Raw genomic sequence first — 63,982 nt, forward strand, 5'->3', positions numbered from 1 at the left:
CATCTCCGACCACCCAGCGACGGCGCCGACGCCGGCAGCAAGGACGGAGCCCGTACCGTAGCACACCGCCACCATCTCTTGGATCGCCGCCTATCAAATCCATACGATTCCCATATGCGTCCCTTGACGGTTAAGTTTAGAACGGATAAGGGCTTCTGGCCCGTACCATAAACACCCAAAAAACGAACCTGATTCTCGTCGGAAAGTTAACTTAAACATGTGTAAGTTGTAGTTACACATGTGTAACTCTCGCCGGAGTATCATGGCGGTGGTCGGAGATGATCATGGTGGTGGTCGGAGATGGAAGGAAGAAGGAAGAAGAAGTGTGTAAGTTAAGTTACACATGTTACACATGTACTATAAAAAGTACATGTACTACAAATCAATTGTACTTTCCCTTATAGCTCAATGGTTGAACACCAGCTTTTCATGCTAGAGGTTTCGAGTTGAAGACATGGGAAAGACATCTCAAGGTATTTCACAACTAAAGTCTTTCAGTGAAATAAGTTTGTGTCCTGCAGAGAGAGCAAAGTTTTATCTCAATTAAATGTCGTGTCTTCGGGCGGTTTAGTTGGGGATGGGGGCTCTCTAGCGCGGATCCGGTTAAGACAACGTAAGCTAATTTTTATTATAGCTTAAAAAAAACTACATAAGCATAATGAATATTATGACTAATTTTTATTATATCTTATTTAATCATGAATTCCAACAATTTCTCAACCAGTTATAACTATATCAACTTTAACTTGTACTAATAGAATCCGGTGGTCATCTTTTATCATGGCGTTCATACATATGAAACATCCGTCGTCTAAAAGCCAAGATTTAAAGTGATAGTAGACATAAAACATTTTTTGTTTTTGACGGCTATAAATTTTATTAATAAATATGCTTCAGCAAAGTGTCGAAACAATTGGCTCATTCATGAGATATTATTATATATATACTAGCACGTAATCGTGTAAAATAAAATATTTCCCACATGAAGGGGGCGATCGGAACATTTGATTATTGAGAATCTTTGTAGGTTTAGACAAATCGGTGTGGGATGGGTTTTTTCCCGTATATAATTAAGATAAAGCACTAAGTATAATCATTGCACGATGGACCGTTGATGGTGTCAAGAGAGTACGACAGAAAGAAATAAGCTTCAACTTCACATATAATTAAAGATATTTGCTAACTATGTCATGGTTTAAAGTTAATACATTTAGAATTTACTAAAACAAATACGAGTATTTTTCTAGAAGCTATATTAATTTTAAAAACTTTCAGAAAAAGACGTATAATTCTGTTAGTTATGTTTGCACTTGTCTAATCTAATATGTATATGTAAAGCGTTTACATTTATATTTATATTTATTTTTATATATAAATATAAATATATACATGTAATAAATAAATTACATTCCGCGTTTAAAAACATAGAGCACATATTCACACTTTCATTGTATAAAAACGTTATGTTTGCATGCATTTATAAATATAGAGACAATATTAGCTACACACTTATAATTTATAGACTAGTAAGTTTTAAGGCCAAACAACATGGTTGGATCAGTGGTAAATATCCTTGCCTCTGGAGACAGAGGTCATAAGTTCAATCATCATCCCATGCAAAGGTTGGAGGGCATTTTCTACTATTTAGGTAGAAACTGGAAGTAGTATATACTGGAAGTAGTAAAAAATCCGAACAAGATACGAGTACAATTTGGCAAAATGCGAATAGTAATACAGGGTCTGAAATGTATGAATAGTAACTTGCCAAGCATGCGAGGTATTATTCACATTTATTTCACTTCATATAGTATATAACTAGATTATTTTTCCCGCGTAATATGCGAGAAATGCTTATTCTATTAAATTGCAATACATGATAAACTAATATTTTAACAAATATAAATAAGAGATGTCAAAATGACAAGGGTAGAGTAAGATAAAATTACGTCAAATGACTCGGGCTAATTTGCTGCATTGTCCAAGAAAAACAATAGACACAACGTGTGCTAAACCAAATAAGCGAAACAGATACAACATAAAACAAGTCATCATTTGTTGCATTGTTATCTCGAAACTGTAAATTGTTGCGATGTTTATACAATGACCATCACCAAGTAAACATCCAGGGGGTCGGGGCCGTCACCCACTTAACAACCTCAAAAACCTCCTACCCAATCGCAGCAACCGAAAAACCCAGTGCAAGCTCCGCCCAAACCCGCTTATAATACAATTTTCCTAACTAATGATTCACCAATTAAAATATTTGTTTGAAATGTTATTAATATTATAAACAAAAGTCAATCATGCCTTTTACATAATTTCATATTTTTTAATTAAATAACTATTTAAATTTAGTTTTATCATCCGATAATAATCATATGTTTAAGACCATTTATCTGGTGAATTACACGGACTTAATTTATAAACACGATTTACAATAAAAAAAAATCGAGTGATTTAAAAAAAGTAAAAACTTATTAAACCAAACTGAAAAAAATAATCCAATGATTATATGTGTATATAATGTTAGTATCTCCATATGAAAAAAAGCCTAAAGTTTAATTTTATGACCACAACATAATGTTCTAAATACCTAATCACAATGAATCGAACTACTGGAAATGATAACGGAATACATAGGTCATTAGAAGGACTTTCAATAAGCGGATAAATATAGTATACCACCTTACTAGCTTCTTCGTCTATGAAGAATAAATAAAATTGATGAACCTGTGAATATGTGCAAAATTAAAAATTTTGTTATCCGAAAAATGGCTTATGGTAAAGACAACATATAGGGCTAGGTCGCCAGGAGGCTCGGCTGCAAGGAATGACGTAGCTAATCATTCTAAATATCATATGTATAAGATCATTTATCTAGTGCATTACGTGAACACGTTTCTAATCTCTAGTCATACAAAAACAAACAATAAAATTTTTCCTTTTAAAAACGTATTATTTTACATAAAACCTTGGTAGATAGATTACTTTGACAATTTTGTAAGATCATCACAAAATTAATATACTTCTAGTAGAGTACGTTAGAAGAAGTTCGAATAATCAAATATATATTATTTATATATTATTTATGGTATAAAAAAATAATTAAAAAGGATATATTTTGACTAATTATATAAAATATAAATACTAATATTGTCATTGATAAAAGATGAAATAACTAAATTTGATCTAATGGTTCTAAATCAAAGTTGAAACTCATCCAAAGGTTCCTATTTGTTTAGAAATGAATTTAGGACCTTGTTATTATATAGGTTTTAGGTAAAATAAAACAAGTATTAAAGTAAAACAAATAAAACAATATGTTTTTCTTCACTAAAGATCACCGTGCATCATGAAAATCATCGTGCATCAATTGTTTCGTGAATCTTCATGCATCAATTTAACCATGATCTAAAGGTCAAGATCTTGTCTTATTTATTTTACTTTAATACTTGTTTTACAATACCCAACCCCTTTATATATATTGGTGGATGTAATTATGTGAATATTATTTAATACAATATAAGTGTGTAAATGACAATAATTTTTTTACTTTTCATACTTAAAATGTATATTGCATACGTTTATAGATGTAACAAATTGACAAATTATATACATTTTTTTAAATAGTAAAATAAGTATGTAGAAATTAATAAAAATCTAAAATAGCTACCACATCATCTTATATTTAAGTAGATTAAGGATACGGTGTAAGTAGAGATTACATGCAAATATTGTATGACTTCTCGATTTAAGTTATTGACTTGATGTTTAAAAAAGAAAGGGAAATGCTAGGGTTGTATTTAACGTGCATAAAAAAACTTGTACCTTCTATATTAAAAGTCTGCCCCCTGATTTTTATGGTAAATGTGCAAACAATTTATGCACCTTAAATACAGCCCTAAGCAAACCCAAAAAGAAAAAAAGAAAAAAGCAGTAAAACACCATAAGTGAAGCGTTAAAATGGTAAATTAATAGTGGGAATCAAATTGAAACCTTAAACAGTGGGCTGTTAAATATGGCCCAGATTTGATAGAATAAAAATAAAAATAAAAATGATCCCATCATTATTGGACCTAGAGTCCGTTGGGTATTATGCGTAGTTCTTGTAATTTTGGCGATTCATTATGTTTCACTTCCAAGTTCCAACTATTATAATTCCTGTTCAACGAATCAACGGTATGAAAATAAAAAACAATTTACTCACGCAAATAGAAAAGTAAAATTAGTGGAAAAAACACGTACTCTATTGTTGTTTTGGACGACTTAAAAAGAATAAGAAAATTATACAGTATTAAATTCTAATTATCAAGTGGTATATAATGACACTTCATTTCACTGAAAAGATTGTCTTGTAGAGTGGAATGGAAATAAAGAGAATGAAAATGGATCGATAAACATCATAATCTCTTATATAAATAAGAAGAGAATTATTTTTAGAATATTTTTGTAAAAAATTTCTTATGTGCCAAACTCACAATCTTTCCTACAAATGATTTTAAAAATTATGACATCATATTTAAAATTATAATTTTAGCAACATTTTAGTTTTTTAAAAATTAATCCATCTTAACACTATCTTAATTACTTTATTAATTTTTCATATAATTTTATAATTTACATTTAAGTCTTGATGAAACTTTAAAAAATATAGACATTTTTTTATTTATTTCCGAGAAAAAGAATATTTTGAAGTAAAATATATATAGCTATATGCATTTTGTTTATCAAAACTATATAAAAAAAAGTTGTAGTAAATAATCACATAGATATTTATGAATAGACTCAATCCATTTCGTCGCAACTTACTGATGATCTTACGTTTTTAAAAAACTTTCATTAATATGGCCTGGTTGAACCCGAGCTAATTAGCTAGTTATTACTTAAAGTAAGTTTTAATATACGTTTGACTATAACATTGTGCACGCAATTGATTTTTTGTTTTTAAATTTAACTTCAATTTCGATAAATGCATGAAAAACATAATTTTAGGTGATCTTAATTTTTTTTTTACCGTTCGTATCACGGGACGGCTAGCTGTTACATTCAATTAGGCAGATAGTCACTAGCGACCGATCCACGAAGTCAGGGAACCACAGGGGAGGGAACACTACACCAATTTAACTGCTATAGAAGACACGACGCTAAATTGAGGGAAAACCTTGCTTGCTCGGATTCGAACCTTGGTCTCCCAAGGCCCAAACTTCATTGCAATCTTAATTATTAGTCATGGTTTTGTTAAGTTGTAATATAACACTTAAAACTCTAAAAGAGTGTTGTTAATTTCCAAATTTTAGTAAGGACGATTTTCCCCTTTACGGATATAAAGATATCACATACAAAGTTTTTTGGTCATGAAAATGATAAAAGCATTAGAAGTTTCTTAAAAAGAAAATTTTATTGACCATGACTATAACATTTGAAACAAAGAAAAAAATAAGTTTTACCAACTCTTTGAAAAACTTATATAGTTATATCCGTGATGGCGTAAAAATACAAAGTCGTAACAGCCCTTATGGTTTGGCCCCACCTTTCATGACTTGCGCATATGTCCAAATTCAAGCATGTACTACCGTAAAACACAAGTTAACGACTAAATGACTAATTTGGAGACGACAAGTAGTCAACAAGAACCTTTAATATATGTCAAGTACCGACGTTTGTTAGTCGATAATGCTAGAGAACGAGTGTATATATAACTAAGATTAGTTTGTGCTCTCGACCAATAAAGGTGTTACGAGTCCAGAAGAAACACCGTTGAATAATGTGTAGAGAAGTGATTCAAGCTTTGGGTTTCATCTTCAATTTTTTCCTATGCTTAAGTGATATTCTTCCCTTGAAGTGTTATTACACTGATTTTACCGATAAAATACCGTGTATTCCAGGAAACAATTGGTATATCATCACTTGCGAAGTCAAATTTTTCATTCTTGACTCATCAAACAATTTTCATGATATTAACAAACGTAAAAGTAAAATACAAAATTAAACTATATCAGTTTAGGATTGTCAATTAGTTTCAAAACTAAATAAATATATAAAAATAATATAGAGTTATAAACATTGTGAGGGTGCCATAACTACCATATATATTGCATGTATTACCTTGTCACAAAATTTCTCAAATCTCGAATCTGTATCGTTAGCGTCCCGATTCCAATATCAAAAGACGGTATTGAATTCTAAGAGGAATCCGGGTAACTATATTGACTTTTTGATGGTAACAAATCAATTTACATCCGTAAAGATACTTCCAAATTCAAACAGTATAATATCGATATATTATACTCGTACAAATTTAGCTAAATCTTTTCCTAATATAACTACATAAATGACAAAGAAATAATATCTCTACTCCATTAATAAGCAAACTACCTCACCCCCCTTTTAATACCTCTACCTTTAAAATGTCTTTTATGCCTTCCTAATTTACACTACCCTATTTTTTCTCCATCACGCTCATTACACACACATACGTTCATCCGATTTCCGATTTTCTCTCCCTCCCCTCTTCTCTGATTTTCTCCCCCAATAAACACCATCCACCACCGCCCCAAATACCACTATCCACCGCCGCAATCTACCTTCTATGTACGCTATCCCCATAAACACCATCCACCACCGCCCCAAAAACCACCATCCACTGCCGCCGGCTTATTTTTTTTTCTTTTTCATCGCCGCCGCCCCACAAACCACCATCAAATCACCGGCGTTTTTTTCTTATTCCCCGCTGCATCGCGCGGGTACAACGCTAGTAATATAAATATAAATATAATTGAATATAGTTAAGGAAATTATTTCTTGCTAGCTAGCTTGCTGTTCAAAGTCTTCAACTTGCATTCCTCTTCTCATTCACCAAACCAATTCGACCCTATCTTCTATTCTCTATATCTCTATGCTCAAATAAGTAATGATCAAGCTACAAAATCTCTTCATATTTTTCATCATAACTTTACCATCGATCATATCCCAAAAACCAATTACTTGCAACCGGTCATGCCCCGGCAGCCAACTCACTCCCGTCCCATACCCGTTCGGCTTCTCACCCGGCTGCCAAATCCAACTAAACTGCACATCAAACGGTACCGTTTTAATCAATGAATTCCAAGTCCAACAAATAAACCCAGAAGGCTTATTCGTAAGCCTTTTAGCCACATGTGGGCGCCCTGTTCACAAACTCAAACACCTATACGGTGAACACTACGCGCCCACGTCAACAAATGCAATCCTCATGCAAAACTGTACGGAAAAGATGGTAAAAAATTGCATGATTCCTGCAACGATGTTACGTACGCATCTCGAGATTGTTAATTGTAGTGGTGGTGATGTTGGCTATGGTAACGTGAGTTGTTATTCTAGTGATGTTACTCGTATGTTTCTTGATTATGACAATGTTGCGCATATGGGATGTCGGTTTTTGCTTACCGGTGTTGCCACCGAGATGATTGGTGATACCGCGATTTCTTTGGATATACAAATGGTTAAGTTAGGGTGGTGGCTTAAAGGGAGTTGCGAAGATTGTTCGAGTGATGCTAATTGTACGACGATTGTGTCGCCAGCGGATGGTAGCGATGGGTATCGGTGCAAGTGTAGGAGCGGGTTCGATGGTGATGGCTACAAAGGTAGCTCCGGTTGTCGGAGACTTAATGGTATGTCACCTCTTTATTATCTACATTAAGAATTTATGAGTTTAATTTTAAATGCCTTTGGCATTTTGACTAATTTCAAACGTAGATATTTTTATTTTTATTTTTAGTGTTATATAACATTTTTGTTTGGAACGGTGGGATTACTTCTTAGCATGTGTCGTTTATCACAACAAATGGGCTAGACTATGTTTTAAAACCCCCTAATAGGCAGAAAACCCTCTAATAGTTCCCAAAACACGAAAACATAACATGGAAAAACCTTACCTTTTAAGACTTGAACCAGTGGCGGCTTAAAGTTTTTGGAAGCCTCAAACTAGATTAATTTTGGGGGCCTAGTTCATTACCATATAAACTAAAGTTTTTTTTAAAAAAAAAAGTAGCTCGTCTTTTATTATTGAACTACAAGTAATAAAAAAAAATATGCAGATGTTGATGCAAAAATCAAAAAGGCGTTATTGCAATGCAAATTATATAATGATACTTAATCCAAAATTCAAACACTAAGTCTAATATACAAGATTTGGAGACCTTAGAAATTTGAGGGCCTAAAGCGATCGCCTAGTTCCATGGTACTGTTGAGCCACCTCTGACTTGAACTTGGATCTTCCAAATCCAAACTTTTATGGAGGGAATTCCTTACCATTGAAATATTAACCCAATGGTTTATAGGTAAATTTACTTTGCTGAGATATTAATGTTAAGCACTTACAAGTAGAGTATACTAGGGCACTTGAGAGAACCATGTCGAAGGAATTTGGCAGATTGGAAGAGGGTCATACCTGACATCTATATAATTTTAAAAACAATATATATAGATAGTTAGCATTAGCAATAGTAATATAGTTAATAGAACCTTTAATCCTCTAAAAAAGGGCCAAAATAGTTTTGGATATATACACATACACATTAAAGTACATCACTTTAAAAGTTATGATACGGCTAAATAAACCTATGCATTGTACAAAACTAGAGCCATTTAAACTAGAGTAAATCAAAGTCATTTTTCTTGTAGCGACGAAACTAGAATCATTTAAGCTGTACATGCTATTTTTTTCCTCACTCGAATCATATTCTGAAAATATAAAATCAAGAAAAGATGTTATATATTTGATTCTAATATCTAATTGATTCGTTTATATAATTAATTATGGTAAAAAAAAATATGTTAATAGTTTTGAAAATATTTAAAAGTTAATCAAGCAACAGCAAATTGCTCACCAACAAACTTGGCCTAGTTTCAACATAATTAATTCTTAAAAATAATGTCACAAATGGTCCCTGTGGTTGGTTATATTCGCATTTCACGTCCTGTATTTTATTTTTCGTTGTTAACAGTCCCTGACTTTTTCATTTTTATTGCTAATGGTCCCTAAAACCAACTTCTGTTAGTTTTAATCCGTTATTGAGGATATAATTGTCCATTAAAATGTATCTGATTATCAATTTATCTATTATGTGTATATGATTATCTTTTATTTATTTTATTTATAAGAATCAATCATATATTCATATACACCTATATATATTTATATATCTCTTTCTTCTATATCAAATCTAAATCCAAAAAAAGACCCAGAGATTTAAAAATGTTCTCAAAATCTAAATCCATAATCTGTATCTACCTCCGCATCATAACCATAACAAATTAGCATTGACTACCGCTGCTGTTCAATATCCCCCCTTTTTCAATTTTCAAACCAACCCTTCATGGCTTCATTTACACAAACACATTGCGTGCCTTCATTCATTATCTTTAAAAAAAAAAGGAAGTTTCTGTAAATGAAAGTCATTCATACCTCACTTTCAGCAAAAGATGCACGTTCCCTCCATCAATCAATGATCCTTCATTTATTGATAAATTATCAAATTAATAATTCCATCAACTTTATTTTCTTTGCCAACGAAGGTTAGTTCAACTGGTCAGAGACACTCCCAGTTTTACCTAAGGTCTTGAGTTCGATTCTTAGGGATGGCAAAACCTTGGGGTTTTTCCCTCTGAATACTTGTAATGACTCATGGTCAACTTTTTGTTGTCTAGGGTACATGCAAGGCTTCACCATTATATGGTGAGGTTTCCCCGATGTCGTATGCCGACTGAATGTTCGAAAAAAAAACTTTATTTCTTTTTTTATTTATCAAGCAATAAGTAACATCTTTGACGTATCTTAAAACCTATCGGATCGCCCGTTTTCTCACATTTATCACCACCGCATCCACCATCCATCGCTGTCTTTCAATCTGGTTTGTCATTTGACTTGGGTTTAAAACAAGTGCTAATGTTAAAGGGTAGTATTTCGTGGCTCCGTATTTAAAGGGTGGCATTTTGCGGATCCGTGTTTAATAAGGTTTATAAAAAATGGTTTTTGATCTGGGTCGGGTATTTTTCACCGCCACTAGAGTTTATGTGAATGGATGGATTTTTGTGAGTGTCCATTTTATCTCGCCGGAACATCCATCCCCGGCCATCCATGAGAAAACGCAAGTCATATCTTCATTAATATAACTTCGTCGCAAATCCCATGTTTTGTTTTTAAGGTTTTGGATAGATTGGAATGGTGAAAAAGGTGTTGATGGTTATGGTTATAGATTTAGATTGTATCTATATGATTGATATTGATATATGTATAGATTGATTTTATATTATTATCACAAAAAGTCCATGTGAATGGTAAAAGGATAATTATACCCTCACGTGGAATGCACGTGAGGGGTTTAACCGGTAAAAACTAACAGAAGTTAGTGTCAGGGACTGTTTACCATAAAAATGAAAAAGTCAGGGATTGTTAGCAACGAAAAAAAAAGCATAAGGCGTAGAATGAGAATATGCCCAACCACAAAAACCATTTGTGACATTTTCTCTAATTATTATGTGAAAGAGGTTAATTTTATTGAATCCAGTTATTAGTTGTAGCAAAAAAATATATAAATACGAAAGTCCCATAAGCATGATGACACACAAAATGCATTAACGGACTACTACAAATGGTTATAGTTATGTCATGATAGTAGTTTATAACCAAAAGTACCAATTTGGATCGAGTTAAGATAAAGAAAACTTAATTTACAGATAAATCAATGACCTCAGTATGATAATACCAGTATCTTGTAGCACAAATTTTTGAAGTGTGAACTTGTGAAAGCAATGCAAATAATAACAAAACGTACTCCGGCTTAATTACTTAATTTGTAGAGTTATCTGCTTTGAATATGATACATGGAATTAATTATATATGTATGTGTCATTTTTTTCATATCGATCGTAGTTATGTACTTATGTGTGATGATTCGAATAACAGGCCTAAAACCTTTTCTTTTATCTTAGTTATCTTTATTTGGATAATATATAGTATACATATATATATATATATATATATATGAAATATGAATTATTTTGTCACGTCCGGTCCGCTTCTATGAGTTGTCGTTGTGGGAGTCGTCTCTTTATTGCCAAGTGATGGGATTTCATTTACAAAGTGTCGGATTTTTTATTAATTAGTTTTAGAGTCGATAAAAGTTAGATGTGACTCCATACCTCATAAATTCAAACTAAAAACTAACAAAAAACAGAAAAAAAAAAAAAATCTACTTTTATTATTTCCGGGTCGTCTACCGTGACATTGAGAAAAAAAAAAAAAAAACCCGAGGAAATAAAAGTAAGAGCATACTTAAGGCGAAAGCACAGTCAAAAGAGGCATGCTTTTATAAAACAAATATTAATTATTATTTTTATTATACCTAGTTAAAGCTGGTGTATATAAATCTATATAAGATATGTGATCATTGTCCTAATTATAATAATTATATCCAAAAACAGTCTACATCTGATTTTTATTGGAAGTTAAGTTTTGGACTCTAATCTATTTTTGATTTTCAATATCGTGTATTGTTTAAGGAAAAGAAAAAACTTTACCATAGGATGTTTGACTATTTGAACACCTAGCTAGCTTGATGATAGTCAAACCTTGTTTGGACTCTATTATCAAAATTAGTCATATAATCAAATTTGATAGATTAATAAATCTACCATGTCAAAACTACACTATTTGGGAATATTCATCATCAATAGGAAGCTTATGTAAAAAACAAGCATATGATTTGGATTTGTCTAGTCATACGTCAAGATATATATGGTTAATGCAAAAAACATTTTAACTGAATTAGGCCCGATTGGTTTTTGATTTTTTTTATTGATCATAAGATGACTTTCTTAACGTAACTGAAAACCCGATCCATGTATTGTCGTCTGAATGCTATAAATCTAAAGTTGAATGTAATAAAAAATTATTAGGAGATATACATCATTCATGAGTGGACCCAAATCTCCATCACATAGTCATTTGGTTTAACTCAAGTCAAATTAATCATTATCGATGATTCGAAATACTTTTGTTTTTCTAAATAGATGACAAACATTACCTAACCCCGTGGGACACATCTATTATTGAAATGCAACATGGTTTTCTTCCATTATTATTATTATCTTTTTATGATTACGATTATCAATTAAATACTGTAAGAATTTTGTTTGTAATGTTAGATTGATACTAATATATGATGGAGTAAACTACTTATATATTTTATAAAATTGATAACATTTGTTAAAAATACAAATCTTAGTTCATATAATGATGATGTACGTACTTGTGACAGTTTAAACTTTAAAGGGTCTAAAACATATAAGCTAAAGTTAAATTTCACTGTAACTGGTAATAAATCTTAGTTAATATAGTTAGTGTATATATGTAATTGAATTTGACAAATTTTCTGTATTTATTAGTAGTTCTTAACTAATTATATCTAGCTTTTGATAACAAAAAAATACAGGTTCTTCTGGTTGCAATGCTTCAAAGTATTTATTTGGTCATTGTGGAGGGACTGGTAGAGTTGGTGTACTGATTGGAGGTATTTTTAATTTCTTTCTAGTTTTACACCATTGTATATTACGTAATATACTACTTATATTTATCACCACTAATGTTGATCGTTACTTGTTTCAGCTGTTGTTGTCGGAGCTTCATTGATTATTTGCATAGGGTTGGTTATATGCTTTATTCGTCGTCGAACCATTTCAAGGTCTAGAAGTAGGGTAAACAGGTTGTTTTATGAAGCCAAAGGCATCACAGTTCCCATTTACACTTACAAAGACATCGAGAAGGCCACAAATAACTTCTCTGATAAACAACGGCTAGGAACTGGAGCGTATGGCACTGTGTACTCTGGAAAACTTCAGAATGGAGAATGGGTTGCAATTAAACGTATTAAGCACCGATCTGATGGTGACAATATTGAACAAGTTATAAATGAAATCAAACTTCTTTCATCGGTAAGCCATCCAAACCTTGTTCGTTTGTTAGGTTGTTCAGTTGACAAAGATGAACAAATACTTGTTTATGAGTTCATGCCAAATGGGACTTTATCACAGCACTTGCAAAGAGAAAGGGGTAATGGGCTTCCTTGGCCCGTTCGTCTCATAATTGCTACTGAAACCGCCCAAGCTATTGCTTATCTCCACTCAAATTTGGATCCTCCAATCTATCATAGAGATGTCAAGTCTAGTAACATATTATTAGATTACGATTTCAAAACAAAAGTAGCGGATTTTGGCCTTTCAAGATTGGGAATAATGGAGTCATCGCATATTTCAACTGCACCACAAGGCACACCAGGATATTTAGACCCGGAATATCACCAGAACTTCCATTTATCTGATAAAAGTGATGTTTATAGTTTTGGAGTTGTTTTGATTGAGATTATAACAGCTTGTAAAGCGTTAGACTTTTCTAGAAGACAGAATGAGGTCAATTTGGCATCACTGGCTGTTGACCGAATAAAAAGGGGTTCTCTTGAGGAGATAATTGACCCTTCCCTCGAGCATAATCAAGACGAGTGGACCTTTTCCTCAATCCATAAGGTTGCTGAAATAGCATTCAGATGTCTTGCATTTCATAGTGAAATGAGACCTTCTATGAGTGAGGTGGCAGCAGATTTGGAGGAAATTAGCATATCTGCAAAAGAAAATATCAAATTATCGTTGGAAGAGTCTAATCGTTCATTGATATCTATTGTCAGTGAAAAAGAAACGAATAAGGAAGTTAAGAACAGCGAATCTGATAATAAAAGTTTGTTTGATAGCTTGAATTCAATGAATGAACGAAACCTTTCAACCATGTATGGGGAGGATCAATGGCCAAGTGAACCGACCTCTCCTTCATCCAATGGTTTGCTTGGTTCCAGCACAAGGATGTGAAACAGTAATCATCGGTCTACTTATGCAACGTTTAAGGTAGGATGAATGTACATATCGATCGTTAAAGACTTTCAATGGTGAATTTTTGAGCTTAAGACTAACTTCAGTTTCTATGTATATGTTTCAAAAAGTACAAGCTATGTTGAAATGAAATGAAATGTATATATATGGCACTTATAAACTACAATCATTTCATCAAACTTTTAACTTTGTAATTTTGAATATTGTTTATCATGTTATAGATCATTAAAACTCCATGTCTTATCAACTTCGCAAATTTTACATTTTCAGGAACAAAAAAAGTATAGCTCACTGATAGCTATAATAATAGTGATAGATGTATCTGTGATATTGTGATAATTGAAAGAGGGTTTTGATTAGGGGTGCTCATCAAACCGGTTAAACCGGACCAAACTGCGGTATTTGGATTTGTTTTGGCGGATTGAGTTGATAAAATCTGGTTTGGTGATTTAAGTTTTGAAAAACTGGTTTATTTGGTCTGGTTACGGTTTGAGCAAGGAAAAAACCGCGAAAAACCAGACCGGACCATAATTCATAGTTTCACAACTCGAGATGAAGACGACTTTATGTAAAGTTATCAAGCTTATACATTTTACAAAAGTAAACATTTTTATCTTCAAACTTTTTAAAATTTCATTATAAAGAACACACCTACATTTTGAATTTATAATTAGTTATACATTTTCAATATTTGGATCTCATATCTATTTTTAATATATAGATAAAGTTTTTATCAGAAGTTTGAATACATTAAAACAAATAGTTTGACTTGTTGGTATGCATCAAAGAAAGAGAAAAAAAGAAGTTAAAAACCCATCAAACTGGACCGACTTACATGATTTGCTCTGGTTCGATTAGGCAATATACATGGTCTTGTTTGGTTTGATACATGTTGAAACCGAAATTTCCGGTTTGGTTTGAGATTTAGTCAAAACCGGATCAAACCGGTCCATGAACACCTCTAATTTTGATAAACAATTAAAGACGGTGACTAATTGACTATTTGACTATGGTTAATATGAAGTTTACTTATCATTGGTTTATGTGTCTAAGAGTCCAACCCATTTTGTGTTGGGTTTAAAAGCCCAATGTAAGGCCGAAGCCCATTTAATCCATACAAACAAATTAATTCAAAAATGTTTCTTCACATTTTTCATCAAAGAAAAGGGTTTTAGGGTTTTTGGGCTTAATCAAAATTCCTGCTAAAACCTTATATACTGCTATACACTTATATTACAATTCAACTGTAATAATGGCGGCCCCGACAATTAATCTTCACAACCTTCCTTCCACAGTAACCCAAACTCCAAAGAGACGTGTAAATTCTTGAAATAAAATTTTATTTTAATATTAGCTGTTTAATTTTATGTGTTCTATAGTTTTCATTTATTTTTGACTGCTGTAGATTTTGCATTCGTCTGCAGTATGGAACAAATCTTCAGTTCAAATTCAGAGAGCTTCAAATGGTAATTAATTCTTTATCCAATTTTCTATAATATTTTTTAGTCTCAAAATTTTATTTGAATTTAATGATCAATTTTAAAATAGAGAAAAAAAAAAACCTGAAATGCGATTAGATATCTCAAAATTTTTCAACTTTTTTTTTTTCACTTTGGAAAGTGTTACTTGGGAAAAGATGATTTTTTTTTAAAATGTCAGCATTTTTTAACACAGTTATAAATGGAGGAAGATTTACATATATCCCCAACCTATAATGGAAAATTTTAGTACCTATTTGAGAAAATGAAGTTTTAACTTGGTGAACAAAAATATGAAAAAAATGTGCTATATTAGTGTATGTATCTAACTTGAATTTTATTTTAGTATTTTCTGTTGGTGGTCTAAAGTGGAGAAAGGCTAAAGAGCCTTTGTTTTCGAATTCGAGTAGAGGGCATCTTGTATGTTGTGCTGTAAATGATTCTACTTCTGAGGTGAACTCGAAAGTTACTGATAAAAAAGTTAGTAAGGTGGATGGGATTGAACCATTTGGAGGGAAATCGGGTTCTGTTTCATTCATTGGATTGACACACCAGATGGTTGAAGAAGGTAAATTGGTGTCATCACCGTTCAAAGAAAGCCGGTCTTTGCTTTGGATCGTTGCTCCTATCGCGTTGATTTCATCGGTTTTGCTCCCACAGTTTTTAGGCATGTTAAGCAATGACCTTCTTCAGGATGTGGTTCTCACAGGTATAAGTTTATAAAGTAACTATCTTTCTTATAAAATTATTCAAAGATAATATATGTTTGTAATGAAAAGGCAAGTACTATGTTTTAAAAACTGAATTGAGATTTTTGTGCAGAGATTGTGTACACTGCGTCTTCTGAGGTGATGTTTTACATAGGTTTAGCAACGTTTCTCTTTGTAACTGACCGAGTACAAAGACCTTACTTGCAATATAGCTCAAAACGATGGAGTCTAATAACAGGACTCCGTGGATACTTGTCATCAGCTTTCTTAGTAATGGGGTTAAAAGTTTTAGCACCTCTGTTTGCTGCATTTGTCACTTGGCCATTGCTTGGTATAGCTGGCGTCATTTCCGTTGGCCCATACTTAGCTGGCTGTTTGGTTCAGTTTATATTTGAGAAAGTTCTTGAAAAGCGTCAGTCATCTTGTTGGCCTCTTGTTCCTATTATTTTTGAGGTTTGTGGTTTCTCTAATGGGTGGATTTTGTTCATTTCATAACAGGGGATTTCACTAATTTTAGAGTGTTTTGGCAGATTTATAGGCTATATCAGTTGAGCAAAGCTATGCATTTCATGGAGAAGTTGATGTTTCAAATGAGGGGTCTTCCAAAGTCGCCAGAACTGATGGAGAAGAGTGGGGCACTGGCAGCAATGATTGTCACGTTTGAAGTTCTCGCGGTGGTTTGCATCTGGTCGTTTTTGACATTTATACAAAGGCTTTTTCCTTCTAGACCAGTTGCCGAGAACTATTAAGACGAATTTTGTGAAAGATGTTGTAAAGTCCAAGATTTCTTTGTTTGAATGGTAGTAGTACCACTATGAATATATTATTAGTTTCTTCATGCGAATAGAGGAATTTTCTATTAGTGGATATTGATATATTTAAAAACTGACCTGACCAGATTGTATCAGTTGATTCAATTATGTTGATCAGGAACTAAAAAATGAGCTTGTAGTTGCACAAGAACAATCCTTTATTGTTTCACTGTATTGATTGAGTACAACACATACTTTGCTATCATTTGGTATGTTTAAGTTAAATCTGTTTGCTATACATGATGGAAGGATATTAGACCATTCGTGAACAAAAAGAAAATTTCACTGTTTAATAGCAATGTATGAAGTAGAAATGAAGTACATACTGTCTTGATGTATGTTACAAACAATCATGTTAAAACTCGTTGCATTAGTACATTTGATCCAAACTATGATGATAAAATTTAGTGATACATTATGTTATCTTGCATCGTCTCAGTTCATCCTATTCATCAATCATATCATTCCAGAGTTCAGATATACGCTTTCAGTAACTGCTTGTACCCTTTATCGCTTCATTCGCATGTCATACCACCTCTCATCAGAACTTGTAAAATATCGACCCATCTTGACATTTGTTTAGTGCCAAAAAGAACTTTTATTGGTTAGTAGAATTTGATTATTATTAATAACCTTAACTAACTATAATAAGCAACTTCATTGTTTTAGCTCTGCTTTCCTTAGCATTGATACCAGCTGATGAGATAATTCAACTTGAAAAACTTCACAAAACTCTTTTAGTAACGAATCATGAGCAATATCAATAAGTTTAGCATGATCGCATATTGAAGAAGATTCATTCAGCAGCCCCTTGATGCTCCCTACTCCACGATCTCGTATTCCACAGGGAATTATACTATCAAATGGTGAAAGATCCGTTGACACGTTCAATGCTAATCCATGATATGTCACCCATCGTGATACCCGTATCCCAATTGCTGCTAGTTTTTTATCCCCTAAAAAATCAAACATAATAAGTAGACTGCAAAAAGCTGCTAAGTAGCTTCATTATTAAGGCGGTGTTTGGAATCATGTCTATTACATTGGCAAACGACAGTTCAAAAAACATGGCTAAACTCTAAACCTACTTTTCCATGCTACGTTTTCCTCTCGGAGAAGAGCAGACTATCCTTTTATTCCCCAGTCAATTTGTCAAACACCGGTTTCTATCAATTACATTTTGCAATCGCAAGAATCAGATAATCTCATAGCAAACACGTTCTATAAATGTAAGAAACTTACCGACCCAAACTCCAGTTAAACCCTCAGCTCGAGAAGCTTTTAAATTAAAACTTGACAAAAGAGCACGAATAACCACTTCCTCAAGCGCTCTAAGGTACCAATGAAGATCCATCTTTTGGTAACGAAGGTTCATTATCGGGTACATCACTAGCTATAAACATTACGTTACATTACAACATAGAATCATATCATCTCAGCATCAACTTACACAAACAACCAACTTCAAAAACAAAACGAAACAAGATGTACCTGTCCTGGACCATGGTAAGTAACTTCACCGCCGCGTTCGGTTTGATATAAAGGCAAAGGAGAATCTTCAACATTAAAAAACAGGTTGTTATGGGTACTGGCAGTACCTAATGTATAAACAGGTTGATGCTGTAGCACAAACAAAGTATCCGAAGCATCTTCATCGTTATCGATTAATGTTTTTCTGTGTTCAACAATCGATTTCTGCCATGACCATGCTTCAGTAAATGGGACTTGTTCTTTATACATATCATAACATTCACAACTGTAAATACCAATAAATAAGTTAGATCATGCAGGCAAGGTGTTTGATAAAATGTCTGAATTAAAAAGAAGAAAACAAGTTAAGATGGTTTTACCTTCTTAAGCTGCCGGTGATGAGTGAAATAGGGGAATTAGGTGATGATCGAAATGATGTGTTGGTTTGGAATGAACGATAGCGGGTTGTCGGTGGGTTTGGGGAGGTAAAAAAACAGGGATTGAATAATGATAAAAACATGGAATTAGTGGGTTTGATTCAGGAAAGGAGGGGGCTGTTTGATTGATTGAATTATAAGTAACTTTCACTGGGCGGAGGAAACAACAACTGGTGGTGGTGTTGAGACTTGAGACGGAGGCGGGTTTTGTGTCATTGTGTATGACGAGGGAAACACATCTTTGACTTTTTGTAACATCTTTGACCTTTTGTATCTATTAAATTATCAAAAGAGAAGGAGAATTTTCAAGCACGTTCGGGGTTCGAGTTCTAGCAATTGATTTTAACCAATTTCTTCTTAATTAGTGGAGTTGGCAAGCGGATTTTCCTTAAGTCAAACATCACATGTTCGACTCCCAGCATCATATATATAGAAAAAGTATTTTTTTCATATCAAGATTTATATTCTAAGACTTCCCATTTTCAGACTTCACCATATACCAATTCATATATTGATGATTTAGTTATGACAATCCATAACATACATGATTGTATCTTTTTAAAAACATATAGGCTTTTATATTGAAGTTACAACTTTTTTTTGCAACTTGGTTATTAAGAATAGATCACAACACCGAAAATCTAAATGTACAAAATTACAAATAAATGAATAATCGGATGCAATTTTTTCTATGCTAGGTTACTCAAAAAGTATGGATTTACTTTTATAACTCATATATCAACAATTCAACATGCTAAGAAAAATACCTCGAAATTGTTTATAAATTTTGTCTTGACTATCTATAATATAACTAAAAGAGAAGGTTGGGTTACACTTGACACCCTTAATCCCACTCCTTTAGCCTAATTCTTCAACCTTATTAATCTTCTAAATTTTTAATATCAATCTAAATTAATTTATACTTTTTGGTTTTCCATCACCAATTTACACTTTAACCCAATCTAAAACAATTAATTTACACTTTTTGGTTTCCCATCACCAATTTACAATTTTTTACCCAATTTAAAAATAATTAATTTACACTTTTTGATTTTTCATCACCAATTTACACTTTAAGCCAATTTAAAAATAATTAATTATACTTATTTGTTTTCTATCACCAATTTACACTTAAAAATAATTAATTTACACCTTTTGTTTTTCCATCACCAATTTACAATTTCACCCAATTTAAAAATAATTAATTTACACTTTTCGGTTTTATTGGTAATCTATAATACAACTTACGTACGACAACAAAAAAAAAGCTACGATCAACTACAAAAGAGTTTTTCTTTTTATATATACTTTACACATAATTAATCATTATTATTATTTTATAACATTGAATTCTTATGTTTTTGTTATTATTATTTATTTTAATTTAGTTTGTTGTCAATTATAGGTTCCTTATGGCTTTTTCTTCAACAACAAAAAATATGACCATATTAGTTCATCTTGAAGATCTTAAGCCAACACATGTTAATCATCATTTACAACTTCGTGTTGTGCATGTATGAACTGTTTCAAAGTGGAACAACCCGAAGAAAATCAAAACGTTCGATATGGTCTTTGTTGATGAATTGGTATGTCTTTTTCAAATTATATTGTTTACATTTTTAGAATATAAGAAACTGTAAAATTTTTATTTAACTAAAGTTGGGAAAAAAAAAGGTAAACTAGAATCAATATTTATATGGAGTTAATTTTCGTATGTTTCTATTTTAGCTTTCGTATTGATTAAATTATTAAATTATGATATATGACTTAACTAATTTAAATATTATATATTAAATTTTGTATTTGTAACCTATATTAACTTTTAAGTTTTATGATTATATCTTTCGATAACCTTTTAGATATAAAGTCTAAATTTGCTATGATTATATTTTGATGTCGTTTTAAAAGTAGCTCATTAATGGTGTATACTTCAGATTTACGATTTGGCTCGGTCAATGGACGGAAAATTTTAGGAGTATTTTGACCGATGGAGTGGCTATTCAGCTAGCAAATTTCTAAGTTGATTTCGGTATATCTATTTAATATATTTGAATTCTAATTTTTTAGTTTTGATTAATATATTTTAAAACTATTCGTTCAATTTGATTAATAATATTATAGAAATTTTAACCTTAATATTTTTGAAAAACTTTTCAAGATATATATTAACGATAAATTTCTTTCTACGAAGTTCAAACACATATAAAATCAATAATTATACGTCATAAACCAAATTAGTAATCCACTAATCTTAAAAACCTTTAGATCAAAAAAGTATTTTATTTTGGACGGAAGGCAAGAAATTACATACGCGGGCTTGTGAGCTTCGTCCAAATTTGGTCACGTTTTGCTGACTATTTGCATTTACCAATACGATGTACAGTTCATGATTGCTGACCAATATAATAATGTTCAACAATGCCACGTGTGCGGCTCCTCGCCCTCGTATAATTGTCACGCGCTTGACCAATATGGCAATATGCCATCAACTCACACTATAACTTTTAAAATTCCTTGTACCCAAAGCCAACCTGAACAACCCTTCCCCAATTTCAGCCCAAAAAGGTTGCTGAAATGTCTTAAAGGACCCCACTATGCATGCAAGCAGACAAATATATTCCCAGCTAATATGCTTTGATGCTTTGGTTATTTACTTATATTTTTCTAGCATATATATAAACCTCAAAATATAGTTTCATATTTCTACGTACAAGCACATATCTAATAATCTAATCAATGGCGGCCATTAGATTAATGCGTAGCTCGAGGCCACCCTTAGCTCCTGGTTCACCTGCTTTACAAAGTGTATCGACCGTGAGGCTGAGGTTTACGTGTATGGCAACCGGTTTTGGTTCAGAAAATAGTCAGTTGGTTGGAGATATGGAGAAAAAACCAGTAGTGGTTACTAAAGCCGCCAACTATATGTTGGCGGCCTTGGATGCTCCAGTGGTTGCACCCACCCAAACAAGGGAAAAAGTACACTTCACGGCTTTAATGGTCTTCATGATAACTATTATTCCGCGTAAGTTGGAGCTCGTTACCAGGCCTAGGCCCTTGAATTTGATCATCATCCAGTCCCTAGTCGAAAAGGTTGGTTTATCCTTGATTAAGCTTTCCTGGTTATAATTATTGAAATTATTTATCAAATGGCAGCAATTTTAGTTTTATTTTAGTGAAGTTTAACTAATTAGGAAGTACATATATAAATCCGTTGACTTTAAGCAAAAAGCCATAAAGTGCATATATATAGGCTTTCAAATTTTTCCAACATCATGTTTAAGATATCTTCATCAGATATTTACCACGAGTAGTTAATAGCTTCAGATCGAGGTCTTTTAGATAAGTTAAAGTTATTTAAAGTATATTTTATGAGTTTCTAAAGTTATGATTGTACGTGTGAAACGATCGATCAACGTACAGGCTATTATAGACTCTCGATTCTTTACGATGTTTGGCGTAGCAGGAACCTTGCTTGGTTCAGTATTATGCTTCTTGGAGGTACTATATACAGATTGTGTTTAGTATATAGATTTAGCTTTCGTAACAACGTACGTATACTTTCTCATATATATAGAGTATGCAGATTACAATCTTAATGCTATACAATTATTTAAATGGATTTTCAGGGTGTTTTTCTGGTTATGGAGTCATACCTCCAGTATTTTCATGCAATCTACCACCACTCAGATCATGGACATATCATGCATCTACTCATTGAAGCCTTAGGTACTTACGTACATCTCTAATTAACATTAACATGATCCCGTTATTCGCAACAAGATTAATTGCATCCGAGTATATATCTGACCCTGTAAAACTTATATAGACATCTTTTTTGTGTCTGTTGTGTGTATATATAGACATGTTTTTAGTAGGAACGGCAATGCTTACATTTGGGATGGGAATGCATGTTATGTTCGTTGCATCAAGAACTTCTAAAGGCAACACATTACCAATTCCACCTTCTAACCTTTTTGGTCTTTTCTACTTGAAGGTATGCGATTATCAAACCACGTCATTAATTATAGGCCGGATTTCTTGTGTGCATGGTTAGCTAATTAAGACATGATAAATTGATATAGTTCATGCATGCATTTTGATTATAATTAAATTAATTATAATACATGGGTATATTATCACACATTTATATATGTGAAATTAAAATGTTGTTGGCGGATATTACAGGAGATTCCATCCTGGGCTGGAATGAAATCGGTCTCTCAAGCAAAGTCTAAAATTGGGCATGCACTCATGTTGCTGCTTCAAGTTGGGGTCTTGGACAAGTTCAAGAGCGTTCCATTGGTTACGGGCTTAGATCTAGCTTGTTTTGCTGCAGCGGTATTTGTTTCTTCGGCTGGTCTATTCGTTCTATCACAACTTTCTAGTACCGGTGATTAAACCTAAACTATTTAGTTACCCAACGTTTCATTTCTTGGTGGCTAGATGTTTCAAGGAGGTACGTGATCCGTACACTATTTTATCCGTACACCACCAAATGTCCTTCACGTTATTACACAGTACCAATACAAATGTTTAAAACACATTTGATGGTGTACGAGTATAAATAGTGGTGTAAAGATGATTATTATCCTATAAAAAATTGGCTACTATCCTTTAATTATTTTTTCATCTTCTTATAGATAGTAGCTTCCATCTGTTAAAGGTTGTAATTAGTTCGTACAATCAATAATTATTCTTTTATATGTATTGTATATAATAACGAATAAATGTCAATATATTGCTTATAATACATGCAAACATTTTGCATTTTACATCACAATCACATAGCGTTTTCACATAGTCGTCTATTCCGATATTCACGAAAATATGTTGTAAGTGCTAGTAGAATATAGGAAAAAAATTTCTGTACTACTAGCTATTCACTCACCATTAATAATGTCTATATAGCAGCATTGACCTTGATATTAAATTTGAATGCATCTTCTTTAAGCTTTGAAAACTCTCCCGCTTCATCCTTCTTATGGTTCATCATCCTTTCTTCTGCGTTGAACTTGGTAATAGCTAGTAATAATTCTCCTCCGTCATGATGAAAGTCTGCCTTGATACCTCTCATGTTGTAGTTCAAATAATAACTATCTTCTGGTAAATAGATTTCGCAAGCATATTTGCTATGTGTTGCTTTGGATTCATCGTACACTACCCCTTGTATTTCCAACTCATTGTGGTCCGCACTCACCCTCACTTTTTCATAGGAAATGACTCCATTCGATCATTTGAAAGTAGTAGTAGAGGCATCCATTAGTCTCCAGATGCGATGATGGCTTAATATCCGTTACACCAATACAAAAAACCCTCACTTCGTTTAGCCCAAATCGATTCATTATATCTAAAATATCAAGAAGGAAAAAACAACAGGTTTATTATAGGCTATATGCCTATAGATAAAATCAAAAATAAATTAAAACTAAAGAGAAGATTATCAGGTTTATTTTGGCTTGAGTCTTTTGCAATTAACTTTGACCATAAAATGTTTTTCTTTTGTGTTATAATTTACTTCACGAAAATAATATTATTGGAAAATGCGTTTAAAACACAAATAAATATATTTATGGTCACGATAGAAAACAAATACTAATGGATCTGTTATCAGAATGAGTTTGGCATCCAGAAATTGAATACAAATCAAGTACAAGTTGTTTTGAGAATGAATATGGTTTATGCGGAATATGAAATGTAATTTATATACTTTGGCTTCTTATGTGGTATATGGAATGTCCATAGTACCAGTTTGAAGTCTACTGGTAAACAGATTCAATTTTAGTTAATATATACTGTACTTCACTATATTTCACCTAAAAAAAATAATAAAAATGAGACGTATGGACAAGTGAACCTTATAACTACGTACACATGCAGTACTTACCAAAGAGAGATGATGAAGGGATTTCGGGTTGAACGTACTTAGGTAAACAAAACGACCCTTTAACCGTCGATGATAAATGGAATAACTGGGGCCGAGATCTGCCGATCATCAAGATCCTGGAAGCATTGTTCATAAGCTGCTTTAATGTGGAAGAACGTCCCATCTTCAATTCTTCCTACTATCATATCAATTAATATATTTTGGTGGTTTTTGTTTATACACGTATGTACGCCGTATATACAGTTTTAGGGTTTATTTGTTTGTTGATTTATGTTAAATACTCCTATATATTATATATTAATATTAATATTAATTAATTGCCTTATTTATTGATTTATTATTATATGTTTACAGAAGTTCATAGTTATCTTTTTAAGGATTATTATTTAATGAAATGATAACCTGAGTTTTGATGGATATTACAAGAGATAGAATAAAATCGGTCTTTCAAGCAAAGTCTAAAATTGATAAATACACAACTACTTTTATTGATTCCCATTTATAGGGCTCCCAAATAGTTCAGTATGTCCAAATAAATTACCACAAAGTACATTCATGATTCATGTAAAATGTTTTGAATTTGAAGAATTAATTGCAGCAAAAGATATGTGATATTTAGTCATATAGAATGCTATTTTCTTCTAGCAAGACTAAAAAGGTCAAATGATCGTAAAAGTGAAGAAAATTAAAGGTAAAATTAGATAGCAATTTAAGATACAAGTGATTTAAACAATTATATATGGCCATATGTGAAAACATGCAATATTCCATCCACAAGGTCTCGAACAAGATTGAGAGACCAAACTTCAATTTCATGTTCCATGCACCCTGTTGAACCCCATCAATCTGCGAAGTGCAAACCATTACAGAAAATATGAACCCACGTGATCAATATCTCTTTACTTTGTGACACTAACTTACAACAAAAATTATACTAATAAAACATTCCACCAAAAGTCCAAAACTAGCATTACCAAATTCTGAAAATACAAGTATGATTGTGAATGCATGCTGTCAACGAACATACCTTCGATCGACTTCCCGACTTTGAAATGGATTCTCTGACGAAATCAAATGCAATGCAACTCTACATTGATGCTAAAAGGTCTCGAATTTCTGGTACAGATGGAATATTTTCATTCGGGTAGACCTTGGAGGCAAGCTGAGCAAAACTATCATACTTGTCCAGAAATTCTTTCTGTTAATCATCACTTGGTCACTTTATTTGCTTAGTAAACAATATGTAGAATTATATTTTATTGTTTTTAATAAACTTATAAACTTAGAGTATTGTTACGTAAATCACTATTGATTCATTATTAACATATCTTCTATAATACTCCGTAATCAAAAGGGGTAAGTGCATATAACTGTACTTGTCTCATCTCTCTGTTGTATGCATGTATATAATTCTCAAAACTTCTTTTATGAATTTGTCCCAAAAGTTAACAGTGCAATTTGGTATAAAATTGGATGGAGAACATCTTTTGAAACACACTCACATGAGTAGCTAAAGTTCGTTTTCGTTAGACCTTCGTATTTGAAAAGACTAAAATGATGCAGTAGTAGAAAACAAAGTCCATAGTACCTTGCATTTGTCCCATAATGTAGGCAATAATTCCTCAGAAGTCAAGTTTTTCATCAGTTTCTTATGCATTGCTGTGATGTGCTTGTCTACCTGTATATGGAAATAATATGATTAAAGTATGGGCTCTAAAACTGATCAGAAGAGATTTCTTTTAAACATTTAATTTGTGCAACTTACCCCTGTTAAACTAGATTTTACCACCTTTCTAAGATCTGATTTTGACATGCCAACTTGAAATTGAATCTGTAATTTTTAAAGAATTAGTCAACATTAGGTACTTACTAAATATGACTATGCAAAAAAAAAGATTAAGAATATATATAGAAGACCTCTTCTGGCGCATTAGTTAACATCAAATCCTCGATTCTTCGAGCAAACTGAAAAAGACGTTCAAATTGCTGCAAATATTGATAAATCGACATATCATCACTAGCATACATCATGACTAACAGAAGAATAATTTTTTTAACAAGAACATGATATGTTTAATATGTTATAGTGATGTACAAGTGTTGCTTACATAGTATATGATCACACTGATATGACGTGAGCAAGATTGTTCATAGGATTCACTTGCTTGATGATAAAATTTAGCCAACGTTGGTACACAATTGGCCAACTCATATAGACTGCACAGAACTGCTTCTCATGAGCATCTAATGTTATCATGTTTACACAAGTGGTATAATGCTACATAATGAACTTCCAAAAACAATAGTAAACAAAGTAAATTAATCCTTCAGAATAATAACTACCAATACCTATTCTGGAATGCAGCATAGTTCTCTAATAGAAAAATATCCGAGTGTTTTGGGTCTGCCTGCGCAATCTTGTCTAGAGTCACAAACATCATGCCAATCTGTCAAATAATATTCATCATTATACAAGCCTCATTGGTGGATAAGCACAAGGTAGAACACGAGTAAGAAATTTGTAGTTCTCACAATTTTTATATATGCCTGATCAACCAAATCCCTGGATTGTCCCTGAATATACTGCTCCATTCGGGTAGCAAGCAATCCAAATCTATATAGAAACCATACAGCCCAATTGGAAGTAGTGTATATTAAGGCTGAACCTACTAATGGTTACAATCCAGAGTGATGAAAAAGTGATTCAAGGTATTCTTTCTGAAACGTAATACTTTACCTGGGTACGAATGACATGACACCCGTCTGTTTAACATTTTTGTCATTCTTTTCTATCTGGTGACGGGCATCTTCAACAAACTGCAATATACAAGTTATAACTTAGTTGATGAATCTGCATCGCTTCTCTATGATTTCAACTTTGCAGATTGCTTACACGGGTAAATAGTGTAGTAATTCTATCTTCCAAGGCATCAAGTAAGAGGCGCACATATCCAGCTGTTTCCGCTATCATATCAGTAAGATATTTTTCTGTTACACCATACATTGATATGCCCAGCAGAGGATCAATCTTGTGTGCCCAATCCACAGTTGCATAGAAGTCCTCCTGAAAATCAAAAAATATAAATAGTAACATTCGACCTATCTGAGATTAAAGAATTAAACAAGTATTATCTTCTGTACAATTGAACTATTGACCATAAACATCTTGTAATTACTTGAATCCCATCTAGTAAATCACGGAGTGACTCATTTAATGCCCCCATTTCCAATGTACCTACATGATTCCAAATGCAAAGCTCAACTGGTATTTATCAAGTGAACATAAAGAGCCATTCGTACGTGCTATATATTACCTTTGGTGCCATTTTCATCAGCCTCCATGTCTAAATCATCATCAGAAGAAACCTCAAATCGCATTAAAAAAGCTAAAAATGAACTCTGCAATTTAAAGCTAGTGTAGTTTGAAGTAGCACTAAAAGTAAAGCCATATCCAAAAGAAAAAGGGGGAACTATGGCCAATTTGGCCTCAATTTGGAATTTGTTTAAAAGGGGAAAGACGAAAACTATGTGTGTATTGAGGAGAGGGGAAAATTCACACCTCATCGACGAGGAGAGGGATAAATACTGCTACCATATTGGAATAAGCTTCAGATATCATAGATGTGTCCACATTTTGGTTGGGGGAGGGACCTTCAAACCATACACTTTGAACTTTTGGAGCTTTAGTACCAGCACGAAGCTCGTTAGCAAAATCACGCGCCTGAAATTAGTTCATAAAAATTTGAACACAGGCATATTTGAAGGCGACTTAACCTCGTCGGAGAAAATTTAAGCATTGCATGTGATGTTGGGCCCTTAATTTTGTCCTAAGTTTTCAGATGCTCACAGGCATCTTGAATTGCATATTGAAAACATATTTAACATTTCACTGAAGTTTCTAACAAGAAGTGACAGTTTTCTTAGTACAAATTCATCACACTTTACTACAGAAAGAAATATCCTAGGTATTTGACCTTTACCTCACGCCGTAAAACCTGATTAAGGGAACTGCAATAAGCTTTCCTCAAAGGAGCCAAACAATTACTATCAAGAATCTGAAATTACATTGAGAGAAAGAGAAACATGTGTTATTTACAATTGTAAGGATAAATCAATTGATAAACAAAACATGTTTATTTATTGATTATACTTCATCTGTCACATAATAAGGGTCCACACTTCTATTTTAATTTGTCCCAATAAGTGAAAAGTAACATGTTAAATTTACCATTGTACCCTTAATGTACTTTTTCACAAAACTATACAACAGAATGACAGTATGTTATAAAATTTCGTTTTTTTTCTTGGACACTTATTTTGGGATGGAGGGAGTATAACTTTTCCATGTAATTCACCTTCAAGTGATGCAACAAACGAACATAAACCCTGCATTTATTGTGGAGATCAGCATGGTCGGGCTTCTTTAGTTGCCCACGCTGTGAATACCAAACACCAATAAAAATTCTGGATGACTCCTACACTCTCTAATTTGCAAGAAATAAAGTAGCAGCCCAAGTAACAAACCTGGGAGAAGTTTCTTTTATCATTCATCAACATATCCACCGATTGGACGAAATGGTCTCTCAAAAAGTCACCAGCCTTTCGAACAAAAGTCAGTTTATTTATGTCAAGTTCTGCCCTCTTTTCCTTGACCTGTGACAGGATGCACAGAGCTCAAACGAAACACTATAACTTAGAAATTATATTACAACGACGGACATGGACGTACGGCTTTAGTTTTTGCATAGCTTGGATCCAAAGCATCGAAACCACGCAAAGCATCTCTTAGCCAGTCACATGCTTCAATATATTTATCAATGGATGAATTATCAAAGGAATCTCCTGCTAGACTATCTGAAATCTGGAATGCATATAACATAATCAAACTTTTGATCAAACAAGTTATTACTGGTTGATCAGAATGTACCTCATGAGGAATATGAAGTTTTTCAAGAAGATTTTCCAGTTCCACAACCAACGCTTTGTAATTTATGGATTGCCTTTCCAGTTTGTTGTTGCGTGTTTCTATCTGCGACACACAAGTTAACGATTATAACAGGATGTGACTAAAGATTATAATAGACATTGGTAATTTTGTTGATGCGATACGACACACAAGGTTCATGAAGAGGATAAAAAGATATATTGAAGAAATTGTTGGTATTAAGTTGAAGGGAAGGGGGGCATGTTAACTAAAAATATGAGTAAACATTTTGTCTCTTTTAAATGAATCCGGGTCCGGAAAGGAATACAACAGTAATATATAGATATTATTTGGTAGCATAATGTCCAGACATCCATACCGCCTCAATGTCTTCTCGCATATGTCTGAGCTTAACATTAAAAAGCGCCAACCATTCATCCATATCTTCAGCATATATTATCGATGACTCAAGCCCATGCAACACCTGCAGAACCATAAAACAGAAGAGATGGTGAATTATCTACCAAATGTAAAGCAGAAAGTCAGAAACTGCAAACATGTGCATGTGCTTTTTGAAGAGTGTATTAAGGAATTACTGTCTAATGAATTCCATGGTATATACATGTAGGATTTCACTCACTACATATGCCAGTACTACATGAATGATAACAAGTTCAATAGTTTTTGAATGCGAAAAAGGAACACTCTTACGACAATAGACCAGGCATACACAGAAATGGATAATGCAATCCAAATAATGATCCTATTTGTTCCAATATGTAATGTAACTCTGATATTGACCTCTAGTGTGACCAATTTACCTCATCTACCAAATGTTCGGTTTCCAAAATTGCATGCACATTGGCTGCTTCCAAAGCATGAAGTTCTCGTTTTAACCTTTCGGAAAAGAGTTCTGCTTCCCCAATGCCCATGACATACCTGGTCACAGTGCCATCACCACAATCATCAGAAACCTGATAGATATAACCCAATAGACAACTTTGGGATAACAATAACAATTGCAACTAGTTAACATTACAAAAACTCCGAAGCAAATAAATAAGAGAAGATTTATTAAACCATCTCTGTTTTAAAGGCATTTGTTTCAGGGCTAGACAAAACTACTGGACAGTGAAACACTAGAGGAAATAAGTTTCTTCTGTGGTAGCATTATGAGCTTTCTGGGCACAATAACATTCTCTACAAAGAAAAGAAAAAGTTATACATACGTGCCTAGAAGTGCTTCCATATCCTCTTCTTCTGCTTGTGACACAAGATCATTTTCAACAGCTGAGTTAACTTCTGAAAGCACATCTCCGGCAGATCCATCTTTCAGGTTCTGTTGCTTAGAACCTTCTGATGCATGTTCCTATACAAGCAAAAGCATTATGTTGCATACAAATGTTTTAACAAGGGTATAATGTTATGATGAAGTAGTCAAAAGGAGAACTTTGGATTAAAGACCAGCTGGGGCAGGATCGATACACTACATTAAGTTTGGATTACTAAAGCAAATGTTTTGAGTTGTGCAGCCATTGGGTCATTGGGTGTTGTATACAACTGATCTTTACAAATTAAAGCCTCTAGGTGTGTGTACGGTTATTCAAGGTTTCGTATAAACGTTGACCATATCAAAAGCAAACCATAAGTACTCATAATCTGGCAAACTTTAAGTAGCCACAGTCTGACTACTTGGCTTAACATGGAGTGTAAGACGTAATACCCTAATATGTAACATAAGTAACAATAAGATCCCTGCATGTTATGATTATTTTTTAGATATCACCAAAGTGAGAAAGCCAATGTCTGGTAAACAGGACAAGGGACAGAAAAGGAAGAAATCTGAAGAAGGCTTTTGTGAAACTACTGAAAACACGAGTGGAGCACTTCTGTCTTTTTGTGGGAGTCTGATACTTCTGGAAGCTGCCTCTCGTGAGAATATCTACATCCCACCTTCCACATACCCTGCTTTTGGCGGGATTGGGTAATGGGTACTGTTGTTGTTGTGTGGGAGTCTGACACAAACTCTGTACAACTTAAAGATTGGGTGAATTATTAACTTCACAACCAAATAAGATGATGTTGTAGTAAGCACTTAATGCAGATCAAACAGGATTTATTGCTACTAAATGACATAGTTTTCCCACCTCCTCTTTCTCAATGCAGGTTAGAGTACTTTAACTCCAAAACTATAATACCTGACTTGACGAGATAGTGTATAATTACAACAGCTATGTAAGTCAACTAGTCATGTGTCGAATAACTTGTAACTTAGTGACATAAAATGATAAAAGCGCTTCATAACTAGAAAAACTCATACTCACCTTGGCCCAAAGAGCTAACTCTACAATGTCGACACCTACAACTTTTGGTAGATGGCCTAGTGCATCCTTGCAAGTGTGAAGAATACAGACCAAAAGACGATTCCTGGACATCAGAAAATGAATAATAATAGACTAATTAAAATGTCAATAATACTAATAAGAATTCTAGTAATCAAAACCTGGATAAATAACTAGCCTGTCATCAAGATTGCGCATGGTCCATTGAATAGGAGCAACTCTTTGGTTTCTAATATTATCAAAACCCTATAGGCAGATTAGTTCATTAAGCAAATTAGAAACCAACTTTCATCTATTACAGTTTGGAGAATTCAGTTCCTTATTGGCAATGATATTTGAAGAAGCCTAGAATACTTCACATACATTAGGAAAATAACCATTACCAGCATAAATGTGCATCCACTTGCATCATTAGTTAAGACCTCAACCTTTGCAAGACGTTTCAGCTTATATATTTTTGCAGGCTGTACAAGTAGAAATCAGAGAATTTATTCTAAAAGTTCAAGACTCCTAATCGGCAAAGGAATGTACATATAATCACATTTCTCATTCAAATAAAGTATGCCCCTTGTGTCCAACTTAAAAGATTACCAATATATGTGCAATAACAACATATGCATTAATTTAGTAAACGAACCACTTCCGATGAGATTAACAATTTTGTCACCATTGGTAAATATTGGACTAGTTAAACAGAGATTCTACACTATGATGCTCCTTTAGTCCCAAAATAATCGTCTATTAGACCAACATTCACCATTAAAAAAAAGTGTAATCAAAACAATTTGCATGTTAGGTATTAAAATTTTGATTTCTAATATCTAAAGAATTATTCAGTGAAGATATAATTAGGCTTAACAGTCCTTGGCTTCAGTGTAGATGGTCATGAAAATGTGTTCGAGTGAAGATCTTTCAAACTTAAATATCATAATTTTACACCAAACAAAATGGTGAATGAGTGCACCAGGTACTAGATAGAACAAAAGTGAATGATAGATAATGGTTATACCTCAAGTTCTTCTCCATTCGTATACTTTAAGACATGAAGGAATACCTTAGTTCGTCCACCTTTATCGTGGGCTGCATAAAACCACAAAGAGTCCACGATAAGTTTACAAAATGCCTTACAGTCAAGTGATGATATGGTTGATTTTGAACAAACAATTCACTAGACTGAATTCGGGCCACATTTGTTTGTTAACCTTCTTTGACATCGAAGAGTAAAATCAGAAGCAACCTCTCACCAAATAATTCAAAGAACCAAAAAATGTAACATTGGTGATGTCTATGTATTGATTTTTGGGAAAGGGTCGTGCAGGTGCTTAAGAAACTGTGGGTCAAGAGTTGCCCGAAAAGCCAATATTGTTTATACTAAACTAGTCATATGCCCACCCGCGCAATGAGGCGGTGTAGTGGCGGAGGCGGTAGCAGTGTGGTTATTAATGTAAAAGTAACTGATGTAAAAAAGGGTAGTGTAGTTATTTAAGAACTAAGGATAGATGTTGTAAACTAAGTTCATTAATGGTATTATAGTGAATAAAAAAATGGCATTTTGGATTTATAACAAAAGCTAGAGGGAACTAAATGAGTAGTATAGATATATAAACTACATACATTTTCCAACCAATACATCGAAAGCACCATTATATAAGACTCGCACGGCACTTAACGAATAGATTGACCATTAATTTAGAATATAAATAAACATTAAAGATATAGAGGGCTTACTAGAGATGGCAAGAACTCTAGGTTTAGCAACCTGACTGCCTTTGCTTCCAATTTTTCCTTTGCCCCATGCACCTTGGCTTTTTGCAACACGAATCGACATTACAACCTTTTGTTTCGTGCCTTCGATTGCGGCTTCACATGCTCGCTGTAGCTCCTTCTCATCCCCCCTTGATTTTGCCATTTCTTCCTACCTGTTTGTCCTTTCAAATCTAAAAACCATATATAATAAAATTTTGTTCAAATCTTTTGAATCTCATTTTTTTCGAAAGAAAACTTTAATCGGATAGATGGAGATCAATGTAATACAACAAAAGACAAATGTACGGACATGAAATGTTCCTCATCATTTTATTTTATTTTTGATTTTGACTCTGATCATGCACGTATTTAAGTAGATGGTCTATCGAATAGTCTTAAACTGTACTTTTTGGTCATTAATAAAGCGCATATTTATATCATCATAAATATAAGGTGATTTATTTAAATAGAAAATTTCAATATCACACGTACTGTCGTGGAACCCGATTTAAGGGTCAACCCTCAAGATATGGCACCTGCGGACAACGGGTGCGGATACCCCTTTCTTATTACCATGTCCGCGGGTTTTTCTTAATTCATCGATTCGCGGGTATCCATTAACGAGTTAAATATTTTATCCATTTCATTATCAGCAGGTATACAAACTTGCGGATATATCCGCGAGTTATTTTATCAAATCATAAAGCATAACCATTTAAAAAAGAATCTGCAAGATGATAAAACCACAATACAAAGTCATTGGTAACCGAAATACAAAGTTAATGTTTTGTGATTTAAAAAGGCATATAACTATTTGTTTTATTCAGCTCCATATAAAAAAACACAAAATGTCATCAATGCTGAAATGAAACTATCATTTTAAAATATAAAAATAGCAACTAAAAACTTCAAATTTTCTAACTCAATAAAACTTTACTGCGATTACGGTAAAAAGGTTAAATGAGAATCTTAGTCAAGAGTTAGAAGAGTTTTTGATTAAAATCTTGTTGCTCTCTCGTCAAAGAGCACAAAAATCTCATTTATCTAATCAGTTATATCCGCGGGTATCTTATATAGATATTAGGGGTTCATGGTACGGATTTATCCATGACGGATATGGCATATCTATTATCAATCCGTGATCCGCGAGCGGGTACCTATATATATCCGTATTATACCCACGGGTAAAATATATTGAAATTACCCATCCATAACGAATGGGTATCCACGGGTTATGGATTTTTTCACATCCGTTGCCATCCCTGGATATATGGCTTTTTTTTTTTTTGAAATAAAACTTTTATTCAAATAGACCAACTCACACAAAACATGGAGTGACACAATATACAAATCCCAATCGGATTGAAAATTTTCCAATCGTCCCAATTTATATTCCTATTCTTTGATCTATTCTTATCCTAATTTATATGACTTTTCTAAATGTGCATTACGAAAAAATGAAAAAAATGAGTCGGGTCAAATGCTTATTAAACCTGCCAACCTGGTAGTATCTGGTCTTGGTTCCCCCCCATTTAAGTTGAAAATGTTTGAAAGAGTAACTATACATATGTGTAGCAGCGTAACCGACCCAGCAACCCAATAGGATCAAACAAATACTATTAAGCAACGCCACTAAACAATTACGAGTTGTAACACCCATCAACCACCTTATTAATTTACACAGACAAGAAGAATAAGGAACTCATGAAAAAATGTATGAATTCTCAACTCAAGTATAAGATGCAAACAAAACCCGCAAAAATGGCTAAAATATATCTAAACCCACCACCTAGCTTTAGTCTATCCTTCAGCAATTATGCAGTATACATAACAAATGTACAAATAATAATAAATACTAAAAGTAGCTTTGCACAGTGTGTTCGACAAAAAATACTCCATCACCGGCTTCAGTAACTTAAAGGCTTGGCCTTGCGTACATGACCCATGCTATTCACAAGATCTTTCCGTGTGCAAACTGGAAACATATTTATATTCTTTAACACCTTCAACCGCCAAAAAACAAATGGGAAACTAAGCTGATCACGGGAGGTGAACCGAACAACCTCATTGAACCAAATGCACATGAATAAATTAGTTACTGGAGTATGCTCCCTTACAATCACTGAAGCCTCATTTAGAGCTGCACACAATTAAAAATTAAAATTATACAATTATCATAACAGATAGTGGTTACCAACTTACCATATACATGCATCTTTATAATACGGTTTATACCTTTCTTGCCATTGAATCTCTTATCTTCAGGGAGGCCGTCATGGCGATATTGAGTAATTTGTACTTCCACTTCTTCTGGAGTAGCTTTATTTTTCTTGACAACAGCATTTGCTTCATCATACACGCTACTACGAGCACCATGTTCAGAAATTGCAAACACAGATTCTGAACGCCATAATAGTGCCTCAAACACTCCTAATGGGTCTCTTCTAAACTGGGACTTTGAGTCTACCCATATGGAATATCTTGCATTAGGAAAGAGCCGGTGTGCCAGCATCTGATAACATCATCACCATTCAGTACCTCCCACCCATTACTAGATAAATGACACATATAACTTAATAAGGCTCAGGCCATAAATAGTCTGTTACCTTTGGGATTTTTCCATTCAATCGCTGATCCCTAAACGGAAGACTCCCAACAATTATAATGCGCCACTTCCCAATAAAACGATCCTTGTTAATTATGTGACCCTCTTTTTCCTGTGTTGCGAGAGTAATTTCATCCCAAAATGCTACATAGCAGACCTGCATAAAGCTATCCCACGAGATAATTAGTTTACTACAATAAAGAAATCCACATTTATATAGAATTTTGCATTTAAATATGCCGACCTTTTCAAGCGATGCATCTGACATCCCAATGGGCTGATAAAGATTGTCTCCGCCACCAAATGCACAAGTAGAAACAACACTTTGGCAAGTTAGCATGTAATTTTTATCTTCATTTGATATTGTGAAACCTCCATTCTCACTGTAGAAACCACAGTGTACACACACAGTTTCATTCACCTGTAACATCCGCTATCAGTAAGATAATTAAACAGGAACCACACAAATCAAAGCTTATTACTTATGTGAAAATATGATATGACCTTAAAACTCTGGGCTCTTTGATCAAGAGTTTGGTACCCAGTAAACCTATTGAATCTTGTAATCCCCATCTCATTTTGAGAGTTTGTATCATGCTGTTCATTACTCTCTGACATATAAACCAATTTCTTAATAGGAACAAGCAATTCTTTATTCAGCGGGAAATCCAGATGCTGAAGTTCATCAGGAGGCAGAAGCTTTAAGCAACCTGATATATATGTCTATCAGCATCAAGTGAAATAGTTTGGGTGCCCACAATATCTTAGTTTGTAAAAGAGGGTATATATTACAAATGAGGCTACTTTAAGTCCCTAACAGACATCATAGCTACACGAATCTCACATATGCCTTATATACTCAGAGGCTTAGAATTGTGAGTACCTAAAATCTATATGTACCAGTTTGCTTGCATAACAAATGCTGCAGCATGAAGCATATGGACATACGGTGTTTATTGAACCAGTAGTTTCAGCTTGCCATAAAAAGAAAAAAGAAAGGGAGCATCCAATCCCCACAAGCATGAGCAGCAGATATGATAAGTAAGCTTTCAAAGTATTTATCATGTTGGTTTTTAGATAATCTTGTGTCCCTAATCCAACATTAATGACAGAGCTTCTTATCGACATATAGCTCAATATTCTTTTCTAACAGTATTCTGGACTTTGATGGAATTCTAGTCAAAACTAAGACACTAACTTAGCATTTGGGGTAACTTAGTATAAAATATGCTTCTTAATGATTCTAAGATTTTCATTTTAATAAGGAGCTAGTTAGGGAGGAAATAACATCACTGTCGACAACTCGACGGCTACCGCAGTCTCCAGCTGACAGCATTAAACCAAACCACCAGAAATTATGGCATTGTGCAGGCTAGATGCTAGTATCTCATTATTATAGTAACTCATAATCAAACTTGATTAAATTAAAATACCTAATCTATAATTTAATTAAATCAATCACGGTTTACACTAACAATCCTATACATATACAAACACAATCATTATCAATTGAATATATATATAGATATATTATATATATATAACTTACGTGGAGCATCCAGCCGGTTCAAATTGCCATCCGGTTTCTTAACATCAGGTTTCCGATCACCAACAGCTACATCATCTTTTTTAGTACTTGATTTCCAGTCAATTCTATAAACTTCAAAAATCAGTAGAAAAACAGAAGCAATTAAGACAAGTAGAGGCCAATATCTGGTTAACTGTTTGCAAGTTTCGGATCTCCCTCTGTACTCTGATTTCCTCCGTTTTCTCCGTGGCCGGGAACGTATCTTGCCGGAAAATTCTTCCGGCAGGTCTTCTGTTACTGGAATTGATATGCTGTTGTTGAACATTCTTAGTGATTGAGGTAATGAGTTACCGGAGATGTGTGTTATCGGTGACGGAGATATCTCGGGTTTTATTTGGTTTGTGTGAACCTGACTTTGGATCCGGTTTATACATGAATAGTTCAATCAGACCCCTCCAAAGTAACACAATTATTTATGAAAGAATATTTTATAACTGTTTACTATTTTCATCACATTATTCTTTGTTATATTACCTTTTTCATTTTCTTTTCACTCTAACATAGCATTATCTATTCATCTTTTTCCCCATTTTTCTCTTTTCAACATCACCTTAAAATTTAACACTCACAATATATATTATACGAATATGTTACTTGCGCAATGCGGCGGCGAGATGACGATGACGGTGGTGTGATGGCGGTGACGGATGGTGATGGTGGTGGCAGCATCAATTGGTTCTCATATTAAAAGGATATTTGTTTATCACGTGTCAAAACTCGACCTGACCCAACCCAACCAGACAATGCAATAAAATCGAACTCGTTACCCAATTGGGTTTTTGGTTCATAGTGTGTGAATCAAGTTTTGATGCAATTAGATGCAACAAAGATTTTTATTTATTTTGTTAAACGAATTTATAACTTTAGATTTTATATATAGCTCTAAAATAAACACTACTTGAAATAATGTTTTGTAAACTTTAGTTTGGATGAAATCTTAACTAGTTTTTATAATTGCAATACCATATTAAATGATTTTAAAAAATAAAAGCTTTTAACTCACAGTTTTTAAAAACTACCGTTTATAACTAAAAAGCTACAACTAATAATTATTTCTTATGCACTTGATTTTCAGTTTCACAGATTATGCATTTTTTTTTGTTCAGTTAAACGTGTATGATGTGAGATATGGGCTTACTAAAAACGGGTGGTTGTTGGGTCGATCCGTAGATGAGACTCTTTTTCATCTTGATATGGATTTTTGGAATTTGGATGGACTCATGGACATATAGTCATGATTCCATGAAGTATATCTTGATTCTTGATAAAATTGGCATTCCTCACTACAAGAAAAGTGTAAATGTAGAACACTATATATATAATAATAATAATATAATAAAAAAAAATGTTTTTTAAATATTTATATAACCTATGTATATATAACGATGTTATATTTTTATAAGAAAATATTAAAGATTATAAGCTTCATTCATTGAAAATACATTGTTAAATTTATTTAGATTTTAAGTTTTACCCGTTAAAATACATTTTTAAAAAGATTCGAAGTAGTTTATATATATGCAGTTAGAAAGATAATATTTAGAATTTCATGTTTGACAACTTAGAAAAACGAACTTCATGTACAATCAATATGATAAAAAGTTAAATTATTGACGCACATGGAGATGATAAATACGATTTCTTTATTTAAAAAAAAAAAAAAGAAAAACATTTACTATTCAAATGCCATGAAGAAAAACGGAATATTTTAAGGTAATAATATATGCTAAGTGGTGTTTGGTGACAAACATAAAATCAATATAAGTATTTACTTTTAATATGTATGAACATACATTTATAACTGGGAATATTATTACCACACATGCTTTACTTTTATATATTTTGTGGCTATAAGAATAGATTATACCACTTCATAGCTATTTTAACTATCTAGCTTGTAAATTCAAAGCTATCGGCTAAATATTTTAAAGGGAAATAAACATCATTCATTCATTCATATATGATGTATCTACAAACGAAACATACTCTAATCAGAACATTAATAAAATGTTTAAAATGCAAAAAAGATTTAAGGACTTCTTACAACTTTGATACTATCCATCAAAAATTTATACCATACATATGAAAAATATTACTTTTTAGCAAAATAATACTACAATCATTCAATCAATCATGGATTCATGGTCGACTAAGTCTTGTATGTAGGTAATTATTTAGCATTTAAAGAGTAAACAGAACACCTAGCTATAAGGTTTTTTTTCTTTTTTAAAAATTAAAAAAAAAAACCTTTTTTGACGTTTCACGAATAAAGTCTGCCTACTCGAGGCAACCATTAGCGAAAGGCGATCTCATACTCCCGCAGACGCAAACAACGTTGGTAGCCAAGTCTACAATGTTGCTTCATTACAAGAAAATCTCATGATGTCCTAGGCAAAGTTTGAACCCCCGATCTTATCAATAAAACTCAGATGCTTCATTACCTGCTTGATGTTATTGAAACGGATAAATATTGGATGTTATTAATAGCTTTTAAGATTAGATGTTTTCAAAAATAAATTAAAGATAATCTTTATATGTTTAAAATAGATAAATGATCGAAAATGTAAACTTGTTTAAGGATAAGGTGTTTAAATTAGATGATATTAGAAACGTTTATCTCAATTTAAATAAAAGGAATTCGTGAATGGGCTGCTAAAGAAAGACGAAAATACATAAGAACATTCTATAGATATGAAGTAAGCTTCAACATCAGCATACCTTCTCTCTCAAATTGTCTCATTTATTAAAACCCCATGAATTCTTATTCAAAGTCACGCCCCATTTTCCACGATTCTTAAGACCCAATCAAATATATACATTTCACACTTGCCCACCTGTATATATATAAATATATCTTCGTTTCTTGATCACCCCTTATTTTCTTCTCCCCACAAATTCTTGATCAAACAATAAAACATGACCTTAAACCATCTTATTCACATGTTATCAGAGCACCCAACGGTCGTCGGGTTCCGTTGGAGCCATGCCCAATCATGGGGCGCGACATGGGTGTTTCTTTTCTTGTCAATATCTTTCTACTTTATCGTCTCGGTCACCCTCCATGTCATCCTTCTTCTCTTGCGCCATCGAACACGCCCTGTCCCACTTGGCCTTATCCCCGCCTTTCATAGCTTTGTTATGTGTGTAATATCGGCCATCATACTGGTTGGAACCCTGACCTCTGCTATTGCAGAGATCAGGGACACCAGGTGGTTATGGGGCCGTAATAAAACCCCTCTTCAATGGCTCCTCTGTTTCCCTCTAGGGACGCGCCCATCAGGGCGTGTGTTCTTTTGGTCTTACGCTTTTTATCTATCACGTTACTTGCACGTGATTAGGACCTTTTTTACAATTTTGAGACGTCGTAGACTTTCTTTAATTCAACTTGTTACCAATTCCGTTCCAATAGTGATGTCTTTTATATGGTTAGAATTCTCACAATCATTTCAAGTACTTGAAATCGTGTTTACCACATTTACTTACACCGTCGTGTATGGATATCGGTTTTGGGTGGAATTAGGATTGCCAACGGCTTCGTATCCAATAGTGGCTAACATTCAAATAGTCTTGTTGGGGTTAAATTTGATATGTCATTGTGGGGTGTTGTTTTTGCAAGTATGGGGAGGAGGGTGCAATGGAATTGGGGCATGGGTTTTCAATTCCATCCTCAATGGTGCATTCCTATTCATGTTCTTGAATTCATTCGTTAAAATGCGATGGCTTCATCGAAAAGCAATGGAATCAACGACTACAAATGGTAAAATTGAATAAGGAACGACGATCATGAGTCTTACAGAATTACCCTCAGGGGGCGAGCTAGGTTCATCATATTCGTTAACTTGGAGCTGGCCCCATTTATAATGACGATTTAATTCGACTGGTATGTTTTATAAAGTCGAGTTAAATATGAATTGTGACATGTATGATTTATTGATGTACAGATTAAATGAAGATAACAAAAGTCATGAGAGAATGAGAGATATGATCAGCTTTGTTTATTGTTTGTAATTGTATTTTAACTTTAAACAACGATCTTGACAATGTTGATACATGAGATTGTTAATGGTAACATTTTTTTTTATGTATAATAATGTCCATGTTATCGAAACACAATGGTTCCATTTTGAACACTAATAAAATGTTGTTCGTAGACAGACCTTCTTTTAAAATTGTTTTTTAGTTAATAAATTTGAACTGATTAACTTGTTTTTCTAAATATTCAATTCTATTTTTTTTATATATAGAAAAAGCTCATTATAAAAACACTCATGTTTTCCCATTCACAAATTTTAAACTAAAACCTAGCTCTTAACCAATTAAACTAAAATAGTTGATGACAACGATTGAACGATACGATAAAATGTACTGTAAGGAGTTTTGGATGGGCATTAAGCACCCGAATTTTGACCAACCCAAATTACCTTCTTGGGTGCCTAAAATATTTATTTGGAAGCCTAATGACCTCAGTTCTTGACTAATTAAAAGCTTTCATATGATTATTTATATTTTTTAAAAATATATTTCTTTATGAATGAAGATCCTTTTAAGTTAGTTTCAACTTTATTGATAAGTTGAATACATTTTAAGCATTATATTAAAATCTAAGGTCAAGATTTAAAAATCATTTTTGAATCTTAACCTTTGATTTTAATTCAATTGTTAATATCATCAATTTTAATAGTAAAGTTGATAATAATTTTAGAAGATCTCAATCCATATTTAATAAGGATAAATTTATCCTATATGTGGTAGATACTGAGCTAACCCCATCATTGTATACGTGACACGTCAAGGTTGCAGTTATTCTACATATTAAAGAGATACAGTGTCCACATCCTGAGTTAAGGCACGTTTATTTTTTTAGCTATTAAGTGCTGAGTGTATTAAGTGGTTGAATGCATTAAGAATGTATGTATTAAGTAAAATAGATGTAATTGACGGTTATTTTTGTTATTAAGTCAAAAAGGAAACATAAAATTTGACTTTCTTATTTTTGTCAAGACACCATCACCGCCTCCATATTTGCTACTATCATCACTTTCTTATTCTTGATCCCATGTTCTTTTTCTTGATAAAACAAAATGATTAATGCTTAATGATATGGTGGTGATATTGATGTTTAGGCTATGTTTAAAACAAGCTTTTCAATGAACTTTAGCTTTTAATTTGATTTAAAAGCTGGTATAATATTAAAAATTTTGTTTGGTAACAACTAGCTTTAAGTTTGAGTCCAAAAGATTTATAACAAAACGTTATGTCAATAAGCGTTTCATGTGGCTGTAGCTTTTAATGATGAAGATTACAAAAATAACCATAAATCTCACGGATACCTATTTTTACTTCACCCGTTTCCACAACTCAAGAATCATTACCCCTGTTTTGTTTTTTTTCTTTTCTTTTTTTGATACACAAGTAAATTCTACATAAGATTAGTTCATTGGATATAATTTTTTGTAAAGCTTATATCGATATCCGTACGTAATTGTATATAATCTATTGAATATATGGGTTCAACTAGGGCTGTAAACGAACCGAACAGTTCATGAACCGTTTGGCGGGAAGTTCGTTCGTGTTCGTTCGTTTAATTAAACGAACGAACATGAACACAAAAACTTGTTCGTTTAGTTAAACGAACGAACATGAACACAACCTTCGTTCGTTCATTTGTGTTCGTGAACGTTCGTTAATATGTTCGTGAACATCCGTTCGTTTATGTTCGTGAACATTTCATTTTGCTATATATATTAATATTAATACTAACATTAACATTAATATTTAATTATTTATATAATTAAAGAAAAATCAAATATAACTTTGATAATGGGTTCAAAGTTGTAGCTTTTAACTTCTTTTTTTTTAGGAAATGAGATCATATAAACCTCTTTTTCGATTAGATGAATGAAGTATCTTCGTATCATAAGTATGAAAGTTTCGTAAAACTTTTAGCCAATCAAATATTTTGTAATCTTGAATATGAAGTTTAATATATATAATTATATGTTTGTAAATATTTCAAGTTATATGTTTGTAAATATTACTAGTTATATGTTTGTTCATTTGTGTTCGTTCATTAGTGTTCGTTCGTTTGTGTTTGTGAACATTTGTTCATGAACACTAATGAACGAACATGAACAAACCATTATGTTCGTTCATCTGTTCGTGAACACAACTTTATGTTCGTTTATCCGTTCGTTAAGTTAAACGAACGAACATGAACAAGTTCCCGTTCGTGTTCGTTCGGTTCGTTTACAGCCCTAGGTTTAACCACATATATTATTATTATTTAGATATATAAATATATGATAGGAGGAGATATATCAATTGCTATAGGATTGTATAGTAAGAAAGACTCAAAAAGTGTTATATAAGGCAAAATTAAACATTTACGGTCAAAGTTAAAAAAGAAACACTCAAAAAGTCAAAATAAGACACTTAATATGAGACGGAGTAAGTACTTTTTATTTGTTAGTATATATAGTGAAATTTTTATTATTAAGCTAATAGTGTCCTTTTTTGTCATTTTACATTTTTAAATTACAGCTACAGCTATCGTGCTAAACACTCCTAATAGATAAAAGCTTTTTTTAACAGCTTTAATGAAAAGCTACAGCTTACAGCTACAACTAAAAGCTACAGCTATCAACTACAGCTAGTTTTGCCAAACATACCCTTAGTGAGAGAAGAAGAAAGTATAGGAAAGGAAAAGAATTCTGGATGGAAAATGCGTATATATATATAGTAGCTTTCCGGTGACAATAAGAACAGTGAGAACAATTTATGTCCATTGGATGAAATAAATTAAAGATTAAGATGATTGAGGGTATTTTTGAAATATTTAATGTAATTAATGGTGAATATGTCTCTTTACATGTATTTTAAAGGACAAAACAATCACTTAAAATAAACAATTAAAAAAAACATAAAAAATGAGTTAAATGCAAGAATTGTCCCCGTGGTTTGTTACTTTTTGCAAAGGCAGTCCCTTTCTTGATTTTTTAGTAACTGTGGTCCCTGAAAATATGTTTCAGTTGCAACGGTGGTCCCTCACTAACGGAAGCGTTAGTTAGTGTCGTTAAGTTTCTCATGTGAGTAGCACATGAAAGGTATAAATGTCCTTCCTCCTGCATAAATAGAGGGGTGTTCAAAAGTATCGTATATGAACCATCATCCCAAAATTCGATTCGATTTTCTCTGAAAAGTTGGATACAATAAATTCGGATTTAAATTCGGATAGTAATTCTTGAAAAGTTTCAGATATTTTGAATATCTAAAAATATCTAGAATTTTTTTTGGTTAAATTTCAATATCATTTTTTAAAAATTCGAAAATATCAAAAGATATCGACAATTTCTAGTTTCAATATCCGAAAGTATCCAAAACGTTATTCTTAATATCTCTAATAATACAAAAATATCTATGATATTTATTTTTCCCTAAAATTCAGATACTTGAGATATTTTTTTTTAGGATACTTTTTTTTCCCCTAAAACTCGGTTATCCGAATTTTGGATATTCAAAATTTCGGATAGTGGATTTGAATATCCGAACACATATCCAAAGGTTTTGAATATCCGAAATATCTAAAACTTTCAAGATAAGATACGCATAATATCTCTTTTGGATATCCAAAATTTTGATCTGGAAATTTAGGATATACAAAAGTCGAATATCCGACTTTTAGATATTCGAATATCCAAAGTTTTCAAAAATATTTACCTAAATCTAAATCCATATCCGAACCAAAATTTGAATATCCGACATTTCAAATAAATATCGGATTAGATTTTAAATAACGTGTTTGGATACAAATACTTTTGAACATCCCTATGTTTGTGTAGGTGGAAGAACATTAATACCCCTTATGTGCTACTCACATGGGAAACTTAACAACACTAATTAACGATTTTGTTACTGAGGGACGGTCGTTGCAACTGAAACATATCTTCAGGGACCACGGTTGCTAAAAAAATAAAGAGAGGGACTACCATTGCAAAAAGTGACAAACCACGGGTACCATTCTTGTTTTTAACTCTAAAAAAATACATGTCGAGTATTCATGGCAGTTTAAGTATAATAATAACATAAATGACAGGTTTTTTTTATATTAATATTAATAACTAGATACATGTCTGCATCCTAATTCTTAAATAGTGCATCCTAAAATCAATTTATCAGATTATGTGTATAAAAAACTAACATGACCTAGGATGCATAAAATTACTTTGGATGCATAAAAACTAACGGATGCGTAAAAATTAATTCACATGGATGCATAAAACTAATTTAACTTGGATCAATTAACGAAAAAATTCAGAAACAGGAGAATTTTAAAAAAAACAATGGCATATATTGTTGAGAAATTTGGGGAATTAATAAATATACATATACAGAATCGTATGAGGCTTGGTTTGTGAAATGGAAATTAAATAATTTAAGTATTTAATACGAAAATGGATATGCAATTATGACATGGAAACTGTAAACTAATAACTAAGAGGCTACTCAATGGAGGACATTAATCCACCTAAGACTAGTCCCTGTCAGCGCCACATCAGCAAAAAACACTCCAAGGACTAATCTCCCCCAAAATGCACCCAATGGACTCATCCACCAAAGACTAGTTTTGGATCCACCTATTATTTAATTCTACCAATTTATCCAAACTTTACACTTTTAACCCTCTAAAATTTATGACAAACTAAAACATACCCAAATTAAAAACATTTCATTAAAAATAAAAATATTACACAATTTATTAAAAAAACACATTACAATACTTCAAAATAAAGGAAACACACATTAAAATAAAAACATTAACAATAGTTTATTATAAAAAACACACATTAAGCCGGGAGGCGCCATATATGCTCCGTAAGATCATGACGAAGAGCATGATGCACATTGCAATCTCGAAGCTCCTTGCCGGTACGTTGGTGAAGTGCAATCCTTTCCTCGAACGTATGCTCCGGTAAGACGATTGAATCAATGTCGTCTCCATCCTCGAGTGAGCTTATGGCGTACCCCGCATCTTCAACCTTCATGTTATGCAATATAACACATGCGTACATTGTTCGAGTGATCCGATTCACGCTTTTTGATCTTGCTGGTTGGGTTAGAATGTGTCATGAGTTTTAAAGCCCTCCAAAGGCACGCTCGACATCCTTTCGGGCACTTTCTTGAAACTTTTTAAATTTCTTTCGCTTCTCATCTTGAGGGCATGAATACGCCTTTACAAAAGTCGACCATTCGGGATAAATGTCGTCTGCAAGATAATAACCCTTTTTGTAGTGGGTGCCATTAACAGTGAACGAGCTATCAGGTGCACGATCTTCAATGATTTCCCTAAATAAAGGCGACTGGTTCAGAACATTTATATCATTGTTCGAACTAGCTGTGCCGAAAAAAGCATGCCAGATCCACCTATCGTATGAAGCTACTGCTTCAAGCATGATGGTTGGATGACCGTGATCACCACGCATAAACTGACCTTGCCATGCCTTGGGGCAGTTCTTCCAAGGCCAGTGCATGCAATCAATGCTTCCAAGCATGCCTGGAAAGCCATGAAGCTCTTCATGTCAAGCGTACAAGCGTTGTATGTCCTCCGGTGTTGGTCTACGCAAGTATTCATCCCTGTAAAGTTCAAACACACACTTACAATAATAGTCTAGATAACACCTTGATGTTTCTTCACCCATCTGTAGATACTCGTCAAGCGAGTCGGGATTGTAGCCATACGTCAATTGACGTATGGCGCATACACACTTTTGGATGGTGTTGAAACCAGGCTTTCCTCGGGCATCAAGTTGCCTGTCTTGCATTCTTTTAAAATGCAAAGGCACAGGACCTGGATTGCGAGATAGGTATGATATTATGTCGTTCACGATGCGCAAGAACATAGGTCTAGACATACTGAATCGTCGCCTAAAGCTCTTCAACGAATACTTTGGGTTTTCGTTAAAGTAAGCTGTCATTAGGCGCTCGTCAGCACCATATCGATCTCTTTCGACGACGCTACGGGGTATGTATGGTCTTGATGATTCACCTTGTTCAAGCAAATCAACACATTCGACCATGATACCAAAAAGCTCTTCATCATCGTCCCTAGTAGGAAACAAATCGGGTCTCGTGTACGTTGATAAACTTGAATGAAATTGGTTGTTCATGATGATTTATGTATACGAAAGTGTGTTTTGGTATAATATAGGTGAATATATGCAAGAGTGGTGTCAAATGGTGGTTCACTTGAAGTGTATATATATAGCCATTTTGAAAAACTAGCCGTTAAGGACGAAAGTTGTAACTTTTTTGAATCTGTTTTGAACTATATAGCCGTTTAGGGGCTAAAGTTGCCAAATAATGAAACTCATGTTTGTCTTCTTCCCTTTGAATTCTAACCGTTACATTCAAAAAAAAAACAAGAAAGGAGACTAGTCCCTGGAGGGACGAACGAGGCGGACAAGTGAGGCGGGCGAGCAAGGAACGAGTCCCATCCAACGGTGTGGACTCGTCCCTGCAAGTCGAACGAAGCCAGGGACGAACCACTGGCTACCCTCTAATTGAATCACGGTCGATTGTTTTAATTTAAATTTAAATTTAAAAAGGTAGTGAATTTTAGATAATCTAAAACTGCTTGATAAAAAATTATAAATTTATTTGTATTTTCCCATCGTCAATATTACCCTTTTAAATGTATGATGATTTGGAAGTCTCCTATTGGTTTTTACATGTTCTTATTTTTGTTTTGTTCTTATTGGATGACTACCCTATATATATACTATATAGGAGACCTTTATTTTGAGAACCTATTTTTTTTTGTAAGAACCGTGAAAACTCCCAAATAATATACTTGTTCACATGTTATTTTTGTTCATTCATAGTTCTTAAAAAAAAATGGTTCTCAAAATAAGAAAACTTTCTCTCTCTCTCTATATATATACACTAGTTTTCAGGCCATCGGATGGATAGATTTAAAAAGTATTTTTCTGGTTTCGTTTTAAGTAAATTAGGTTTCGCTTGAAATAATACTTATTATAAATTTCGTTTTAAGTAAATTAGGGTTCAACTTTTTTTTTTTAAGTTATAATAAATTAAAGTAAATTAAAAGAAAAGATGAAAACCTTATGTTAAATTTATCTATTTATATCTTTTTACAATTCTTTTTTTTTAAATCTTTTATACATATGTATATAAACTAGACCAATTTCCGCGCGACGCAATGGAAATGATGATGGCGGCGACGTGTAGTGGGGGTGGGTGATTAGTGGTGGTGGCGACGAAAACGAGTAGTGTAGGATACTTATGCAAAGATAATTGATGTAAAAATGATAGTTTAGTAATTTTGGGAGTACAAGAATCCTTGTAAATTATTACATAAGGTTAATTCTGTTAAACCACTTGTAAAGTGAGCTAGCTACTTAGATTAACTACAAAATAAAAATAAAGAGTAAAAAACACAGCAAAATAACTTAAACCACCAAATAATATTTTCAAGAACCGAACCAAATGATGACGGACGTTCAACCAGTCTGTTCGAGCCAGAAATTTATTATCATCATCTCTACTCTCTTATAAAGCAAATGGTCCTTTCTATTTTTAGTAATTTTTTTCTTTGAATTATCAATTAACATTTTAAGCCCATATCCTTTTAAATATTCAACTATCACCTTTACATCAACCTATACTATTTTAGACTTGACACAACCACCACCAAAAATAATACCGTCACCGATAATACTAGACTGTCGTGCCACTACCACCGCCGTATTATATGGGTACCATGCTCGTATAGAGAAATATAAATATATAATCCAACTAAAAGACAAATACAGATAATTGCAAAATAAAACCTCTTGAAGGAAATTCTGGTTCACAACTGAGCAAGAAAAATGGGCTTCTCTTATCCCACTGAAACCCCTTTGTTCCAGTTTCGACTCCTGTTAACCCCCACCCTAAAACTCACTGTTCAGATTCTGTTCAACAACACACTTTGTGGTTGACCTCATTGGGATTATTCTTGAACCTGCTTTCAATCTCAAATGGAGTAAGACCAGACGCAGATCCTCCCTCATTTCTTGTAAGTTCTATTACTCGTAATTTTTAATGAATACTCATTATCATTATTATAATAGTAATCATAATTAATAATGGAAATTGGAAAGTAAATAATGCGAGTAAAAGAAGGAAACAATGCAAATTAAGTAAATACTTGGTAAAAATTGTAAAACAAGGGAATTAGAGTTGGAAACATATTTGGTTTCCATATTTAAGTCCAAAATTTACCTATATATACTCTAATAACTCGGCCTCATTCAATTCATTCACATAATAAACCTAATTAAAAAAAGTTATCGATCAATCACAAGAGTTTATTAAATTACGTACGACGAGAGATTAAATAGAGTCTCGCAATCTCTTCGATCGTAAAAGAGAATTACGAAGGGTTTAATTGGTTTCTAATCGTTCGTACTTTTAATTGAGATACTGTGATCATGGCGGCAGCAAGTTCTTGTTCTGGCGAGTGGTTTAGAGGCCGAGTGAAGGCCGTCTTATCCGGTGATACATTGGTGGTTATGGGACTTGCAGAGGAAATCCCGCCAGAGACGACTATCGTTTTAGCTCATCTTCTCGCGCCACGATTGGCGAATAGAGAAGGCAAGGACCAACCGTTTGCATGGAAGAGCAGAGAATTCTTGCGAAAGTTGTGTATAGGAGAGGTTGTCGTGTTCAAAACCGTATACACTATCCCAAATACCAACAGAGAATTTTGCAGCGTCCTCCTTGATGATTCGACAAATATTGCTGAGGAAGTTGTTCAAGGTGGTTGGGCCAAGGTTAAAGAGGCTAGAGGGCGACGGGTGACTCGTATGCATGCTGAATTGTTACACCTTGAACAAATAGCCAAGATCAACGGCAAGGGCCTATGGGACAAGTCTCCTCGTGCTATTGCAGCTGCCGTTAGGAACCTTGCACCTTCAGCCGTTGCCAATCCATGGAATTTGAAAGCAAAGGACCTCGGTGCAGATAAAAACAAATTGGAAGCAATTGTTGAGCATGTTCGTGACGGGAGCTGTCTTTATGTTTATTTGCAGCTGCCATCAGGAGCCTTTCAGTTTGTTAAAGTGTTTGTTGCTGGAATCCAGGCCGCGTCAATGGGGAGAAGGAATAATAATAATAATGATGAATCTAAATCTACATCATCAACTGAGAATGAAGTATCCCCTGAGTATGGATGGGAAGCTAAACATTATACCGAGATTCGTGTACTAAGTCGAGTTGTTCGGATTGCCTCTAAGGGTTTTGACAAGTATGGCTGCTTGGTTGGTACCGTGTACTATCCTGCTGGTACAGAAGAGAAAAACCTTGCACTTGAGCTTATTAAAAATGGGTTTGCCAAGTATGTCGACTGGAGTGCAAGTAAGATGGACGTTGAGGCCCAGAAGGAGTTGAAGGCTGCAGAACTTGAAGCAAAGAACAATAAGTTGAAGATGTGGACAAACTATGTTCCACCATCACCTAGGAGTCAAAAGCCAAGTCCGAAGGCAGTTTCAAACAACTTGAGAGCTACGAAGCCAAAGGCAGTCTCAAAGAACTTTACTGGACAGGTAACTGAAGTTGTTAGTGGGGACTGCATCATCGTTGCGGATGATTCTGTACCCTTTGGCAGCCCAGGCGCCGAGAGGAGAATAAACCTGTCTTGCATAAAATGTCCCAATATGGCAAATCCGGATGAAAAGTCTGAACCTTATGCTCGTGAAGCTAGGGAACTTCTGAGAAGAAGGTTAATCGGCCGTCAAGTTCAAGTTTCAATGGAATACGTCCCCACAGCCAATGGATCCACTGATCAAAATGGGACAACAGAAACACAAGTTTTCTTGTTGTCTCAAGGGAAGGACAGTGAAGATGTATCCCCAGCAGCAGGTGGTCAGGAGCCTGGTCTAAATGTTGCTCAACTTATTATTTCTCGTGGTTTTGGCACTGTCGTTAAATATAGAGATAATAACAAGGAAAGATCGCACTATTACAAGAAACTTCTTGAAGAGGAGTCGGGGGCTGTAACTCGCGGGAAGGGTATTCATTCTTTTAAAATTCCTCCGGTTATGCATGTTACAGATCTAACAACGGCATCCCAGAAAGCCAAAGAGTATCTGCCAACTTTGCAACGTAACAAGAGGATGGCTGCTATCGTTGAACATGTACTAAGTGGTTACCGATATAAAATTTTTGTACCAAAGGACGCGTGCAGCATTGTTTTCTCATTATCTGGTGTTAAATGCCCCGTTAGGAAGGAGCCTTATTCTGATGAAGCTATGTCACTAATGAGAAGGAAACTTATGCAAAGGGATGTAGAGATTGAAGTAGAAACGGTTAGAAATGGGGCTTTCGTGGGTTGTTTATGGGAATCAAATACGAATGCCGGTGTCACCCTTTTGGAAGCCGGTCTTGCAAGGCTTCAGACTTCCTTTGAAGCAAATAAGATTACAGATGGTCGCCTTCTTGCTGAAGCAGAGCAGCTCGCGAGAAAACAGAAACTCAAGATATGGAGTGATGTAAATTCAGAAGCAGATGAGAAGGATTTGTCTGCAAACGGTGTGACTTCAAAGGCTAAAACCTGAAGACAAAAGGGAGAGTGGGAGACAATCTCAAAAGGCACTCTAGCTTGGATCGTGTAGCCACTTGAATATCATTTGTATATTGGTGCTTTATGAAGCATGTATATTCTATGTAATTCTTTTATCCATCATAATATATAGTAACAATTGTTATTATCTATATTTTGTTTTATGTAATTCTTTTACTTTCTTAGATTAGTTATAGAAATTATAGCTTTTTACATGTGGGTTAAATTACCACATCCCAAACAAATCAAATACGGAATATTAGTAAGAATTAGTGTCTTCCGACAATCGAAAAAGGGCAAACTCCTATTTTCAGATTTCTTAAATTTTAGTAATTCCACCTCACAATCACACCTTTGCACGTCCGAGCAGCTCCACCTCAGATCCTCTGTCATTAACGGTAAGAGTTGAAACCTTTCGATCAGTTGTTTTAGTTAACTGTCGTATATAATATTAAAAAAAACCTACGAACAATACCCATTGTCAAAATAAACATTTTAAAGCATACCAAAAAAGTCACCAAATTTCTAAAACATCAAATGAGATGCACATTCACTATTGCTATCTTCAATAAGCTTATAACTTAAGAGCATGATAAGCTTATACCTCAAATACGCTCAGCTAACCTAGAGCCACAACTTAAGTTTTCTCTTATACAAAGATAATAATGAGATTTTTGAAGACTCCTGTTCTAAAAGGTAAATACCGACCTCAATGGTTTGTTCAGAAGCCATTGTGATTGTGATGCTCGTTTTTCTAGCTCAAGTGTTTAATGGGCAAGGAAGGCCTTTTTGGTCCTCTTTCTATTGAACTTTTCTTACCTGAAAGCGAATAAAAGTATCAATGTTATTGGTCGAACCTTGACCTTAGTTGTATATAGGAACACTTTATAGATTCAAGAACATGACAGCTTTGACACTTACGGTGGCAATGGGTTCTTAGACACGCATCTGATAAAGTTGCCTTTAGATGCTACCATAAAGAAGACCTCCACTTGCAGCATCCACAAAATATGGAGTATCCCATCTACATTCCATAGCAAGTGACATACAATAAACTACAAAGCATTTAGAAAAGGATATAAACTTAAATCTAGAGAAACTGGATTCTTGGGTGTACCCGGTCTCTACAGGGATACTTACCCATGCATAACGAACAGACCATTAAATATGGTTTGGCAAACTGAGAGATCACATCCTGAATGGATGACTGCGAAACCACATGCTCCCTGGCATGTTACAAACACTTTTCCACAAAAGCTTGAGCAGGAGCAACAACAAATTGATACTCGAGAGCAGATGGAATAAGTGGTTAATATTATTGTTTAGATATTTCTAGTATTATCTTGTAGTTATATAGATGATAGTGGTTAATATTATTGTTGTTTTGGTGTCGCTTGTTGTTCATCCAATTCGGTATTATCCTTTTAGCTTATTCATTTGCTCAATGCTGTGATTGTATATTTAATTGCTCAATCCGTGTTAGCTTAATTGAGTGAAGATACGAAATCATAAATAAGCTCTACCAAGGATTGCCAAGCGCGCGCTAGCGCGCTACAGCTTACGCAGTTGATCGGATCAGATAGCCCTGTGGAGGCACCATTTGTGACTATTGGACAAATTTCCTCTTTAACGCAAGTCGTTATGGCGCTTTGGAACACTGCCGATCGCCGCCTGATGTTGTTTATTTTGTGATACTAGTGAGGTGATTTCCGATTAGCTTGATATCGAGTTTACTTGAAATCGAGTTAGTTCACCAGCTTGTTCATAAACTGTATGATCAAATGTCTGAAAGAAATAAATGCTGCTGGTGTTGCTTTAAGTTCATTTTTTCTCGTTTCCTTGTTGTCATTCAGTGTTGTCACTGTTAAATTGTGTTTTGCTCAGTGTTTGTTTATGTGTAGGTAGTTATTTCAATATTGTGGGTTTGAGAATATGTCTACTTCACTTTCAGTAAATGTAACAGAATTTTTGCTCCATTCAGTGTACTAGTAACTAATATTGATAAACTGCACGTTTATTTCTTGTATAGTGTTTGCTCATATATTTGCTCGGTGTTTGCTATTTAGTCGATGATTTACTTAGTATGTCGGTAATCAACTCATTGTTTTTAAGCCTGTTAGGCGTTTACAATTAGTCACCTGCGTGTGCTCATTGTTTAGCGTTGAATAAACTCGCTTAGACATTCATTGGTTTTACTTGAATTTATCGTGCTAAGTCTTCGTATGAATAGCTTCGAAACTCGCTCGGTTTTTGACTAACTGGTTTAATCTTTACTCTTTAGTTATGTTGGGCTCAGTTTACTCAATTCACATTAGGCTCGGTGTTTTGCCCACTTTTAGTTACTGAAAAAATGGCTACACTATCAGCACAAAGAATACCATTCTAAAGAAGTAGTATGATGGATGGTGTGTCAAGTTTTTGGTTTGCATATTATTTTGTTTATCTAAGCACAAAGATTACTTTTCATTTACTTCTATTTTGGTAGGTGCTCTTGATGGTAGTAGCAAATCCTACTAATCTCGTGAAGGCCTGTCTACAAGCTGGAGGAAAACTGCCAGCTGTTGTGCCAAGGCGTTACTCTGAGGCATTATATGCCTATGCAACAATAATAGTGAGACAGGTAGATGTTTCTGGTCGGTCTACAAGCTGAAGGAAAAATGGAGAATGAACCAGGCTAGTCTAATGGGGGAAATATATAGTGCATCTAGTGATGGGCTTCGAAAAGAATGTGTTTGGTATTGATGGTATGGTAAGCTTAATACATGTTTAATTATTGATTTTTTTACAAGTAATTGCACATTGGAACCATATACTTATGAATGGTTTGACTTGGTTACTAGTGGATGTAATGATGTACAAACACCCATTTTAATCTCCATCATGCTTTTACTTGGTACCCAACCTGCCTTGCCTGCCGATATTGCCACCTCATGTTTAAAAATAAGTCTTGAGTTCTTTAATTCTTTTATTTTTCAGCGCTTTGATGATAAACTACCTGCAGACAACCTTTTTTACCTTCAGGTACTCTTTTTTATTCTTATTACTTGTTAAGTTAGGTTAACTATAAAGTCAATAGTACAAATGTTACAATCTCTATTTTCATCAGGTTATTAAATGTAGGCATTGAGAAATCATCTTTTGATTGGTTTTTATATTCCACCTCAGAGTAATTGGTATATCGTGTATGTATATTTGATTCAAATATCAATATGTAGGCTGTTGAATTCGGACATGTGGTTCTTGATATACTTAAATTTGCTGATCCTATTGCTCGTGGATTAGCAGCTACATCAAGGTATTCTTGTTTTTCTATCTTCTTTTGTAGAGATGGCAAGATGGGAATGGGTCAAAAATCTTTGTATGGGTTGAAACTGGAAGGGTAGAAAATGGGTTGATCAAGTTTAAGGTTTTCAAGTCATTGTCTCGACATGTTTTAAGCACTGTCAGTTTAAGTGAGGCTTTCCCCCTTGGCATGGTTAAGTACCAACATAGTTTTGGTCTGCTGCTGCAAGAGGTTCTAAGAACTGCTCATCTTGCATGGTTAAGTATCATTGTTTGTATGTATGTTTGTTTCTACATTGTTCTTACTAATATTATTTATGTACATGTTTTGTGTTTGCAGAAAAGTTTTTCTTGCTTTCTATTGAGAGTCAAGGACTCAAGGCTCTTCCTTCGTCTATATACAAAAAAAAAAAGAAAGGATCATCGTGTCCTATTGTTTCTACTGTGCTTTATGTTTGACATTTCATTTATCTGTAGCAATTAAACCCATATAAATAATAAGATTGTATCTTGTTCCTGAGATACTGAAGGAGGTATGCCTTATAGAGGTAGCTTGTGGATGCATGACGAGTTGGTCGATGGTGGAAAGCCCGGGGGTACAGTCAAGGTAAATTATATTTTGAACTTTTTAGGATGTTAACCATCATTTGGCTGAACAAGTTGCCAATAAAACATCTGATATGTAAACCTTTTAGGCTTCGGATAAAGAAAAATCTGATTTGGCATGCGAGGGTGTCGTCTTCTTTACTGGAGATCTAGCATAGCATTTATCCAAGGTTTGATATCATTTCTTTAGCAATATGTTAAATCTATAAATACTATCTTTCTTATTAAATGATTTTAAAATGTATTATTTTAGATGTAGCTCTTTTATATTTTAAATTAATTCAAACTTTAGAGTGGGCTTACATTTTGTGCTATGCTGTTGCACTTGCTCAAATGTCATGCTCAAGAAACAGATATGATGTCACTCGAGTAGTGTAAAATGCTATAATCTTTTGTCACAAGATGCAATAGATCTTCGGTTTAAACTTAAATACTTTTTAATGTTTTATGTAGAAGTTACTTTTGATGTTAAATGGACCAATTGGTTAATGTAATGTATAATAGTTTGAAATTGAATATCTTCATTTGTATGATAATCGGCTATGGACCAAAATTCTTGTCTTTTTTTTATGATATAATGTTAAATGTCTTTTAATTGTATCAGAAATAGGAGTAGACGCCACAATATTAGTTGGCTGATTGGGTAATTAACTTAAAAATTACTACAACAATTGTCCTACAATTGTCGTATGTAACTTGTATTTCCCTCAACTCCTAAGCATGCATCTTGCTAATTTTAAGCCGGCAGTGCTTGCTCCGTTTGAGATTGGAAGCGGGTTCTGGGCACATTGATTGCTCAAGTATAATCCTGATGCAGATAACCGCGAAGTGGGCTTGGTTCAGGTGTGAATCGTGCGGTGAACATTTGAGGCGTGGCCAGGTGAACATTTGATTTCTTAATTTGTAGTTAGAAGCAATATATAGGTGATCAAACAGTTAGGAGATGTTTCAAGATCGGAGAAAAAGGCAGGGGAAATTTTGTTTACGATGGGAACCAATTTTTGTTTCCAACTTGGCGGATAAAGAAGAACGGTTGAACAGCCATTAAGGGGCGATATGAGATGATACATCTGTTGATGAGGTGAGCCTGCTGGAGGCAACTTGACTACACCATTATTAAACCCATCTCCTAAAAGCTAGTTTATATTTAGTTAACTTAGATTCAACAGCCATATATATATAATGCTGACTGATCAAGCTAGAGCCTTGGTAACATCTCAAATCTAGTTCTCCTTTTTACTAAAGTATAATGTTTTAATGTCTTTCAATTGTATCAGGAATAGGAGTAGACTCCACAACATAAGTTGTCTTGCAAATTGTAATGTTATTATACTTCTAAAGGTGGAATAGCGTTTGATATTCAGTCGGAATAAAAGAAAACAAAATATATCAAAGATTTTTCGGTAACCCTTTTAATGTCTATATAACAGCATTGACCTTGATATCATATACGGATGCATCTTTTTTAAGCTCTCCTGCTTCATGCTTCTTCTGGTTCATCAGCCTTTCTTCTGCGTTGAACTTGGGAATTTTTACCATCAAGTAGTCTTCACCTTCGTGAGTAAGAAAGTATGCCTGTATATCTGATCTTATTTTGAATTTCAAATAATAATCTTCTTCTGTTAACAGAAATTGGCTTTGATACATGTGATGTGTTGCTTTGAATTCATCATACACTACCCCTCTTATGTAAAATTTGTTGCGGTCCACCGTCACCCTCAAGTTTTCATGGGAAATGACTCCCTTCATCGGTACAACCATGGTGAGACAGTGGTCCTCGTCCAGGGGGTCTAATGGCATAATTACCGTTGCACCAATACGATAAGTCCTCATCTCGGTGAGTAGCCCGAATTGATTAAATATATCTAATTCATCAAGGTAAAAAACAAAAACAACGGTTCATAAACTCACTAGTTAGAACTGATGTGTAGACTATGATCAATATGTTCAAGTAAAGTATATCTATTATGTATATATACAATAGCAAAGTCCAATAATAAAAAAAAACTGGATAAATATAATATTAAAAGAGAAGAAAACTAACTTTCATATAAGAAGCTAGGAATCCTATTAATGGCAACGTTGCGAACACGATGGAGATTATTCTTAAAACCATGACGATTGTTGGTGGTGCTAAAGAAACAGCGTTGATGATGAGTAGCCGCCAAAGTACGTGGTGAGATGACACACCGGGGAAGCCTGGAGGCAACAACCTTTACTAAGGAACCCATATATCTCCTCCTCCTCCTCCTATATATACCAGAGATGAATAATGTGTTATCAGTTTATCCAAATAACAATGACTTATTTATTAATCTTTGTAATTGTGGATATGTAGAATGATGTAAATACATACCTGAAAAATGGGTGCGACAATACTGTACGTGTTAGGGGTTGGATGACAATCGACAAATGACAAATAAATGAAAACCCTCTAAAAGGCTGGTTAAGTTAACAATGATTAAATGGGCCATTGTACGGGCTAATGGATATCTATCCATTTCATATATGGCCCGGCCCTGGCCCACTAAGTATCATCACAGATCAACTTATCTTTTTGCATGTTATTATTACAAAGGATTAAATTTCAATAACAAGGATAAAAATGAAATGTTAGTTGGATTGGCTTTCAAAAAAAAAAAAAAAGGTTTCCTTCATGAGTTAGCAAAGAGTTTATCCATTCTTTTCTTATTTTTACTTAGGCAATATATTTAATTTTTTGGATGATCATACGTATTTAATTACTCCATTTCTCCATAGGATTCTCCAAATGGAAGAAAAGATTGAGTATCTGCGTGTTCGATTAAAACAAACTTCCTTAACACCTTAATTACAAAGAAGGAAAAGATATATTAATATTAATTAGGTAGGGATATATATGCGATTATTTGAATTGAATTTGAATGCCTCGTTAATATATATATGAATGTGTTGTTAAACACTTAAATAAAGATAATTAGTTCTGCACTATGTTAGTTTTATGGACTTTTAATGCATCAAAATGATGTTTTTTAGGTGTTCTCACCGTTCTTATTTTAAGAGTGTTCTCACCTATATATATATATATATATATCAACAAAGAAAAGCGAACCCATATATATACATAATCATTAGGCAGTGTGTACGTATATAATTACAGTTAATATTGATTTTATTACTCGTATCATTTCTATCTAAAAAGATAAAGGGTCATTTATTATAAGAGATATACTGTATTTGGGAGGGATATATGGGATCATTTAAATGCCTCGTTAATATATAAAATGGAGTAACTAACAAACAATTAAACCCTAAAATATACGAGAGTATAGTAGTGTGTATATATAAACAAAAAATAATTACAGTTTGATTTGGTAGGAAGGAATAATTAATATACGGAAGATCGATGGGATGTTCGTGGAAGCAGATGATGAAGAATGCTACGAGGATGTTGTTGATCGACAGATCTCGGCCCCAGTTCATTCGTTACTCCTCAGAGTTTAGAGCATCGCATTGTTATAATAAGTGCGTTGAACCCCAAATCCCTTCCTCATCTCTCTTTGGTAAGTACCTACTCTCTTTGTAGTTTGTATATATATATATATATATGTATATCGATCGATCAGTTTGTATTTTTACCCGAATGCCTTTAGGATCTCTTTTAATTTGGATGTCGATATCACCTCGTGATGATATTTCAATTTCAATCTGAAGCGCATGCACCTAGCTACCTACCCTTATGATAATAATAATTCACATTAATTTGTTATCTAATAATTAATACTAACTGCATATATATTTTATTAGTTAATAACTAATGCTACTCGATCATATTCTAATTTTTGGCCTGAAATTTTGAAAACTTGAAATGGATATATAAAATTTATGTTTACATATGTGCAGTAGAATCTTGAGAGTAGTATAATTCTACTGGAACTTTTTAAGTATGCATGGTTCACATGATGCATAGACTTGATTGTGACAACTTAGTGGTTTAACTAATTTGCTTAAATATGCATTTGTGACAAGATAAGTTGTGGTCGAGATATAGAAGCTAGCAACAAGAACCATTATTGGTAACATGCATCTTCATAAGAATAGATAGCCTCATCCGAGTGCGGAGGATCCACTAAATGTTTGCTAACTAAATTGCCGGCCTCTCAAAGCAAATTAATTTTTGATTATATTCAGATGATAATAGTTTGAATGATCGTGATGCTTTTGATTGCCAAGGTAATTTAGTTAGATGATACTCTTATTTGTGTTTTATCTCAGACGGGTTTATAAAAACAACAAAGAGGATGAGTCGGTTTTATAAAAGAACGCTTTTTGAGCATGTTCCTTCAAGTCTGTTGGTTAGGCCACATGGGTGCGAAGAAACTGATGAAGCTGTACACTTTTTCGTGCCGATGCATGAAATAGATGGAAAGGACATCAAGGTATTGGTTAAGAAGAAAAACGTTACCAAGGTGATGGAGTGTTTGAAGCCACCCGAGGCTACAAAAGGTATGTTTGCTATATTGATTTACCAGATACTGATTCACCTGTCAAAATGTATACTACCCGCGGTGTCAAAGCTAGAAAGATTGGTAGCTCGACGGTTGAGATCGTTATTCCCAAGTCGAAACAACATGAAAAACCAAATGAAGATGATAATAAAAATGATCCTACTTTTTATGATAGGGACAAAGCTATCAAGATGTTCGATGGTGCAACGGTTGAGGTCACTACTTTAAAGCGAAAACAACATCCAGATGATGATGATGATATTGAATCTATAAGGACCTTTGATATCAAGTTCCATCCTACTAATAATGGGGATGGAGACAGCAACAATAATGCGGATGACGAATGCGATTGTTGTGATGGGCGACACAATTTCTCCCTCCAAAGATCTTATGCTTCTATAACAAAATTATTATTCTAAAAGAATACTAATAGTATTTTTTTTTCTTTCGGATATGTCCCTTTTAAAAACTTATGTTAAGAATAATTTTGTTTTACATGTAAGTTTATTTCTTTTCAGACTCGGCCCTAATAATAAATTCCTAGTAATTTATTGTTTTCATACTTTCGAAGTGGTGTTATGGTAGAAAATAAACATATACTCCGTATTATGTTTTAATGTTTTATGTCGTGTTTAAGACTTTTAAGTTAGCTTCCGTTAGAATATATCGCTCAACTAAATATAATTTTGAAACGATGTTATACCCACTACATCTATATATATCCTATTATATGGGTGGCTATCAAATATTATCATTATTTGATGGTAACCGTCAAAATCGAAAAAATTACATTTTTTATTTTGTTTATCCATCTTGGATGCATATTCATCAAAATGATGTATATAAAAAAAAACCGTTTATTTTGACGGAATTGACAAATAAATGAAAACTTTCTAAAAGGCTGATTAAATTAACAATGATTAGATGGGCCATTGTACGGGCTAATGGATATCTGTCCATTTCATATATGGCCTAGTCTACTAAATATCATCACAGATTCACAGATCATACTTTGTAAATGCTACATATATCTATCCATACTTCTGTGAATCAAAAACAATTCTAAAACTAGTTGCTAAGATATAAATATGTATCTCAAAATAGGGAAAAAATATGCATGCCAATTTTGCTAAAGAAAAGATTAACAATGATTAATTAGATGGGCCATTGTACGGGCTAAGGGATATCTGTCCATTTCATATATGGCCCGACCCACTAAATATCATCACTACATACATGTTTTAATTTCAAGTTTTACACCTCTTATATAAGAAGAAAAAAATAATTCTACGTTATCTATACTATATTATAAAGAAAATACCCCATTGTTGAAAGTTACACAACTGGAATTGTCTAAAATACCCTTAATGGTTTAATTACAGTATGAGTCTTTTATATTTTTTAAATTTTAAGATATTTCCAAAATCCTTTACATCATCAATTATCGACGTCGCCTCTATCACCAACAGTTGCCTCCACCACCACACCGTCACCCCCATAACCACCGCCGCATTACGCGGGTAACGTGCTAGTGAAGCAAAACACAAATAAGTAATGATGCAGCAAAAAGTTGCAAGACTGAATACAATTTATCAAGACCCAAAAGGTTTATCTATTTAACTTAAAATCAAGACTGAATAAAACTAGTTAAGTAGGACTTATTGTATATTTTGAGCCTTTTTATCATTTTCTGAAAGAAAGAATAATTATAAACAACCAACCAAACAAACAAAAACCTAATAAGAATTGTAAAAACAGATAAAAAAAAAAAATCAGACATGATGTTTTTGGTTTTCAAATAGCTAAAACCCGAACCAAAACAAAGCATGCTTTCCCAACTTTGTATTGTAACAAATCGGTTCTTAACTTCCTTATGCATAATGGGTTTGGTAGATTAAGAGCAATGGACTCATTCCATTACTTGTATCGGACCTTTGGTCCGTTTGTGGGCATCTAATATGTATACCTATGTTGAAAGGTTGAAACATTTGATTTAATTTAATCGATCTTCTTGAATTTTTTTGGAGCTTGGATGTAAGTGCGTGACTCGGTCTAAAAAAAATAGAATAATTGCTATTGTAATTTGTAAATTCAAGTGACTTGTATAAAACTAGCCAGCTTGTGGACTTGTAGTAGTATACATTTTGATCAAATAACTTGGATCATTCACTTATATCCATACTATAACATCTTCTTTTGATGGTGAACTTATGAATGTGGTTGGTGGCTCATTGGTAAGGTCTTTAACATTGGGAGGATCTATCTGGGTTCGAGTCCCACTTCTCACATTTGTGAGAGTGAATTAATAATGGTTTTTCGAGAGTCCTAGTTCTAGGCATACTCCTAATTTAAGAGTAGGAGTAGGAGTAGAATAAAATAGAATATCGTTAAAAAAATGATTGAAATTCAACTTTTTTGGGTTCAACATATTGCTTATATTCTTATAATAGTAATTATTATGGATATGGATGATTAATATTTTGTAGGAGTCTTGAGTTATGAGAAACAAATGCATGATTGGGTTTCTAATGGTCAACGGGCTGCTACTTTTGGGATGAGTTATGGATCTTGGGCTAAAGCTGCTTTTATAAAGGACTCCTTGAAGACCTAAATTGAGTAGAAGCAACATAACAAGAAAGATTGGGTGGCGTGCTACACTGTTGAAACAAATTCTTCTGAGAGTCGCTCGATCTAATTTGGGTCTTATATGTTGAAAACACATTTTATTCATTTTGTAACAAAATTGTACTATCATCACTAAAATCATTTGAGTTTTGATATCATATGACTTTTCTTGTGTCATTTACTCCTCGAAATCTATTACCAAAATATTATTTTATTATTATGTATATCTTATTCCTTTTCACCTTCTTGTTCTCCACTCCTTTCTTTCTATTATGTGTAGTGTATATACTATGTGAAGAAGATAAAAACATATTTAATCTTCTTTATGTACATAGTTAACTTTCATAGCTATATGTTTGAAACGTATAACTTTTACATTAACTTTCATAGCAATATGTTTGAAACGTATAACTTTGTCCACAAGTATAACTTATTCTAAAGAATTTTGGTCT

At 33.6% G+C, this 63,982-nt stretch overlaps 10 protein-coding genes across 14 annotated transcripts; 5 read left to right on the forward strand and 5 right to left on the reverse strand.

The window, feature by feature from the left end:
- The first annotated feature begins 6,850 nt into the window (after window positions 1–6,850).
- On the forward strand, window positions 6,851–14,080 carry LOC122586610 (wall-associated receptor kinase-like 14). Its single transcript, XM_043758588.1, has 3 exons — window positions 6,851–7,649; window positions 12,474–12,551; window positions 12,647–14,080. Exons 1-3 carry the CDS (start codon window positions 6,911–6,913, stop codon window positions 13,894–13,896), a joined length of 2,067 nt encoding a protein of 688 aa, XP_043614523.1. The 5' UTR covers window positions 6,851–6,910; the 3' UTR covers window positions 13,897–14,080.
- A 1,006-nt stretch (window positions 14,081–15,086) lies between these two features.
- Window positions 15,087–16,949, forward strand: LOC122587329. The gene is made up of 5 exons (XM_043759463.1): window positions 15,087–15,235; window positions 15,323–15,383; window positions 15,742–16,104; window positions 16,218–16,558; window positions 16,636–16,949. Exons 1-5 carry the CDS (start codon window positions 15,170–15,172, stop codon window positions 16,852–16,854), a joined length of 1,050 nt encoding a protein of 349 aa, XP_043615398.1. The 5' UTR covers window positions 15,087–15,169; the 3' UTR covers window positions 16,855–16,949.
- Window positions 16,950–17,182: 233 nt separating this feature from the next.
- Window positions 17,183–19,058, reverse strand: LOC122587330 (octanoyltransferase LIP2p, chloroplastic-like). The gene is made up of 4 exons (XM_043759465.1): window positions 18,768–19,058; window positions 18,409–18,673; window positions 18,160–18,310; window positions 17,183–17,873 (listed from the first exon to the last, which is right to left on the reverse strand). The coding sequence occupies exons 1-4, from the start codon at window positions 18,905–18,907 to the stop codon at window positions 17,575–17,577; spliced, it is 855 nt and encodes a 284-aa protein (XP_043615400.1). The 5' UTR covers window positions 18,908–19,058; the 3' UTR covers window positions 17,183–17,574.
- Window positions 19,059–21,369: 2,311 nt separating this feature from the next.
- On the forward strand, window positions 21,370–23,423 carry LOC122590014. The gene is made up of 5 exons (XM_043762352.1): window positions 21,370–21,914; window positions 22,245–22,322; window positions 22,451–22,550; window positions 22,685–22,818; window positions 23,010–23,423. The coding sequence occupies exons 1-5, from the start codon at window positions 21,561–21,563 to the stop codon at window positions 23,220–23,222; spliced, it is 879 nt and encodes a 292-aa protein (XP_043618287.1). The 5' UTR covers window positions 21,370–21,560; the 3' UTR covers window positions 23,223–23,423.
- A 1,855-nt stretch (window positions 23,424–25,278) lies between these two features.
- On the reverse strand, window positions 25,279–34,081 carry LOC122587300 (exocyst complex component SEC3A-like). The gene is made up of 26 exons (XM_043759426.1): window positions 33,703–34,081; window positions 32,984–33,054; window positions 32,358–32,438; window positions 32,153–32,220; window positions 31,957–32,059; window positions 30,862–31,001; window positions 30,454–30,571; window positions 30,012–30,116; window positions 29,636–29,737; window positions 29,438–29,569; window positions 29,233–29,361; window positions 29,064–29,144; window positions 28,689–28,763; window positions 28,268–28,429; window positions 28,023–28,107; window positions 27,885–27,943; window positions 27,602–27,772; window positions 27,446–27,525; window positions 27,241–27,322; window positions 27,058–27,155; window positions 26,817–26,925; window positions 26,626–26,694; window positions 26,474–26,539; window positions 26,297–26,386; window positions 25,736–25,906; window positions 25,279–25,554 (listed from the first exon to the last, which is right to left on the reverse strand). The coding sequence occupies exons 1-25, from the start codon at window positions 33,881–33,883 to the stop codon at window positions 25,796–25,798; spliced, it is 2,568 nt and encodes an 855-aa protein (XP_043615361.1). The 5' UTR covers window positions 33,884–34,081; the 3' UTR covers window positions 25,279–25,554; window positions 25,736–25,795.
- Window positions 34,082–35,419: 1,338 nt separating this feature from the next.
- On the reverse strand, window positions 35,420–38,316 carry LOC122588583 (probable hexosyltransferase MUCI70). The gene is made up of 6 exons (XM_043760722.1): window positions 37,875–38,316; window positions 36,830–37,035; window positions 36,570–36,746; window positions 36,327–36,482; window positions 35,956–36,232; window positions 35,420–35,860 (listed from the first exon to the last, which is right to left on the reverse strand). Exons 1-6 carry the CDS (start codon window positions 38,176–38,178, stop codon window positions 35,628–35,630), a joined length of 1,353 nt encoding a protein of 450 aa, XP_043616657.1. The 5' UTR covers window positions 38,179–38,316; the 3' UTR covers window positions 35,420–35,627.
- A 2,391-nt stretch (window positions 38,317–40,707) lies between these two features.
- On the forward strand, window positions 40,708–42,065 carry LOC122589816 (elongation of fatty acids protein 3-like). The gene has a single exon (XM_043762138.1). The coding sequence runs from the start codon at window positions 40,830–40,832 to the stop codon at window positions 41,682–41,684; it is 855 nt and encodes a 284-aa protein (XP_043618073.1). The 5' UTR covers window positions 40,708–40,829; the 3' UTR covers window positions 41,685–42,065.
- A 4,979-nt stretch (window positions 42,066–47,044) lies between these two features.
- On the reverse strand, window positions 47,045–48,076 carry LOC122588247. The gene is made up of 2 exons (XM_043760367.1): window positions 47,569–48,076; window positions 47,045–47,463 (listed from the first exon to the last, which is right to left on the reverse strand). Exons 1-2 carry the CDS (start codon window positions 48,074–48,076, stop codon window positions 47,045–47,047), a joined length of 927 nt encoding a protein of 308 aa, XP_043616302.1.
- Window positions 48,077–49,753: 1,677 nt separating this feature from the next.
- LOC122587720 (ribonuclease TUDOR 1-like) lies at window positions 49,754–59,954 on the forward strand. 5 transcript variants are annotated; one of them, XR_006322153.1, is made up of 7 exons: window positions 49,754–49,986; window positions 55,016–55,279; window positions 55,507–55,551; window positions 55,746–55,825; window positions 56,153–56,419; window positions 56,508–58,255; window positions 59,776–59,954. XR_006322153.1 is itself a non-coding variant. In XM_043759884.1 (2 exons), exon 2 carries the CDS (start codon window positions 50,402–50,404, stop codon window positions 52,523–52,525), a length of 2,124 nt encoding a protein of 707 aa, XP_043615819.1. In that variant the 5' UTR covers window positions 49,754–49,986; window positions 50,391–50,401; the 3' UTR covers window positions 52,526–52,682. The 5 variants fall into 5 exon arrangements, 2 of the variants coding, with proteins under 2 accessions (XP_043615819.1, XP_043615820.1); XR_006322154.1 differs by lacking the exon at window positions 59,776–59,954 and having other exon boundaries at window positions 56,508–56,588; window positions 57,236–57,825; XR_006322155.1 differs by lacking the exon at window positions 59,776–59,954 and having other exon boundaries at window positions 55,016–55,274; window positions 56,508–57,825.
- LOC122587721 lies at window positions 57,788–58,649 on the reverse strand. Its single transcript, XM_043759886.1, has 2 exons — window positions 58,463–58,649; window positions 57,788–58,283 (listed from the first exon to the last, which is right to left on the reverse strand). The coding sequence occupies exons 1-2, from the start codon at window positions 58,647–58,649 to the stop codon at window positions 57,838–57,840; spliced, it is 633 nt and encodes a 210-aa protein (XP_043615821.1). The 3' UTR covers window positions 57,788–57,837.
- Window positions 59,955–63,982: the final 4,028 nt, after the last annotated feature.

This window comes from Erigeron canadensis, chromosome 2, assembly GCF_010389155.1.
Source record: "Erigeron canadensis isolate Cc75 chromosome 2, C_canadensis_v1, whole genome shotgun sequence".
Lineage (NCBI taxonomy): Eukaryota > Viridiplantae > Streptophyta > Magnoliopsida > Asterales > Asteraceae > Erigeron > Erigeron canadensis.

Bases quoted from the DNA above. Each gene is read 5' to 3' on its own strand.
- LOC122586610 (XM_043758588.1), top strand. From the start codon at position 6,911: ATGATCAAGCTACAAAATCTCTTCATATTTTTCATCATAACTTTACCA. The intron at 7,650-12,473 runs GTATGTCACCTC...AAAAAAATACAG, and splicing joins CGGTTGTCGGAGACTTAATG to GTTCTTCTGGTTGCAATGCT. The intron at 12,552-12,646 runs GTATTTTTAATT...TACTTGTTTCAG, and splicing joins AGTTGGTGTACTGATTGGAG to CTGTTGTTGTCGGAGCTTCA.
- LOC122588583 (XM_043760722.1), bottom strand. From the start codon at position 38,178: ATGTTCAACAACAGCATATCAATTCCAGTAACAGAAGACCTGCCGGAA. The intron at 36,483-36,569 runs GTCGGCATATTT...AGCTTTATGCAG, and splicing joins CAGATGCATCGCTTGAAAAG to GTCTGCTATGTAGCATTTTG. The intron at 36,233-36,326 runs GTAACAGACTAT...TGATGTTATCAG, and splicing joins TGAATGGAAAAATCCCAAAG to ATGCTGGCACACCGGCTCTT.
- LOC122588247 (XM_043760367.1), bottom strand. From the start codon at position 48,076: ATGAACAACCAATTTCATTCAAGTTTATCAACGTACACGAGACCCGAT. The intron at 47,464-47,568 runs GTAAGTGTGTGT...ATGGCTTTCCAG, and splicing joins GTGTTATCTAGACTATTATT to GCATGCTTGGAAGCATTGAT.
- LOC122587721 (XM_043759886.1), bottom strand. From the start codon at position 58,649: ATGGGTTCCTTAGTAAAGGTTGTTGCCTCCAGGCTTCCCCGGTGTGTC. The intron at 58,284-58,462 runs GTTAGTTTTCTT...TTGATGAATTAG, and splicing joins TCCTAGCTTCTTATATGAAA to ATATATTTAATCAATTCGGG.
- LOC122587330 (XM_043759465.1), bottom strand. From the start codon at position 18,907: ATGTTTTTATCATTATTCAATCCCTGTTTTTTTACCTCCCCAAACCCA. The intron at 18,311-18,408 runs GTACATCTTGTT...TAATGTTTATAG, and splicing joins CTTACCATGGTCCAGGACAG to CTAGTGATGTACCCGATAAT. The intron at 17,874-18,159 runs GTAAGTTTCTTA...TTGATTTTTTAG, and splicing joins TTTAACTGGAGTTTGGGTCG to GGGATAAAAAACTAGCAGCA.
- LOC122590014 (XM_043762352.1), top strand. From the start codon at position 21,561: ATGGCGGCCATTAGATTAATGCGTAGCTCGAGGCCACCCTTAGCTCCT. The intron at 22,323-22,450 runs GTACTATATACA...ATGGATTTTCAG, and splicing joins CAGTATTATGCTTCTTGGAG to GGTGTTTTTCTGGTTATGGA. The intron at 22,819-23,009 runs GTATGCGATTAT...CGGATATTACAG, and splicing joins TTGGTCTTTTCTACTTGAAG to GAGATTCCATCCTGGGCTGG.
- LOC122587720 (XM_043759884.1), top strand. From the start codon at position 50,402: ATGGCGGCAGCAAGTTCTTGTTCTGGCGAGTGGTTTAGAGGCCGAGTG.
- LOC122589816 (XM_043762138.1), top strand. From the start codon at position 40,830: ATGACCTTAAACCATCTTATTCACATGTTATCAGAGCACCCAACGGTC.
- LOC122587329 (XM_043759463.1), top strand. From the start codon at position 15,170: ATGGCGGCCCCGACAATTAATCTTCACAACCTTCCTTCCACAGTAACC. The intron at 15,384-15,741 runs GTAATTAATTCT...ATTTTATTTTAG, and splicing joins AATTCAGAGAGCTTCAAATG to TATTTTCTGTTGGTGGTCTA. The intron at 16,105-16,217 runs GTATAAGTTTAT...ATTTTTGTGCAG, and splicing joins TCAGGATGTGGTTCTCACAG to AGATTGTGTACACTGCGTCT.
- LOC122587300 (XM_043759426.1), bottom strand. From the start codon at position 33,883: ATGGCAAAATCAAGGGGGGATGAGAAGGAGCTACAGCGAGCATGTGAA. The intron at 28,108-28,267 runs GTGTGAATTTTC...TTTAAATTGCAG, and splicing joins TCCCTCTCCTCGTCGATGAG to AGTTCATTTTTAGCTTTTTT. The intron at 27,773-27,884 runs GTAATTACAAGA...TTTGATTTTCAG, and splicing joins ATTTACTAGATGGGATTCAA to GAGGACTTCTATGCAACTGT.